This window comes from Chenopodium album, chromosome 9, assembly GCF_948465745.1.
Source record: "Chenopodium album chromosome 9, dcCheAlbu1.1, whole genome shotgun sequence".
NCBI lineage: Eukaryota > Viridiplantae > Streptophyta > Magnoliopsida > Caryophyllales > Amaranthaceae > Chenopodium > Chenopodium album.
The window spans coordinates 41,079,913-41,152,001 of NC_137842.1; the positions used below are offsets into that span (position 1 = coordinate 41,079,913).

The window sequence follows — 72,089 nt, forward strand, 5'->3', positions numbered from 1 at the left end:
ATTTAAAATATTTAAAAATACAGGGAATTACAATATATTTAATAATATTAAGGTAATTTGGCCCCTATAAGAAAAATTGTATTGTAACATAATAACAACAATGTATTTAATACGTTTTTATTTATTAGATGATGACAGGGTATAATCGTATCCCCAAATTAAAAGTAATTCCTAAATCCTCTAACTAATGTAGATAGGGAAGTAGGGTCAAATCCACTGAGAAACGGATCTTTCTATTCCTAATTAACTAATATAATCTAGATTATGAGGTAACCAAAATTTATATTTGAATAATAAACTAAACTACGGAGATCAAGAGTATGGAGAAAATAATATATAAAAGGATCTAGGGCATAGGTTCACCAATAAATAATATTCTAGGGTAGAATATAATAATCATTCATTAATGCATACATCAATCAGATTATAAAGGGCTTTCTCTACGTATTATAATCACACAATTAATTTACCGGTATTAAATCTCATCTTTCGAATCTTGACTTAATCATTTATAAATTAACCTGCCTATTGAAACTAGATCTAAACATCAATTCTCATCTGTCGAATCTCGAATCAATATTGTCAAACTCATGCATAAAAGATCAGGCCTAATCTAGTCACAGAGCATTAATTCAATCAATAGGAAATTAATCTAGCATTGATAATTAACGACAATAAATTACCCCTTCATATTATTTATGGATCTCCATAAACCCTAGAAATAAAACTACTCACACATAATAAAAACTAAACAAATTAAAGCAATAAAGCAAGACATGATTAAAGGAATGAAATAACAACTAAGATTAAGGGAAGAGAAATAATTACCAAGGAAATCTGTATTAATGAAAATAATTAAGAACAAGAGTTGAGAGAAAAGTTAAGAGAGAGAAAAATCCTAAGTAGAGAGAGAAAATCTAAGAAAAGAAGGTCACCCAAAATTACGTACAAATCTCGTACTTAAACATTCCCTAAAACAAAAATTAAAACTAAACTAATCAGGTCTGAGAAAACACGCGCCCAATCGGGCGAAGGGTCGCCCGATCGGGCCCGCCTTTTTCTTCACGGTCCACCTGGGCAGCCGCGCCCGATCGAGCTAACGCTCACCCGATCGGGCGCGCCTTCTTGCTGGTACTCTCTTATGCGCGCCCGCCCGATCGGGCGCAAGCTTGCCCGATCGGGCCCGGTCTTCTTCTTCGAGGCTCGGATTTCGATTAGGCTCAATTCCTCGGCCCAATCTAAGTTTCCTCATCGGGTCTTGATTAAACGATCCAATAGCCTCGGTATCTCATACCGAGCCCTTAATCACCGGTTCGATGGCTCTAAGCGGCCCTGGGCTATAGAATCTGGTCGTGCTTCTCCAATGTTCGTGATTGCTCCAAAATATCTCGGGAAAATACTCCAAAAGCATAAATCCCTGCAAATGTCAACCAAATCTACGAAAACACTAGAAAACACTAATTAGTAATAAAAGTGGCTCTAAAGAGCCAAAAACACTACTAATTATGACCAAGGGACGGGGGTAAAATACTATATAAAATAGACACATCAAACTCCCCCTAGCCAAACCTTTGCTTGTTCCTAAGCAAAGATCTCATCAATGAATCAATAAATATGCTTCACCCCAAAAAGTAAAAATCAAGCACAAACGATCCAGGGTAAATCAAATAAACATGCTTCAAAATCAACCAATCAAATCCATCTAATTACCAATCTTCCCTAACAATTGTCAAACAGAGCAAACCACAAGAGCATATAGAATTCAAGACTAGTGCTCGTGCACTCAACTCTCATTTTTGTGGCGAGTAAAAGATGTTATCGATTGCTCTCCATCCAACCCCTTTATATGAACAATGCCCTCCCAACTCACACTCTCGTGTGTATAAAACAATGAACGCTCAATCCTACTAGTCGACTCGAAATATGTCAAATCATAACTTGCATTGATAAGCAACACTTTCACATTCATACAATTCTATGCACAAAGGTCGGAAGGTCTTTAAAGCTTGTAATGTAAGGCTAGGGTAAAGGGTAGGATAAATTTGGGAATATATGAGAGGAAAGCTATGCATTAAGGGAGCCAAATCCTAATAAAACCCATGATCAAAATAAATAATGATCCACATCTCCTACATAACCAACTCTAACATCAACCAAATATACTCCAAACATAATAAACAATCTCAACTCTTACATATCACTCATAAAATATAATAATGAAGAAGTGGAATGAATAAAAACTTGAATTTTTCATTGACGCTCTATTTTTTTTTTTATTTTGATCAACCTCCAACTAGAACATTTGAACATTGAACACTTTTCTTTTCTTTTGAAGTTCACCTATTTTTTTCAACATATTTTTTTTCTTGAACTTCTCTTTTTTTTTCATAACATCATGCTTTATTTTTTTCAAGAAAATATAACTCTCAAAGTCATCAAAAATAAACATGATCAACAACAAAAACAACTTCTCAAAAGCCCACCCAAGCTGTGCAAATAATAAGCACACTACAAACTCCCTCACCTCACTCACTAATAGCTCCCCCAAGCCAAGTTTGGGACTAGTAACCAATGGGGCAAAATAGGCTTGTAATATGGCTAATAAAACAACAAAAAGTCAAGGCAACAACATGGGTAGCAAGAAGGGAACAAATGTATCTACAATATTTGGAGGCTACCTAAAAGAACAAATGCCTTCATCATCCACAATGTGCATAATAATGAATCATAAAAATATTACTAATAGTTGCAAACCAATAGTCCAATTCATTGACATACCAGGAACTATGGAACTATCACACATTCCTAACCAAATCAACTAGTCAAGCACTATATTCACAAGTAGTTGGACAAAATTGACGCATGTTAATGTTTCAAGGCAATCAAACATCAAATCATGATTAACTAATCCACAATGCTTATCATCAAATACCAAGAATCAAAACAATTTTCTCAAGTAAGGGGCACAGGGAAGCATAATTTACAATTCATTGGGACGTATTTTTGGATTTTGTATTTTTCAATTTTTTTGTATTTTTCATATATAAGAAAGCAATAAAAACTACACTAGGAGAGCAATAAATAGAGAAGAGAGAAAGAAAGTTACCATATATACAAGAAATCTCCCCCCAAGCTAAATCAAGCAATGCCCTCATTGACTTGGGAGGGTAGCTAGGAGGAGCTACTCCTCATCGTCATCCATCCTCTCATATCCTCCTCCATGGCTCGAGCCGACACCACCCTGGCTCGGTCCAGCACCACCATAACCCGAACCACCTGCAAAGTAGTTAGGGTCCACATTCCCCCCATACCCCCAAAAGGAGCGTCACCCCCATAACCATGGACTGAAGAGTAGTCCACATAAGTACCATACGCACCGGGGTGAGAATACCCTCCTTGGGGGTATTAGAACCAATCGGGAACAAGTGAATCGGGGGGAATAGCCCCCCGACGGGCATAATCATCATACATGGGGTACAAACCCCTCCCGACGTTCCTCTCCACATACCCCACCCGCCTATCTAGAGACCCAACTCTAGTGTCCAAGTCCCTAACCATACTCTCGACTCTCCCTTTGCCCCATCTCGATCCTATCCAATTGGCTCCTAAAAGCCGAAAAGTCATAAGGGGCGTTGGGGTCAATGTTGTAGTTGGTTGAGGAAGTGAGAATGTCATATGTGAAGGGTGGAGGTGGTGGGTAGTGTGGTGAATGGTGATGAGGGGAGTGGTCTAGGGGAGATTGGTGGGGTTGTGGTGAAGGGTGAGGTGGTTGGACCTCACCTTGACCGTTAATCTCGAAAGTATAAGAAGGCTTCCCCTTCTCAAATTTGCTCAAGGCGGGGTTGGGAAAGGTGAAGGCTTGATCCCTCCTACCCGATTGTCGGTGGACTATCCACCAAGTGTCACCCCCCACGGGTTGCACCCAGTTTAGACTCCCTAGATAGGCTAGGTCCATGAGGTTTGATCCTACAACTTTTCTATGCCCATCCGGGTTCCAACCTAGGTGTTTTTTGGCAATGTGGGTCACTAACCCCCCAAAATAAATAGGTGCCCTAGACTTACTAGCCTCGGCCGCATTGGCCGCCCTTTGGAAGTGATTGGCTATCCTATGAGGTATGTTCAATTTTTCAGCGTTAGGAATTACATAGGATGCCAAAAGTTCCAATTCATCTCTCCTCACATTTGCCGGTTCATGCCTCCCAAAAATAGTTAGGCCGGTAAATCTTTGCCAAAATTTTGGGACGGGATGTTGAATCCACGTCCCTTTGGCATGTTGGAGGTTAACCAAATCCTCCCCAGTTAGCCTCTTATAGACCACGGCGGTGTGGTCTTGAGAAGGTTTAATCGGTTTATCCAATTTCAAATCAAACAACTTTCCGAATTCTTTAAGAGTTAGTCTCACATCGTTGTTTAATAATCGGAATTGTACATGAGTGATTAGTGCATTCATTTTAATAACATTAAAACGTGAAATAAATTCTAATGTTAAATAGTCATACGTATCATGGCACATTTGAAAGAAACCACTCATGCCTATACCTTTGAATAATTTTTCCACATATTTATCTAAACCTAACCTAGCTAGTGTGGGATGATGAATAAAACGGGTAGAGATTACCTGGCAATCAATGAGGTTTAACATTCTAGCCCGTTGCTCCTCCGAGGTGATGACAACCTCCTCCCATCTGGGAATTTGAAGGTCCGGGTTGACCGTTGGTTGTGGTACCCTCGAACTCTCACCCCTTTGTAACCTTGAATGTTTTGAGGCCATTATATGTGGAAAAATTTGATGTTTGGAGCTTTCTCTCTCTAAGGGTTTGAAGGAAATATGAGAGAAAGTGGGAGAAAATAGGTGGGAAATGTAGAGGAAGATGTGAGGATTAAGAATATGTAAGAAATTAGAGGTTTTGATGGGTGAATTTGAGGAGATCTTGGATTGAAGGTGTAGTTGAAGGTGTGAAAATGGAGGTTTAGAGAGAGAAAGTGTGAAGGAGAAGGAAGAAGTAAGAAAGAAAAAGAAAAGAGAAAGGGAGAAAGGGGTTGAAACCCCGGATCAAAAAGGCGCGGCCGATCGGGCGAAGGTGGTTAATGCCAATTTGCAAAGTGCGCGCCCGATTGGGCGACCTCCGCCCGATCGGGCGCGAACTTGAACCTGGAAATCGCCCTTTGCTCGCCCGATCGGGCGAGCTTCGCCTGATATTTCTTTTTGTGGCACTCGATTTCTCCAAAATTCTGCCCGATCGCGTGGATTCGCCCGATCAGGCGAAATTTCCCTCGATTTCTTTCCTCACTTGCGCGCCCAATCGGGACTCTTCGCCCGATCGGGCGAAATGAACTCGATCTCTGACCCTTAGGTGCGCGCCCGACCGGGCGAGCCTTGCCCGATCGGGCCCGTACCCAGACTTGGAGCTTCTCTTTCTTCGCCTAACTTTTTTTTTTCTCTAGAAACCTCTGTACTATGGGATCTCAACCTGTACAAAAACACTCATGAAAGGTAAAATTCACTCTCCTCGCCTCTCTAAAATAAAAATAAAAATAGAGAAAAAGGAAAACTAGTCTAGAAAGCAAGAAATACGGGTTGCCTCCCGCAAAGCGCTGGTTTATCTAGGTCCCGCACGACCCTCTTACCACATTATAATAACTAGGATCCTTGGCCTAACGCTTGATCGGGTGGTTTCTCACCCGGTCTAGCGGTGTTTCGGCGCGACGCGGCTTCTTGACATGCCCTGTGGGACGCCAATTCACCTTATCTGGTGGATCCTCCTTGACTTGGACTGGGGGATCTTTAATGCTACGCACTAAAGATCCATCTTTGATCGAGGGTTGCTTCAAATTGTCATTGCATTCAACACTTGCAACTCGATTTGGCGGAACACTTACCGTAGGCTCCAATCGTGCAACTTGCTTGATTGATTCCACCTTGTCGTCCTCAAAACCAAGACCAACATTGTAGAGTGCTCTTTCTATTGCATCAACTTCCTTCTGCCATTTGTCTATCTCATCTGAAAAGGATGCAACACCAGATACCGCCTCCAAGAGATCTTTTTCCAGAGCTTGGGGTTTGTTAGAATAATTCTCAACCACATTAACACTGAAACATTTTTCCTCAGTCATTGAGCTTTTAGGGGTATTATTAAGATTGAAAATAACTTTATCATCCTCTACTGATAGCGTTAACTTACCACTTCTTACATCTATGATTGCTCCTGCAGTGTTAAGGAATGGTCTACCCAAAATAATTGGGGTTTGCATATCCTCATTCATATCAAGAACAACAAAATCAACAGGTATATAAAATTTACCTACTCTAACGGGGACATCCTCTAAAACACCTAAGGGGTATTTGAAAGAACGGTCGGCCATTTGTAGAGTAATATTGGTAGCTTTTAATTTACCCATATTCAACTTGGAACACACAGATAATGGCATGACGCTAACGCTAGCACCCAAATCACACAATGCATTATCAATCATTAGATTGCCTATATGATAAGGGATAGAAAAACTACCCAGATCTTTTAATTTAGGTGGAGACTTATTTTGAAGTACGACACTACACTCTGCAGTGAAAGCTACTGTCTCTACCTCACTAATAGACATTTTTCTCGTCAATATTTCTTTCATAAATTTTGCATACGAGGGGATTTGTGTGATTAATTCAATGAAGGGGACTGTTACCTTCAAATCCTTTACCATCTCCAGGAACTTACCAAACTGCTTATCCAAGTTTGTCTTCAATTGACGATTGGGGAATGGAAGTTTGATAATTGGCTTTTGAGCATTGCTTCTCTTGTCTAGAGTAACCACCTTCTCTGGAGTCGTACCCTGCAATGTAGAATTAGATATGTTAGTATTATCCTTTAGCCCTGCAGGGCCATTAACTACATTGTTTGGTTTAACGGAATCAAGATTAGCATTAATTAATAAAACAGGTTCATCAACTTTGGGCATAGGGGGCCCTTCATAGTTTGAACCACTCCTTAGAGTAATTGCAAATGCTTGATCCGTAGGCCTGGTCGGCTGTGCCGGTAGAGCTCCCTGTTGACGGGCTTGTAGAGTAGCGGAAAGTTGCGCAATTTGATTATCTACAATTTTATTATGTGCTAGAATTTGATCAATTGTCGCATCTCTACTCTCCATGTGTTTTTGCATATTAACCAACATTGCTCTAATTTCCACCAGAGAAGGGTCAGAAGATGAGGAGGATTGTTGTGGTTGGTTCTTCTGGCCAGCATTGGGATGGTAATATTTCTGCTGCTGTTGTGGCGCTTGTGGTTCTTGTGGTGGTGGATTTTGAACATTAGTACTCCGGTAGGAAAGGTACGGATGATTCCGATACTCAGGATTGCAGGTGTTGGAGTATGGGTTATTCTGCCTATAAGCTTGAAAGGCATTAACTTGCTCCACAGAACTCCTGCAATCTTGTTCCCAATGACCTAAAATACCACAATTTTCACAGAAAGCCTCATTAGAGTTATTATTAATCGCAGAAACATTAGCTACATTAGCAGTTTTCAGATTATCTAATTTTTGGCATATAGAGGTCAGTTGAGCTTGCAAAAAGGATACAAAGTCAACACTATGTTTCCCCTTGTTAGCAAATCCTCTAGGATTCCCATATTGGGAATTGTGTATCGCCATGTCTTCAATAACCTGACCTGCATCTTCAACATCAAGATTCATAAATCTCCCACTAGCTGCAGAATCTAAAATTATTCGAGAAGAATTTCCAAGGCCATTATAAAAGGCTTGGATTAACTGCCATTGTGCTAAATTATGGTGAGGGCAATCTCTTTGTAGATCCTTGAACCTCTCCCAAGCCTCATATAAAGATTCATCGACTTCTTGGGCAAAGTTTTGAATCGCACTCCGTAGTACGGCTGTTCTCTCTGCAGGGTAATACTTGTTATAAAAATTCAAAACAAGAGTTTCCCAGTCAGTTATACCAAATGCAGTTCTATTTAAGCCATTAAACCACAATTCATCTTTTCCAGTTAAAGAGAAGGGAAAGAGAATCTCCCTGATTTGGTCTTGAGTGACCCCGGCTTGCCTGATGGTGTTACAATATTGACAATAGTCGGCAATGTGAAGATTTGGGTCTTCACCCTTTGCTCCACTGAATTGCTTCCTCTCTATCATCGTTATAAACTAAGGTTTAATTTTGAATTGAACCCCATCAAGAGCCGGAGTAGGGGTGAGATGTGGAAAATCTGTAAGCTTTGGTTGTGAATAATCACTAAGCTTCTTTGGAACCGCCATCTCTGATTCTGCGTATGATGATGCCTCTGAATCGCTAGAACCAGTTGGAGGATCGCGGTGATTGTTATTATTATCACCAGAATCCGCCAAGATTTGCTTGTAGATATTTTTCTGTCTATGAAAGGAACGTTCTATCTCGGGATCGAATGGGATGTACCCCGATCTGGAACACCTGGGCATAAACAAAAACTAGAAGCAAATGTGACATTTGCCTTAGAGAACTAACGCTCTCTAAGACAAAAAGAAAATAATCTAGACTACAAAAATAATCAGAAATAAAAATAAAACTGTCTCCCCGGCAACGGCGCCAAATTTTGACAGGGTATAGTCGTATCGCCAAATCAAAAGTAATTCCTAAATCCTCTAACTAATGTAGATAGGGAAGTAGGGTCGAATCCACAAAGAAACGGATCTTTCTATTCCTAATTAACTAATATAATCTAGATTATGAGGTAACCAAAATTTATATTTAAATAATAAACTAAACTACGGAGATCAAGAATAAGGAGAAAATAATATATAAAAGGATCTAGGGCATAGGTTCACCAATAAATAATATTCCAGGGTAGAATATAATAATCATTCATCAATGCATACATCAATCAGATTATAAAGGGCTTTCGCTACGTATTATAATCACACAATTATTTTACCGGTATTAAATCTCATCTTTCGAATCTCGACTTAACCATTTATAAATTAACCTACCTATTGAATCTAGACCTAAACATCTATTCTCATCTGTCGAATCTCGAATCAATATTGTCAAACTCATGCATAAAAGATCAGGTCTAATCTAGTCACAGAGCATTAAATCAATCAATAGGAAATTAATCTAGCATTGATAATTAACGACAATAAATTACCCCTTCATATTATTTATGGATCCCCATAAACCCTAGAAATAAAACTACTCACACATAATAAAAACTAAACAAATCAAAGCAATAAAGCAAGACATGATTAAAGGAATGAAATAACAACTAAGATTAAGGGAAGAGAAATAGTTACCAAAGGAAATCTGTATTAATGAAAATAATTAAGAACAAGAGTTGAGAGAAAAGTTAAGAGAGAGAAAAATCCTAAGTAGAGAGAGAAAATCTAAGAAAAGAAGGTCACCCAAAATTACGTACAAATCTCGTACTTAAACATTCCCTAAAACAAAAATTAAAACTAAACTAATCAGGTCTGAGAAAACACGCGCCCGATCGGGCGGCCGCCGCCCGATCGGGCCCGCCTTTTTCTTCACGGTCCACCTGGGCAGCCGCGCCCGATCGAGCTAACGCTCACCCGATCGGGCGCGCCTTCTTGCTGGTGCTCTCTTATGCGCGCCCGCCCGATCGGGCGCAAGCTTGCCCGATCGGGCCCGGTCTTCTTCTTCGAGGCTCGGATTTCGATTAGGCTCAATTCCTCGGCCCAATCTAAGTTTCCTCATCGGTGATTAAACGATCCAATAGTCTCGGTATCTCATACCGAGCCCTTAATCACCGGTTCGATGGCTCTAACCGGCCCTGGGCTATAGAATCTGGTCGTGCTTCTCCAATGTTCGTGATTGCTCCAAAATATCTCGGGAAAATACTCCAAAAGCATAAATCCCTGCAAATGTCAACCAAATCTACGAAAACCCTAGAACACACCAATTAGTAATAAAAGTGGCTCTAAAGAGCCAAAAACAATACTAATTATGACTAAGGGACGGGGTAAAATACTATATAAAATAGGCACATCAGATAACTCACTTTTTAAAACTACAAATTTCAATTTAAATACCTCATTTTCTTCTTTATTTAATAAATTCTCACTAGTTCTCTCTTATTACATGTAGGGGTGAGCAAACTGGGTACCTGGTCAAAATTTTAGGACCCGGACTTGGAATTGGTTGGAACCGGGTCCTAAAATGTGGATCCGGAATTGGAATTGGTTCAACCGGATCCTAAAATTTAGGAATTGGTATTCAAACCACTAGGTACCGGTTCCGGTTCCAGGTACCCACTTATGTATGTAATTGTTAAAATATAATACAAATTATAATTTTTATTTTAGTTAGGTTCATTTTTAGTGTTTAATACTTATATTTATATATGCATTAAGCTATTTGTATCTATGTTAGGTATTAATAATACTTTTTAAATTTACTAATTAGATACATTCAACATATTTTTATTATTTAAAATTTATTTAGTTTAGCATACATTAGGTAACCGGGTACCCAACCGGTTCCTGTTCCAAAAAGTTGAGAATTGGAATTGGAATTGGTTATAATCGGGTCCTTAATTTATTACCCGGAATTGGAACCATCGGGTCTAATTCCGGTTTCGGACCCGCCGGTTCCAATTCTGGGTACCCGGAATTTTTACTCACCCCTAATTACATGAGTCCTCTTTATTTTTTTCTCTCTGCACCAAAAATTGTCTAAAAATATAATCCCTCCGTTTTTAAATAATTGCTCCACTTTCCTTTTTCGGCCGTTTTTAAAAATACTTGCTCTATTTTCTTATTTGGAAACTTTTTACAATATTTAATTTATTTCTACCACCTAGTGGACCCAACATATATCATACTTTATCCATTTCATATTCTCTTACCTCCAATTTCTCCGTTACTTTTGCTTTTTACAATTTTTTTATTCTTCCACCAACCCTACTACCTCTATATTTTATTACTTTCTCCAATTTCTCCTAAAACTCCGCGCATGCAGAAATGGAGCAAGTATTTAAGAACGGATGGAGTACTACGCACAATCATATAAGTCATACAACTAAAAAGATCAAAAGTAGTAGTACGGACTATAGAATACGAAGTATATTTTATTCAAGTGGACACGATTGATTTTTAAAAATAATAACAAAAAATGACACGATTGACAGCAATAGTTGTTTGTTTGTACTAATAATTTGATAAGAAAACACGGCACATTACCTACTTCGTTTGAAATGGACATAGAAATGTAGAATATAGATAAATTCCTTAGATCCGTTTACACAAGAAAAATTTCAATAATCAAGAAAGACTGAAAGAGCTCAAGATGGAAAACAATGGAAGAATGTTGTGGAGATATAACAAGGAGGAGAAACACGAAGAAATAGATTCAGGAGATAAGAAGAAACCATTGACCGTGAGAACAGCTTTAGGATTGTTATTGGAAAACATTGACCCCAATGATGAGCGAACACTCGTCCCGATGGGTCACGGGGATCCCTCCCCATTTCAATGCTTTCGTACCGCCGCCACTGCCGAGGATGCTGTTGTTGCTACTCTCCGTTCCGCCACCTCTAATTGTTACGCCACCACCTACGGCCTCCCACCGGCTAGAAAGTATGACTTACACTACTCTTTTCATTTAGTTTTTTCTTTAATTTTTTTTTTTTATCCCTTTTTTTTTTTTTTTTTAAAAAAAAAAAAAAAAAGATAAGAATACTACAGTAAGAAAAATGCTTTTTCTATAATTGTCTGTTGTTTGGCACTCAACATAGCCAGCCGTTAACCATTTAAAATGGTTATTAGGAGAGAGAATGTGGCAAAATAGTTAAAAAATGAAGAGAGAAATTTTTGGAAATAAAAAGCAATAACTTGGTTGTAACCAAGTTATAAAACTTGGTTATTGAGTGAAATAGTAGGGCCAATTTACTTGGTCATTGAGTGAAAAAGGGAGATTGTGTGGTGTGGTAGGGTAAAAGTAAGAGAGATAAGATGTGTAACCAGAGTCAACTTTTAGGCTACATTGGTTATTTATAAGAGTGGTTAAGGTGGAAGATAGAGAAATTAATTAAATAAGTGATAACCACAATGGTTGTGGGCAACTATTGTGTTTACTCTTATTTGTATTTTTGCTCGTGATGAAAGTATATTCAGCCACGTACGTATTCTTTTTCTAGTAAAGTTGATTCGATGGAAGAGCTATCAAAAATTCAAAAGCTCACCTAACCCGAATATCGGAACCCAATTATGACTTGACTTGTTTGAACCTAAAAAATTGATGATCCGAACCTGATATGACCTGACTTGAAACCAACTTGAGACCCGAGTTAACCTTAGGATTCGTGACCCAAATTCTAACATGATCCGACTCAAACATAACTCATCAATTATTGATCTAAATTGAACCCGACCCAAACCCGAAATCGATCCAAACCCATTTTGACCCGTTAAAACCCAAAATCAACCCGACCCAAATTCAACTCGGCCTGGATTCAACCCTACTTTTTGGTAATATGACTCAAATTCAACCTGATCTATTTTTAACATGACCCAAACCTAATGTAACCCGACCTGAATAGTAAAGCAATTAATTCAAATTTACCCGAACCAAGCTAACTCAACCCAAACGCTCAAATTGACAAATCTACCTTTAACATTGCTTACACATTGATTCCCTTAATCAACTTTCCCACACAACACATATTTTAACCCTTATACTCTTATCCAATATAGCTAGTAATCTAGTTTAGCACATTAATGCTTTAAAATGTTTCCCTTAATGAAGCTAGTTAATTGAGAAGGATTGTAATCTGAATCATAAAAGTATAAAACTAATAATAAAGAATGGAGTATTAAATTGGCAAACCAAATTAATGTCAACACCTTTTATTTATATATACTACCTCCGTTACAGGTTATGTGCAACGATTAGACATTTTCCCTCTCTGCTTTATGTCAAATCGTTGCACATAACCTGTAACGGAGGTAGTATATATATATATATATATATATATATATATATATATATATATATATATATAAAAGATTCAGTATTACAACCAAAGCAAGAGTACAACCTAAGAGAACTAAAATAAGCAATAAAACAACACAACAAAAAGACAACTTTGTGTAAGGAAACAAACTAACACAGCTAAACCAACCCTCAAACATGGCCTTCCACTTACCATTGGAGGGCAACCGAAGGAAACGAAAATACCAAAGAAGTCTTGCATCAAACCAAACCAACTATTGCAGAGATGCCAAACTAACTATCACCGAGAGAATTGTGCCACAATCAAGAAGTGAACCAAGAGATGCCAAACTAACTGAAATATTCGAGATGGGCCAAGAACACCAAGTAAACCCCATAAAGAGACCTGAAATTGGCCTTGGCATTGGCGCAGAAGGAAATTCAATGTGGACGTAGACGAGAGACAAAATAACCAAAAATTGATTGCACCCTGTTGCTGAAGAAAGGACCTTTGACATCGTTCCAGTCCTAAAGTTTGAAAAGCAAGCTAGCATCCTAGGAGTCTAGGAACAAACCCAAAAGAGTTGTATGCTTGAACAACTTTACCATGAAAAACCGTGCATCCAAATCCAGGTTCTCTTCTTGCTACTCTACCAATATAGAGTGTAAGAAAATGGAGGACTTTGTTTACCCCAAACACAAAAAATGGGGAGCCTCCTTCAAGATTTTGATTAACAGCGATGATCGACTTTGTCATCACCAAAACTAACAACAAAGGGATGATAGAAAATGTATGAATGATCATATCATCCCACAACAAAGCAACAAGAACAACAAACAAACATCTCCCCTCATCACCACTCTTCTGCTGCAAACTATAAATAATAAATATATAACTCGATCCCCCATACTACAAAGCAAGGAAACCACCTATACTCCAGAGAAGGGAACCACAAAACCAAACTACTAAAAACTCCCCTTCACCCAAAAACTTCTTATTCCTAGGGGAACATAGTCACATCCCGAAAAGGCAATTAAAAGAACCACCAACCTAACTATGAAAGAATTGCTTAACCTCACAACCCGTAAAACTAACCAACCACGCAGGAAAGACAAAGACAACACTTCGAAAGCCTCCATAACTAAGACAATCTTATGGAACTCTAACTCATGACTAAGTAAAGAAAGAGTATTATTAAAACATAACAACCCAAACAACTGAAAAATCAACTTGCACAAGAACAACATAATTAAATCAAGAAAGACCAAGACCAACATCTAACCACTACTAACCAGAGCAAAAAGCAAAGCAAAAAACATAAAAGAAATTGTGAATCAACAAGAAGAAGCAGAATTGAAACAAACCTCACCAGCAAAACTGTCCTAATACCAAGAACTATCGTCACGGCCAACGCAAGAACCACCGCGCAGAACCAAACCTTGGAGTAAGCGAGAAAACCTATCCTTAACTTCACCTTTACCGTCGGGAAACAATTAACGGAATTCCTTTCGACAGCGGCGTTAAGAATAGCCTCGTTCCTTGTTTCGTTGAACTGAAACCACCAGACAATACACAAAAGTGACAACCACCGGAAAGGAAGTAGAACCAATAAATTAGCAAATCCCCTATTTCTTCACCAAAGACCACTATAAAGGAAAAAAAACTAACAAATTTAAGGGCTTGGCTCGTCGGCGATAGCTAGGAGCGACGTGCCGATTGCCGGGGAGCAGGGGCTTCAGAAAGGGAAGCGGTGGGGAGTCGGTGAGGGTTCGCTAGAGAGAGAAATAGTCGAGTATATTACAAAAGATCCATATAACGAAAAACATTCTTACAACCAAAAACCAACTAAAACAGAAAGCTACATCAAAAAACATCTTCTTTTGCAGGACACTATAAGAACACCTTATATTTGATTTATCAATGTTGTCATATATCAACTATGTATCACAAATCACAATAACAGAATAATATCCAACCTCGTATTTGAATTTATATGAAATTACTTATTCTAAAATAAGTGGAAAAAAATGTAGTTAAAATTTATAAGCTTGAATATGAAAATTATTTCACTTACAATAATTAAAAAAATAGATAATAATTAAACGTGAACGTCAATACATGAACTATTAGTAAACTGACTCGAAAAATGTACCAGTTTCTGATATGACCCAACCAGAAATCAACCCGAGACCCAGATTAACCTAGTATTTGAGACCCTAACTCGAATATGAACCGACCCGATTATAACACGCAAATTATTAACATGAACCGAACCTGACTCAAACTCGAGAATGATCTTAACTCATTTTAACCCGTTAAAACCCGAATTTAACCCGATATATAATTTAACTGACCCAAATGTAATCCGACCTGATATTGACCCGGCCTAAGCCTGTCCCAAATACGATAAAATGTATGACCCAACGTGACAAGACTCAATCCAAGCATAACCCAACCCGACCCGCATAAGATTACGACATTAACCCAAATTGACCTGACTCACACTAACCCGACTTGTTTACCCGAATTGACATCGATCTCTATTCGGTGGTAGATAGAGGGGTGAAGAAAATGACACTTTTGTGATGCTCCGAATTATTGAGTATTATTCTATTAAAAAAAATTATGGAGTATTATTAGGCTGACTAGTGAGTAGTATTATTATATTAGTGCCTACTCCCTCGTACCATGGCATAATATTGTGCCTCATTTATTTTGCTTGTAGAGGTGTGTCAAAAAAAAATCCCCAATTTTTTTTTTTTTGACTAAAAAAAGAAAAAGATTTGATTTAGATTTTTACTAAATTTGTTTATACACAATAATTTAAGATCATTTAAATTTGTAATAGACTTGACCCGAGTTTACAAAACCCCACCCATTTAGGGTGTGTTCTATTAACCTCATTTTAACTTGTTTGTTTTGGAGTTTAGGTAGAGAACTCCAAATAAATTGTGCTTCAAAAGAATTAATTTCCCATTGGTCAAAGATTGTATTGGTTCCTAAAATTAAGTTGGTTAGTTCCTTGAAATATGCTCAATTAGTCAATCGTTTTGGATTTAATTGGGGGATTTAGATGTTAACCATTTTTCGGTCTAAATTGATGACCAAATTCGTTGTACCTTATTCACTCTCATTCGTGACCAGATTCGTTGTAATTCACACTCATACACTATATAAACATCTCCTTTTGTTCCTTTCTGAACACACAAAAAAGTGAGAATTTATTCTCTCTTACGATTATTCTTCATGACCTCCTTTTCTATTGAGCATTGTTCGAAGGTGTTTTCAATCTAACTCTCTGTAGTACACCGAAGAGTTGGAGTCGTGTAACCCTGGAGGTCGATTGCTACGAGTCCGCGTGTACTTGTGCGGTACAAATTCAACTTTAGGGCAGTGATTTATTGTCACGCCACGTCATTTTTCAGATAAGTCGTTAATTATCTTTATTTCTATTAGTCATATTTCCTAAGTCGAATTTTTTTAATTAATATGGCTAATAGTGTAAAGGATTTGATTTAACCTTTTTTCGTATCTTTAATTGTTTGCTCCACCTTTTACGTTCCTAATTTGGGGGGCCATATTGCTAGTTGTGATCCTTTTACACCCGTATTGAGAAAAGGAATTGTTTGGTGGAAATTAAGAATTTCTAATGCTTTTTTGAGTAATACGAAGTATAGTTTTGTATTGAATTAAAAGGTTTACTGCTACTTTAATTGGCATGAATGGGGGTATTTCTTGCTAATATCTGAGAGTCTCGGATTAAGAACATGAGCAGACAATCCATTTAATAGATTAATTATTGTTATGATCATTCTATCTATGTATCATGTCGTTTACTTTTAGTACTCTTAACTTTTTGTGACCCATGTAATTGGAGTATATATATGATGATGATGATATATGACAATAAGGCACGGTGAGGGATAGATGATAAATTTGAGTTTGAGCTTGATTTTAATAAGTTACTTATTATGATCTGATCTTGTAAAGCTAAAAAGGTTCAAACACTTCTCTGAGAGTCACGATATCAATATACAATTGTGTAAATTGATTCTTAGATTGGGAGCATATCTTTAATTTGGCTTTATCTGTATCTTGTAGTGACAAAATGATACTCTATATTTGTAATTGTATGCATTATTATTGTGTTTTGAAAACACAATGAAATATTGAGAGAAATACTTGTATAGATATATTTTCAAATTCCGTATTTAATTATATAACCCAAGGGAGTTATGTACAATATGGTAAGACCGTAAGATGAATTATTTCATGGTTTAGAACAAATCGGCTTTTTGTTAATGGACATGGCGTGCATGTTGATTTCATGAACTTGAGTTCTAAAATATGAGTGATCAAGTGTGTGGGTACAAGCTATATAGGACATCATTTGTCTACCATGCTAAGTGACAAGACAGTTTTCTCTCAAACTTATATTCTAATTAGAACCAATTTACATGGATGTTTAATGTGCCTTTTTGCAGGATTAATATTATGTGACTGTTGATGAGCCTTGGGTGTAATCTAATATCCCTAATCCAGTGGTTAATGGATACAATGTTTGTAACTAAGTTATTTTTAAAACCCTTTGGTTATATGAGTAAATTGATAATAATGATTGAGTTCAATTCATTTGTTAAAGTTGGAGAGTAGAATTATAAATGTGTTTTATTTTACTTGTAATTGAAATGTTTGCTTAAGTCATAATGTTATTCATGGTCTAGGCGAAACTATTTTCTTTCCATGTTTATATACCATAAGCAAAAGTGTTATTTTGACAAAAATCTATAAAATTTAGATTGGTCATCAAAAGCTGGTATTATGAGAACTTTTACATATTGGAATAATAAGAGGGAATAACCCTAAGTGGAATAATAAGAGGGTACCTATTTAAGGTGAAATGTTACTTGGTGTGCGTTGGAGTTGATTTTTTTAGACATTGTGATGTTGTGATTGTTAAGTAAGATGAATTTAATATTGCTTATTTATCCATTTATTTAGGTAATCTTTTATTCAATGCATTCATGAGCAATGTAAATTTTTTCAAGCTAGCATAAACCTTTATACTACTTAAAGGTCCTGATATGCGATTTAGGATGAGTTATGCTAATTTGATTTGAAGTTGTGCTAATGTTAACACAATGGGTTGACATAATACTGTTACTTTGAGAATGACTTGAATTGTGTTAAATTCCAATATGCGAATCATATGCGCTAGTTTGAGAATATTTTCTCAATTTTGTAATTGTATGATAATTTAAAATTTATACCTAAGAGTCATATATATACATAGTTTGCTTCAGGTTTTTATTTAACCTTTTCTTTAGTGGAGTTGGTCATCACTTAGGAAGGAGCAAATTCAATTCAGAGTCCAAACTAGTTAAGTGTAATTGTCTTTCTTAATTAGAAAAGATTGATAATTAGAAGAAGTCATGGGGTGTCTTCAAAAGTGATGGATAAATATCCATAACCATATGGAGAAGCCATGTCCTTGTGTTTGTGCTAGTTTTAGAGAGAAACAAATTAAATATAAGCCCTTATTTGTGATCTATCGAAGTTTGTTAAAGTCAGTTTTGTCTAACCATAATAAAGCCATTTGATGTAAAGTTGACTTTCATGAGTTAGTTGAAAGTAAAGAAATTGATATAACTTCACTGAAGGTTTGGTGCTTGACTATCATTGTTATTTCTCATCATGACTAAGTTTGTGCGTTCATCTATCTTGTCTGCATTATTATCCTCTAGTGTTTTGATAGTGGTTCAAATGAAGGCTTACATTGCAAACTAATATGACAACTTAGTTATGAATTTGAAAGTGGAGGAATTTCTTTCTAAGTATGTGTCCTTGTAATAAATAATACAAGGTAAATAAGTTTATAATATATTTAATTGAGCACCAAAGTTATGGTGTGAGAAGTCATCACATGATTATTCTCGTAATCTGTTAGTTTGACCATATTGTGAATCATATGCTTCTAACTTAATGTTGTTATGATATTAATCATATTGGTTCAAACGAGAATATTATTATGATATTAATCATAGTGTAGGCGAAAACTATAAAAGTGCTCTCTAATGATCATAATATGGTACTGTGAAATAAGAATTAAATTTTGTAGGTTAAAAATGCTTACGTAGTAACTAACAATGATGAGTTCACTATGAAGGTTTGACACAAAACGTTATGCAATCGTATTGCAAAATCTATTAATAGATATCAATGGGGGGGGGGGGGAGCCAACTCCATTAAATACATGTGTTGTGAAATACAACTTACCATGAAAAAATAATAAAAATGTATACATACTAGAGGCATGAATAGTATTCATAAAAATGTGATCACATGATGTGAGAGGAATATTAGAGATTCCTCAACAAAGGCCTTTGCAGAAAAATGGTGCTAGAGTCAGCCGAAGGAATGGGTTTAAGCCTATGAGGAGTGAATTGTGATTGATACCCATCTTAGGAATGTCTAAATTCAATGGGTCAAAAGAAGTCACAAAAGAGCTCAAGTATAGTACCACGACCATTCCTATTTTTCAAAGGTTGCATTGGTTCCTAAAATTCAGTTGGTTCCTTGAAATATGCTCAATTAGTCAATCGTTTTGGACTTAATTGGGGGATTTTAATATTAACCATTTTTCTGTCTACATTGTTGACCAAATTCGTTGTACCTTATTCACTCTCATTCGTGACCAGATTCGTTGTAATTCACACTCATACACTATATAAACATCTCCTTTTGTTCCTTTCTGAACACAAAAAAAAGTGGGAATTTATTCTCTCTTACGATTATTATTCATGACCTCCTTTTCTATTTAGCATTGTTCAAAGGTGTTTTCAATCTAACTCTCCATAGTACACCTAAGAGTTGGAGTCGTGTAACCCTGGAGATCGATTGCTATGAGTCCGCGTGTACATGTTATTTATTGTCACGACACGACATTTTTTAGATAAGTCGTTTAATTATCTTTATAGCTATTACTCATATTTTCTACGGTTTGAACTTAACTTAGGCCCCGTTAATTTGCTCTGCTCTGTTTTAATCTGTCCTGCTCTGCTCTTTAAAAGTTTCATAATATCAACTTCTAGGGTTTTTCTACATTATAACCCTGTAACTTTCCGTTTTCTACGATATGCCCCCCTTTTGAGAAATCCACATTGTAACCCCAAAATACATTCAATGTCTATACGGTAACCTTGCCGTTAACAAATTCCGTTAGTGGGGTTCACTCACCACTTAATAATAATTTTTTATCGATTTGCATATTTAAAATGGTTCTGTTAAAGGTTTTGGGGGCTATTTTGGTCCTTATGGGTCCAAATTGAACTCAGATTTAGCAAAAAAAAAAAAACATAAATACTTCGTTTTACGTATTTAATGCGCAAAACGAGGTATTTATGTTTATTTTTTTGCTAAATCTGAGCTCAATTTGGACCCTTAAGGACCAAAATAGCTCCCAAAACCTTTCACAGAACAATTTTTAACACGCAAATAGATAAAAAATAATTTTTAAGTGGAGAGTGGGTCCCACTAACGAAATTTGTTAACGACGGGATAACGACAAGGTTACCGTATAGAAAGTAAATGTATTTTTGGGTTACAATGTAGATTTCTAAAACATGAGGGGCACATCGTAGAAAACGGAAAGTTAGAGGGTTGAAATGTAGAAAAACCCCAACTTTTAATAATATTTTATTGATATTTAATTATATGTATTGACATTGTACTAAGTTTGACTTTGTCAATTATTCTGATATGGATAAAGTATTTGTTAACTAAAATTATATATATATATATATATATATATATATATATATATATATATATATATATATATATATATATATATATATATATATATATATATATATATATATATATATATATATAAGTTTACATGCATATTGAAACTAATCTAAAAATGTAATACATGACTTATTTAAATATAATCTTTTAAATGGAATTAATTATTTTAAAATTTTATTAGAAATGAGTATTAGATTATCACTAACTTTCACATGTGGTTGACACGTAAGTGTTATAGGGATTACGTAATTAGAAATATAGGGGTTACTCTGTTATGAAGGGGTTACTTTGTTGTTTAAGGGTTACTTGATAGTATAATAAGGAGAAATAGTATAATAACCTAATAGGCGTTACCATGTTGGTGTTATAGGCAGGGCCGACAAACAGACCCTTAGCACAGGGCCTCCAAATTTCAAGGGCCCATTTGTGCTGAGCCCAGCCCTTAAGTAAAAAACAAAAAAAAAAAAAAAAACTTTGACTCTTAATCTCACGAGAAGCAGCCATCTTCTCCTTTAATTCATTCACTCATCAGTCATCACTCCCAATTTCTAGATTCTTCAACCACGGTACTTCGAAAATTGCTCCCAATTTCCTTTACTTTCCTACAATTTTCAATATTTCTTTCCTTTTTCCCCATTTAATTTATTGGTTTACTCCCAAACTTTCAATTTTCCAAAATAAACCTTTTACCTTTTTCAATGGAGAAATTAATTTCTTATTTTGCACAATTAAATCCCTTAATGTTTGCTTATCAAACGATTAAATTTTTTACACCCTATATAAATTTATTTTCCCCTACCTTCTTCAATAACCAGTGTTATCATACTCAAATTATTTTTGAGAATTTTATGAAATAAATATTCATAGTATTAAGTGGGTATAAGGCTCTTATAAGAAGAGCCAAGAGAATTGCTCATAGTCATAGCCATGGAATTGCTAAAGTGAGTAACGGCAATCAGATCGAGTTGCAAGTTGTTTCAATTCTCTTTGCACTTTCAATTATTAGATTATTTTTTTATGTCTCCCAAAAGTAAGTACTCTATGAGAAAGAAAAAAAAAAATGAAAGAGTTAATCTCAAAGAGGAGTAATTTTGATTGTAGTTGGAAATTAATCATACGAAGTATTATTTACCCGTACAATTTAAATAAAGTAGTTTGAGTTTTGGGTTTCAATGTTTCATTATAAAATGTAAATTATTTCATCTATGATTTAAAATTAAAAAAAAAACTTTAATATTTACTAGGGCCTAATTTCTAAGTTTAGAACAGGGCCCCTAAAAATGATTGGGACGGCCCTGGTTAAAGGGGTAACTCCGTTTTTTTATTTTATTTTATTTATTTTTTATTTATGTTATTTACGAGGGGCTATACACAGTGTACATTATGGCGGGTAAAGGAAGTATTTTATTTTATTTTATTTTATTTTTCTTAAAAAAAGCTATTTAAAAAGAAAATACAAATTTATCAAGGTAAATGATAAAGCTGTAAACAAATTAACAACTTTGTACTACGTATTAAATATGGACCCCATATTCATTGAAATAATTACAAAAAATATCATGGTAACTTGACACTGTGGTTACTTTAAAATTTTGCCACTTATAAGTAAATTTGATAAATTGGGATTTTCTCGTTTTTAAATTAGAAGAATATCACATTTTTTTTTTTTAATTACTACACTTCTCCAATGTTAAAACTTTTGCTTTTTATAATTATATTTCTCATCTCCCTTGGATGTTTCATTATATTTTTCTCCTATCATAGTTTTATTATTTCTCTCATGATCTCATCTTATACGCTTTATTTAATAAATCATTAATACATTATCAAGCTCTTACTAAACTTAATTCGCCAGCAAACCGTATTTGCATTATTTTAGGCCATACAAAATCATTAACTTTTTTTTTTCTTTTTTTTTTTTTTTTTTTTAAATTTTCTCCTCTTCCCTACTTTGTTATTTACTAAATCATTGATACATTATCAAATCTTATTTGTATTATTTAGGCCTTACAAGATCATTGGGTCCAACACCAATTTTGTGGAAATATGAATGCAAAGTACAAATGAAAACCGTTGGAAATAAAAAATACTGCATATCAAACTAGAAAGAATCCATGCCTTTTATAGGCTAAAAAGTAACTGACAAAGCAAAGTGAAAACAAGTTAGCTTGCAGTCTTGCACTACCTAATTACTTGGAGTAGTTGTTCGAGTGCCCATAATTGTAGCTCACTACTACTATACTACTACTAAACTTATTAACCTGCTTACTAAGACTTAATAACTAATTACTTTGAAGCACGAACTTTAACAAGGAGAAGTGGAGATATGAGCAACTGATATTTTTTTTTTATATTACAAAATTTTCTAATTTAATACTGTGGACTATAATTATAGAATTTGTGGTCTTGATCAATAGATTATGGTGGCCACGGCTACAAAATTGAGCTTTTGTAAAATTGCTTAGAATCATTGGTCATTTTATTGCAGGGCAGTAGCAGACTACATTTCGAAGGATCTTCCTTACAAACTATCAGCAGATGACATTCACCTAACTGCTGGTTGCAAACAGGCAATTCAGCTGGCAATAACTTCTCTTGCTACTCCTGGTTCAAACATCCTACTACCCAAGCCAACTTTCGCTATGTATGATGCAGCAGCTGCATATACAGGCCTTAAAGTCCAGCAATATGATCTTCTTCCAGAAAGAGGATGGGAAGTTGACATTGACTCAGTTGAAGCTCTAGCGGATAGCAATACTGTTGCCATTGTGGTGATTAATCCTGGAAATCCTAGTGGAAGTGTCTACACTCGCCAACATTTACAGAAGGTGTGCACTTTTGATCAAAACTGATTGCATTCTTGTGCTACTTACTATGACTTAAGTGACATTTTTCGATATCTCCATTCAAAAATCTATGTGGTGGATCTGACGCATAGCACAATACCACAGTACTTTCCCAACAGAAGCCATATGCCCATAATGCGTCACTTCATATCTTGTTTTATTTTGTTTAGGTAGCAGAAACTGCAAGAAAGCTTGGGTTACTTGTGATTGCTGACGAAGTGTATGAACACATCACTTTTGGTACCAATCCCTTTGTTCGAATGGGAGAATTTGCGTCCATTGTGCCTATGCTTACAGTGGGATCTCTCTCTAAGAGGTGGCTTGTTCCTGGCTGGAGACTTGGCTGGCTTGTCACAACTGATCCAACTGGCTTCCTACAAAAATCTCAGGTTGTCTCCTCTTCTATCTTGTTCGTTCCAGACCTTTTCTCTTCAATATATATTGGTAAATTTGATTTGAAACTTCTATTCTCATGTAGTATTATATATATCAGAATTCTGATATTCCAGTATATACTTGTATTAATATACTCTCTTCATGATCACTTTGACAGAGGTTTAAAGTTTATGACTTTTACACTGTGTTTGGATAGAACTTTTGGAAGGAAAGGAGGGCGGGGGGGGGGGGGGGAGGGGTGAAGAAAACAAAATCCCTCTTTTGGATAACAGGGAAAAGGAAGGAAAAGAGAGTGAGGGAATTTGCTTGTTCTTGTTAATTTTATCCATGGCTACATTAATGTGTTTGTTCTTGTGATAATATGAATTGAAGTTCTCAATTTTTCAAAATCTTTCAAAATCAATAATTCACACATCAAAATTTCAAAATATAAAATTCTGAAATATAAAATTCTTACATACTTCCTCCGTTTTTCTTTTATTGCACCATAAAGACTTTTACACTATTCACATAATCTTCTTTGACCATCTTTTGTAATTTATATATTAGGAAAAACATAGTCATGTGGAATCTAGTTAGATTCGTCTTGAAATCTACTTTTCAAATATCAATTTTTTATAATGTTACAAAAGTATAATTAAAGATATTAATAGCCAAAGTAATGCATTGGCAAGCGTGAAACTCCTCATGGTGCAATAAAAAAAAGAACGGAGGAATTATTAATTTTCCAAAATCAAACATTTTGGAAATCAAATTTTCTTCCCTGTAATTTTCCAAAACGAAATTTTCTGAAAATTGATTTTGAAATTTAAACCAAAATTTCTGAAAATCGATTTTCGAAAATCAAAACAAATTTCTGAATGTTGGTTTTAGAAATAGAAGACCGCATTTTCTGATAATTAAAACCAAAACCTTTTTTTTTTTTTCCAGAAAATCAAATTTTGAAGATCATAATCAATTTGTAAATCAGATTTCATTATCAATCGATTTTGTGAATCAAAACCAGATATGGCGGTGATTGTTGCGGTGGAAATGGCGGCGGAAGATGGCGACAGGTGGTGGAGACGACAAACGGTAGCAAGGTGGAGAAAATAAAAACCATCCTCCTTCCAAATCTTCTCTAATTTGGAAAGATTTGTTTCTTAATTGTGAAAGAAAATAATTTCCTTCCATTTCTCTTCCTCCAATTCCCTCACTTCCCATTTTGCTATTCAGATGGAGGAAAACTCATCCCTTCCTTTCCCTTCCCTTCCCTTCCCTTCCTTTCATTTCTCTCCATCCAAACAAGCTGTAATCTTGGCAAATTGTTGGAGCTTCTTAATATTGATTATCTGAATTGTACTTCATGTCTTATTTTCTTTTGTTTTATTTTTTCTTGTCAGTTTATAAAGCGCGTTAGAGACTTTATCAGCATAAGTCCTGAACCTGCCACATTCATTCAGGTTTGCCCCTCCTATCATTTTTTCCCCTATTGCATAGTAATATGATCGAGTATTTTTCATTTCATGATTCATTAGCATTTTCTATAGCTAAGAAAGTTCAGAACTTAATAGATGTCATTCCATTCAGTTAATTAGATCTTCGAAACAGCAGTTAGGTATTACCATAGCACCTAGGGTAGAGTTTGACACCTTTCTACATCACTATCCTTGCAGGCTAATCACAAATAGATTAAAAGAAATGTGAATATGTTATTTGATTAGTTTCCTATATACTTGTATGTCTATATGGGATTTGAGTGTAAGGTAATATACTTGTTTCTTAAGGTATGGTATGACTTGAGTAGTTGAGTACGAGTTAATCAAGTTCTTGCATATGTAAAATCCGAATATTTGTAATCTTCCCTATCTATGAAACCAAACATATCATCAACTTTGTAATTTAAAAAACAGATGTTACACACTTGCACTACATTCCTAATAATATCTGTGATCCAGCTGAAGCTAATTTCTAACTCATAACAGTTGTATCCTTCATCAATTGACTAGCTTTTTGTTTATTGACAAAATTCTTGCTTATTGTACAAAATTCTGGATTCTACTCGTAACAAACGAGATAATCATCACATAAATGAATAGCCTTTGAATTGTCTGTTTCAATGTTCAATTGTTTAAATATTATACTACTAGACAGAAATTTGATAAATGATGACTATTGTCACTTGAGCATAACAAGGATTGTGATTTGATCAGGCGGCAGTTCCTCAAATCCTTCAAAATACAAAACAAGAGTTCTTTTCAAAATGTATTGATGTGCTTCGACTAGATGCAGATATTATCTATGAAAAGCTCAAGGAGATCCCTTGCATTACATGTCCGAGTAAGCCGGAAGGATCCATGTTCATAATGGTTAGTAAATCATATTGTTCGTGTATGATTTCTCGAAACCTTGAGTTGATGATTCTTAACAAACAACCACATTTTCAATTGCAGGTCAAGTTAAATGTGTTTATGCTTGATGGCATACTAGATGATGCTGATTTTTGCTTAAAGCTTGCTAAACAGGAGAAAGTGATCCTTTTACCTGGTATGATATGGTCAAACTTTAGATATAGATTCTCTACCTGCTAATTGTCACTTGTTTTACTGTTCCTTCCTCTTTCATAGTACTTCTCTAATTTTTATAAGTTGTGACGTATTATTTACTACCTCCGTTAACTTTTAGTTGTAACTTTGGAATATTTTATATCTTACAAATAATACCCCAAAGTTGTAACTAAAAGTTGCCAGAGGTAGTATTCATTACCTTAAATTCTTAATCATTTATGTCTAAAACTAAAAGGCATTACTTTGTGCAATCTATGTTGCAATGGGGTGAACACCGGTCCAGACTCGGACCGGATCGGACTTGAACCGGATTGGACTTGGACCGGTTTACGTGGACCGGTAATGAACCTGAATCATCCGGTCCAGTTTCAGATCCTAGGTATTTTATGTACACTCGGGGTGAACACTGGTCTAGACTCGGATTGGACCTAGAACGGTTTACGCGGACCGATAATGGACCTGAATATGTCGGTCGGTTTAGGTCCTATTTCCGGTCCGGGGTATTTTATGTACACCCCTATTACATGGGCTAATCATTTTACCTTAATTACCCATGTTAGACTCTTAAACACTTCATTTTTAGTTCAAAATCACGGAATTTTTCACAAAACTAAATAAATTGTAAAAAAATCCTTTTCTATATTGGTTCTTCTTTTAGGCTACCAATTTTTTTAATAACCATGAGCTAAGATTCTAAGAAATTTCTGATGATCTATTGGAATGTTTATGAATAGGTTCTACTGTTGGAATGGAAAATTGGCTTCGTATAACTTTTGCACTTGATCCATCGGTTCTTGAAGAAGGTCTTGATAGAATAAAAGCATTTTGTCAAAGGAATGCAAAGGCACACTAAGATAGGGGCATCTAACCAACAAGGGTTGGCTCAAGTGGCTTGGTGAGAAGCTTGATGTCGCTTAATGAAGATCTCGGGTTCAAGTATCACTTGTTCAGATACATCATTTACAAATTTATTTTTACGACTAGAATAATGTATGGGAAAAAATTGATAAAAATAATCCCAACTTTTACTCGTTCGCTTAAAATAATCCCAAATTTGGATTATTTTTAAATAATATGAACTTCATGGGTTGTTCGCTTAAAACGGTCCCAACTGGTCATTCAATCGGTTGTATCATGTTTCATGACACGTTGTGCCACATGATTGGTTGAAAATAAATAAATTTTTTTAAAAAATAAAATTTAAAAAAACCCAGCCACCTGCTTCTGGATCCCCCAACCCACGGCAATCCTCTTTACCACCATCCACGGTGCCCCCAACCACCGTTGCCAACCTTTCCTCACACCGGCGACGACTCCCAAACACTCCGTCCCTCGCGCCGGCGCTTCCCTCCTCACCTAAAAAAACTCGACACCCTATAAAAACCTATCCCACCGCACATAACTCCCATATCGGCAATCCCCCAGCCTTCGAACATTAGCACCTTAGCAGTAGGGTTCCGAGGGTGGAGGAGCACTGATTTGTGGTGTTTGTGCGGTGGGCTGGGTCTTTACAGAGGTTTCGGGTTTAGGTAAGGTGGTTTTCACGGTGATGGTTTATGCGGTAGGGGAGTAAACTTTTTTTTTGGGGTTTCGATTAGGGTAAGGTTTTGAGGTGGTGGTCTGGTTTGGTGGTTCAAGGGGAAGGTTTGTGTCGGAGAGGGGGAGGGGGAGGAATGGGCGCCGCCGAGGGTAGGGGTGGAGATTAGGGTGGGGCTTTTGGGAGGGAGGGCTGCGATGGCTGGGAATTTTTTTATTTTAGTGTTTTTTTAATTTTTTTTTAAATTCAACTTATCATGTAGTGACACGTGTCACTCAAATAAATAAATAAATAAAACCCTTTAATAGATTACCGGTCAAATGAGACTATTTTGAGCGAATGACTCCTAAAGTTCAGATTATTTTCAAATAGGATAAATCGTCACTATTTGTAGACACCCATTTGTGTCTCCCCAAAACCAATCCCGGTGATGAATACCTTTCACGTCGAATCATAATCGAATGAAGTGAAAGTGTGAAAAGTCTAGTATTGCGGTTAGTTTGTAATTTTTTTTCTTTCTCTCTGTTTTCGTAAACCTATTTTATGAAAATAGCCAATCCAGTTTAGTTTGGTCCATAGCAAGGGTCCAATAATGTGTAGTTGGATTGGGCTCGAAAAGAGCTTTCCAACAATATATTATAAGCCCAATTCCTATGAATAATGAGGAAGTTATGACCAAATTACTAAATCGGACCCGGTTTGATCTTTATATGCGGCCCAATGATCTAGAGGAGGGCCTATTATGATTTATCATTCCTAATGCAATTAGGGTTGATTATAGTCTTCTAGAATCTTTTAAAAGGTTATTTTGAATGCTAATGTGATTTGCATTGATGATTGAGTTTTAAGAGTTTTATTTAGAATAAAAGAAGTGTTTTAAAGGAAATTACAATTTTACCCTTCGCACGTTTAAATTTTCAAAATATGAAAACACGTGGAAAAACTGTCTGCAGCGCCGCACTACAGGCTGTCGCCTGGCGACAGCCTGGCGTTGCGGCGACACGTCTGTCGCCTGGCGACAGGCTCTGTCGTTTTGCGACAGCGTCGTGTTTTATTCTTTTCGAAACTCTGATTCTTTTTTATCATATTTCGGCTCATTTTCGTTATAAATAGCCTCCTTAGACCTTCGTTTTTAATCAACTCTAATGAACTCTCATCAAGAATTTCTTGATACTCTCTCTCTCGCACTTTTGTAAACTAGCTTTTTCTCAAACACAAAATTCCGCATTCACAAGATCTAGACACACCTAGCCAAATTCGAAGTTGCCTTCGCCCTAGATGTGAAAGGTTTGATTTCTGAGGGTTTGGTCCCAAATTTCTATTTCAATTATTTAATTTAATTGTTTAATTTTATTATAATTTTGAAGTTACTAACGTGTGTATTTTGTTATTAGAAAGAGATACGAGGCATCCAAGTAAGTACTTTAATTGTTTAATTGATATTATGATATAGAAATCATGTTTAGGTTGTTATTTTGATTTCTAGTATCATGTTAGGATGTTTTATTGCTTCCTAATATGATATTTAAGGTGATTTGCTTATATCAATTATGATTTATGTGATGCTTCATATTTTCTTTCCTAATATTCATGTTAATATCATATTAGGGTTAAAGCTTTGATTTTTATTGTTTAGTAACATGCTAGGGTTTGTTATTAATCTTGTTAGTATCATGCCTACGATCTTGCTATTATTATGCTTTAGCGTTGATATGATTATTATGATTATAATTATTGTAATTATGATTATTATGTTGCTTGATATATATTTATTGTTATTGCTTGATCATGCCTTTTATGTATGTTTAAAGGGAATTTATACTTGTAATCACGCTTAATAAGATAGTTAATAATCTTGTTTTAGGTTAATATGATTATAATTCAAGTGATCGCCAATAATAATTTTATTTGTACATTAATATTCAACTAACATAGGTAAACAGGTTTAGGGTTAACCAATTGATTGCATGTTAGTTAGAAAGCGCACATGAATACGAGAAGAATAAATTAGAGGCCTATTATTAGGGCAGGTTCTTTCTATTTTAGATTGAATTTGTACCTTCATCCTCGAACTTTCAGTCTTGGTTCCAGAACTATTGGAGTTAACGATCTCCTGGATCGTTAAGTGGTGTAATCTTCACCCTGTGAACGGTAAACTTGTTGGCAACTCTTTTGCTCTAGCTTCCTTTCCCTTGGACGCCACCATGCTTAAGTGTATAATCACAGTGGGGTTCAAGTTTGGGGTAATGCTTGAAATATTCCCTACACTATTAATTCCAACTTTGTCTAATCCGCCTATATTAATCCCAAATTCAGTTTATTCCTTATCACTCCCAATTTTGTACCCTATTTATTTTTTTCACTCCTAACCAGTCATCAAACCTAATATTACAAGTAACAAGACACGTGTTAGCGTATGATTGGCTTAAAAAAAATAAAAATAAATAAATAAATAACTAAAGTTAAAAAATAATATTAAATTAAATAAATAAAATTAAAAAAGCACCTTCTCTCTCCTCCCTTTTCCCCCTTCCTTCTCTGCCCTTTCTGGTTCCTACCACGGCCACCAACATTCAGCCAATAGTCCACCACGCTAACAACACTACCTCCCCTTCCCCCACCTCCGTATCACCACCTCCCTGCCCACCTCCTCCCTTCCCCCTCCCTGTGCACTTTACGCACTCAACAGAGCCGGCTGGCAACTCCACCAACAATAGCCTGCTGCCACCACGGCCAGCCTAACCCCTTTCCCCCCTGGAGCGCCGATGACGGTGCTTCCTCGACCGCCTCCCCTTTCCTCTTCGATCACCACGCAAAACAGCCAAAATCCCCCAAATCCTAATCCCCAAATCCGAAACCATAACTCTAACATCCGAAACCATTGGCCATGAAACCGGGGATGTAATCAGCCATGAAATTGGCCACTAACTATAAGGTTTACCTCTTCAACAAGTAATCCTAACCCAACGAAGGTTGAAGATGAGATCGGAGTTTAGAATTCGGTGGTGATCTGTGATGAACGCCTGTGAATTGGCGGCGGAGAAAGCGTGAGTGCTTGGTTTTCACGGGTTGGGTTAGTGGTTTTGGGAGTCGGAGAGGGCTGGCTAGGTGGTTTCAAGGGTAGGGGATGGGTGGAGGACAATCGGTGGTTTTTGTTGGGTGAAGGAGGTTGGACGACCGTTTCCCAGTGAAATTGAGGGTTGGGCTGGGAATCTGATTATTTTTTTTTTAATTATTTTGGGAAATTCTATATGGTGGCCTGATACTTTTTTTTTTCTATGTGGAAGACGATGTTTTTTTCGATTCTCTTAAGCGATACCTAAATTTAATTAATTTGGTTTAAGTGGCCTAGTTGTCATCAAATGGGCTAAGCTACTTCAACATGGTTCGTTTTCTAACTTAATTACACAAAAAGACTAATCTACACCTGAATTAATTTATTTCCCACCCCTTTTTAATCAGTTTCCCGCCCTATCATCCTCTTCCCCTTTATATATTCCTTTCCTCTTCCAATTCATAAATTAGGGTTTCATCTCCAATTTGAATCGAAAAAAAAAATTCTGACCATGAATTTTCAGGGAGTTTCTTCAAGGAAGAGGGGCGTTTTTTATGGAAGTTTCAACTGGGTAAGGATGATCCGCAATTGCAATCCTCCTAAAAACGCCGAGGTTAGGTTTTCTAATTCCATGACCAATCCTAAGAAGCCGTACTACAAATGCAGGGAAAAAAATCAGAGGCTGCGGGTTTTTTGACTGGGTTACTGAAGATGATGTGAGTTTTTATGATGCTTCACCAAATTAAGAGATTGCTGAAATACATAACATGGTGGAAGACCTTTCTGCTTGCTACAAGAGGGCTATGATTTTTTTTTTTTTTTCATATTAGGGCCTGTTCTCTTACGTTGAAATTCAGTTCAGTTCAGTTCAGTTCAGTTCAGCTCAGCTCAGTTCAGTTCAGTTCAGTTCAGCTCAATTCAGTTCAGTTCAGTTCAGCTTAATTCAGTTCAGCTCCTAATTTCCTTCTCTTATAAAATATTCATTTCAGTTTAGCTCAGTTCAGTTCATTTCAGTTCAGCTCAGCTCAGTTCAGTTCAGTTCAGTTTAGTTCAGTTCAGTTCAGTTCAGTTTAGTTCAGTTCAGTTCAGCTGAGTTTAGTCAATGAGAACAGGCTCTTAGTAATTTGTGTTTTTTTTACATGAAATGATGTACTCAGGGTAATGAAGGAAAGGGGTACGGTAGTAGCAAGTAGGTGAATCTGACTTTGTATGGGTTTTATGAATGAAGTTATGTAATTCAATTAAGTAAAAATAAAACTTGGTTATGGAATTTTCTTTGTCTATTACATTTAATGGTTGTTAATGTATGGTATTTGCTTTGGTTATGGAATATGTTACAAAAACAGATTGAAAAGAAAACTTACACTTCAAATAATCTCTGAAATTCCAGAAAGATTAATATGTAAATGATATTGCATATAAATATGAAATTAAAAGCCGGTGGCAATGTAAAAAAACAGGACCAAAAGGGATCTAATCAAAGTACAAATCACATATCTGTCTTAAGGCAAAAACCTAATCAAAGCCAAGCAATTGCACTATCACTTACAAAAAAAAAAAAAAAAAAAAAAAAAAAAAAAAAAAAAAAAACCTAATTAAAGACTTAGTTCATTAAGCTACAAGTCACAGGAGAGCTCGGACTTTGTTCTTTCCTTTTGCATTTGTCTTTGACCTAGTAACAGGTTGGCTGCTTGGACCTTCAAATGCTGTATGGGAATGCTGAGTTGTGTTAGTGGAGGGCTCAACTTGAGAAGCAAACTTCAATGAGCTTCTTGTGAATCTTGTCTTTACATTTAGTTGTGATGTGGAAGTACTCTGTGCTGCACTTTGTTTAGAAGCTTTCTCTGCTGCTTTCTTAGCTCTTGCCTTTGCAATCTTCTTTCCATCCTTAGCACTTTGCTTAGCTGTTGTGAGTCCACCCTTACAGGTCTGTTTGTTATGTCCATAGGACATGCACTTAGAACATTGGACTGTTATTGACCTTTTCCCTATGTCTGGTTCATTAGCTGCTCTCTTTCTCTGTTCGGGTGGCCTACCAATGCTTCTTATCACTTGTGGTGGTAATATTGTAGGCATATCAATCTCTGGCCAGTGCTCAAAATCTGGGAAGAGTGTATAGAGTTGGCATAAGCTTGCTAACAAGTTTGGACTGAGAACCATGTGTTGCAGAAATTGTATGGGTTTAATCCAGCAGCCAATATTGCTATAACAGCATGTTTACAAGGCAAACCAAAAATTTGCCATAAACCACATATACAAGTTTAGACACCCATTTATGTCTCCCCAAAACCAAACCCGGTGATGAGTACCTTTCATGTCGAATCATAATCGAATGAAGCGAAAGTGTGGAAAGTTTAAGTGTTGCGGAAAATTTTAATTTCTTTCTCTTCTCTCTGTTTTTGAAAACTTATTTTAAGAAAACAGCCAATCTAGTTTGGTTGGTCCATGATATGGGTCCAATAGTAGTGTAGTTGGATAGGGCTTGACAAGAGCTTTCCAACGATATATTATAAGCCCAATTCCGATGAATATTGAGGAAGTTATGGCCAATTTACTAAACTGGGCCCGGTTTGAGCCTTATATATGGCTCAATGATCTAGGGGAGGGCCTAATATGATTTATCATTCCTAATGCAATTAGGAATGGTTTTAGTCTTCTAGATTCTTCTAGAAGGTTCTTTTCATTCCTAATTCAATTAGCATTGATAAATTGACATTTGTTGACTTTTTAGAGTTTTAATTAAAATCAAAGAACATTTTTGAGGAAAAGATACGATTTTATCCTCCTGTACGGCAAAATATATCTGATTTGAGAAAACGCGTCAAAAACAGGATTGGCGTCCAACGCCAGGCATTGGCGCTAAGCCTGGTGCCTGGCGCCAATAGCCTAATGTTGGCGCCAGCTCCGTTTTGCGTGCGCCACATGCTCTGTTTTGATATTTTATCTTTTTGGCTGATTTCTCTATAAATAACGTATTAAAAACTCCGTTTTCGATAACCAGATTTCATCAATTCTTGTTTTAAAACCAATTCTCATCAACATTCATCTATATTCACCTACAACCAGTTTTCATTCACAATCATTAATTCTCTAATTTTCTCTAATCGTTCATCATCTCTCTCTTTCTCTTTTCTAAACTAGTCTTTTACATATAAAATTCCGCATTCACAAGATCTAGAAACACCTAGCCATATTCGAAGTTGCCTTCGCCCTAGGCGTAAGGTTTAATTTCTGAGGGTTTGGTCCCAAATCTCTATTTCAATTATTTAATTTAATTGTTTTGTTTATTATTTTCCTTGAAGTTACTAACGTGTGTATTTTGTTATTAGAAAGAGGTACGAGGCATCAAAGTGTAAGTGCTTTTAATGGTTTTATTGATGTTATGATGTAGAAATCATGTTTAGATTGTTATTGTGATTCTTAGTATCATGTCTAGGGTAATTTTAATACTAAATATGATTGTTGCGATGCTTCCTATGTTCTTCCTAATATTTATGTTTGTTAGTATCATGTTAGGGTTAAAGATTTGATTTTTATTGCTTAGTGACATGCTAGGGTTTGTTATTAATCTTGTAGTATCATGCCTAGGATCTTGCTATTTTTTATTATGCTTTAACATGACTTATGATTATTATTGTGATAATTCTTTATGATTTATGATTATAATTGTTATAATTATTATAATGATGATGATTATTGATTAAAATTACATATAATTTATTTTTATTATTATTATGTTGCTTGATATTTTATTGTTATTGCTTGATCACACCTTTTATGCATGTTTAAAGGGAATTGGTACTTGTAATCACGATTAATAAGATAATTAACAATCTTGTTTAGAGTTAATGTGATTATAATTTCAAGTGATCACCAATAATAGATTTATTTGTTCATTAATATTTAACCAACATAGATAAACAGGTTTAGGGTTAATCCTATTGATTGCATGTTAGTCGAAAAGCGCACATGAATACGATCAGAATAAAGTAGAGGCCTATTATTAGGGCAGGTTCAATCTCTTTTAGGTTGGATTTGTACCTTCATCCCCGAACCCTATTTGGTTCAAGACCTTATGGAGTTGACGATCTCTTGGATCGTTAAGGGGTGTAACCTTCACCCTGTGAACGGTTTACAAGTTCCTAAAAACTTGTTGGCGACTCTTTTGCTCTATCTTCTTTCCCTTTGGACGCCACCGTACTTTAGTGTATGATCACAGTGGGGTTCAAGCTAGGGGTTAACGCTTGAAATTTATTCCCTACAACAAGTTTTCTTGTTTAGTGATACAGGAAGCATAGACTTCCCATCCCACACTTCATATTCACCCTCCTTAGATTGATAAGCTTTGCAAGTTCTTGATTCAAAGGTCAACACCCTTAATCTCTTTACTATATTTGGGGAAGGTTCGTCCTCATTCTAGCTGTTGCACTTTTGTCTTCTTGTTGAAAGTCTCACCATACACATTCTTCTGATACCTAAGCAAGCATGTTAGCATCAGTAAGTATATGTCAAATAACATTAAATAAATTACAATAGACTAGATTTACCTTCCAGAAGTGTTAAGATAAGCTTGCATCTATCCAAACCCAATGTTGAATTGAAACTCTCTACAAAGTTGGTCTTGTTTTCATCATTGCAGATCTTGGGATCAAATTTGTGCCTTGTCCACCTTGAATGGTCCCCAAAATCACCCAACCATTCACAAGCCTTAGGATTCACAGCCTGAATCCTATCCATGGCTTTTTTTAAATGTGAAAGGAGATGTGGCATTGCAGGCTAACTAGAACAGTGAATGCATCAAAGGGCCAGAAAATGCCCCTTTCCAATTGGCAGCTAGGTGTTTACAACAATACCTCCTGTCCACCTCGGGCCATATCTCAATCAGTGCTGGTTCTATTCCATGCAAAATATACAAACTTATAATCAGCTATTTCTTGCAATATCATAAATCAAAGTATTCATACTAGAGCGAACTTACTTTTTATCTGTGTAAAATGATACACCAGCCATTACCCCTCTCAAAATCTGACAGAATGTTCTTCAAATTCCAAAAAAAGAACTTCCAAGTGTCAGCATTTTCCTTGGGAATTATAGGCCAAGCAAAGGGAAACAATTCATTGTTTCCATCTACCGCCATAGCAGACAAAAAGACCCCACCAAAATGTCCTTTTAAGTTTGCTCCATGAACCCCTACTAAACTCTTACATCATGCGATAGCACCATCTATGGCAGCCTTGAATGAAATGAACATAGTTGAAAAGGTGAGGGATGGATCAGGTGGATTAAGTTGCTTCCATACACAGTGTGCTACAGATCCCGGGTTGGTTGCTTTCACTATCTCACAGTATTTTAACAAATGTCCATAGGAAGTATCATCCTGTGGGGAATATTTCAAGCATTACCCCAAACTTGAACCCCACTGTGATCATACACTTAAGCATGGTGGCGTCCAAAGGGAAGGAAGCTAGAGCAAAAGAGTCGCCAACAAGTTTTAGGACCTTGTAAACCGTTCACAGGGTGAATGTTACACCCCTTAACGATCTAGGAGATCGTTAACTCCAACAGGCCTGGAAGTTCGGGGATGAAGGTACAAATCCAATCTAAAAGAGATTGAACCTGCCCTAATAATAGGCCTCTACTTTATTCTGATCGTATTCATGTGCGCTTTATAACTAATATGCAAACAATAGGTTTAACCCTAAACCTGTTTATCTATGTTGGTTGAATATTAATGCACAAATAAAACTATTATTGGGGATCACTTGAGTTATAATAAAATTAACCCTAAACAAGATTATAAATTATCTTATTAAGCGTGATTACAAGTACCAAATCCAAACACGCGCCTGTCGCCAGACGACAGATCTGTTGCCAGACACTGCGCGCGTCGCTTGACGTCAGGTCTGGCACTAGAAATAATTTTCCACGCGTTTTCTTATTTTGATAAAATTTAAGCGTATGAGAGGGCAAAATTGTATTGGTCGGGGTTAAAAGTAGGTCGTTGGGCTACCACCCTAACCAAATTAGAAATTTATAATACCTAAACTTACACTAAACTAGTTAGTGGCAAGTAAAGGGTCGTACCCAAAAGGACTAAGTGTATCAATTTATGCTAATTAGACTACTAGGAAAGCTTGTGAGATAGAGAGAGGTTCAACTAAACACAACTAAAAACAAATAACTAAAACTAGGGAAAGTGGAATCCAATTACATCAATACATTCAATAACATCATACAATTAGATGAAAATGACCTTGATTAGGAACAATCAACACATTTAACTCACTCTCGCACAATTAAGCATGTTAATTATCCTACTAAACTAATTCACTCTCGTGCAACTAGCCTAGCAAAGGTATGGAAGAAATTAGGGCTCTCAACCAACTCACTCTCGCACAATCGATTGAAAGCACAATTAAGAACATAGAATCAATTAGATAGAAAGATTCTAATCCATAAAAGCATCATCCATACACAATAATCAAGAAATAATTCCATACTAATCACAATCAATCATTCAATTTATTAACATAACCTTCATCCATTTCCGTAGAACAAAATCTAAGCTAACATAATGAAGAAAGACATGGAAAACAAGGTAAAATAAGAATAAAAACAAGATTAAACAAATAAAATAATTAATCTACTCAAATCAATAACCAAAAAGAAAAAACTAAGAATTAAGCAAGAAATAAAGATGAGAGAAAGTTAGAAAATGCTCATTGAATAGATGAGAAGAAGTTCCACAAAGTTGCTTCTTCAACCTCTCAAAAACTACATGGAAATCCAAGCTTTCTCTCTCTACACTACTCCTAACCCTAAGAGAGAGAAAATAAAGGCTAAACCAATCTAATCTATCTAAAATAAAATGTTGATTGAAAGTTCATGAGAAAATAACCCCAAAGGGGGTATTTATAATACAAGCTAAAAATAATATAAAAGAAAAAGAAAAAAAATTAAACATAAACAATTAAAATACTAAACTAAAAACCAAAAATAAACAAAACAACCATAAAATAAAATAAAAGGAAAATGAAAATGAAAAAGAAAAATCCCAAAATCCCCAAAATTCCCACCCAAAACCCACGAAAAACCATCAGACCACCCATTTCCTTTCACTTTCGAATTCCCCTGCTCCAATTCAAGCACCCATTCAAACAACCATCATCACCGTTCATCAGCATCATCGTCATCTAGCATCTAAAATCGTGGCCGTCCAATTCTCATTAAAAATCACGTGAAAAGCTCGTGATTGACCCACAATTGCGCGCCCGCACAGAAGACGCACATCAAGTCGCGCAAAGCTATTGCCTCAACTTGATTTTGGACTCAATTTCGTGCGCTTTCTGACAGGGCTGTGCGCCCGCGTTTGAGGCTTGAGATGGTGAGTTTGGGTGTTGTGAGTTGTGCGGCTATGAGGTAATTAATTTGGTGGTGATTTGGGTGGTTGTTGTTGATTGGAGGTGGCTGACGGTGGTCTTAGTTGGTGGTTTAATTAGTTGTTGTGGGAGCGGGTTAAAGGTGGTAATTGCTGGCGGTTTGGTGGTGTTGGTTGGGTTGTGCTGCTGCTGGGTTGGTAATTGGTGGTGAATTGGTTGCGGCGGGCAGCAGGGCTGCTGTAGGAGGCTGATTTGTGTGAGGTTGATGTAGTGGTGTTGGTTTGGTTGTGGCTGAAGGTGTTGGCTGTTGGTGTTGTTTGGTGATGTTGTTGTTGCGTGAGGTGTGGGTGTGAGAAGGTGGAGCAGGGGCTGCCGGCGCGAATTGCCTCGAATCTCGGACCCCGAACATGATTTGAACTTGAAACCCGGAACTCCTACAACCAAAAACACGAGGGTATTACCACGAAATAAAATAAAATAAAGATAAAATAAAATAAAATAAAAATAAAATAAGATAAATAAAATAAAATAAGATAAGACAAATAAAGGTAAAATAAAAAGCTAAAACTAAATAAATAATAAAATAAAATGAAATAAAATAAAATAAAATAAAATAAAACAAACTAGAAACTAAAAGAAAATAAAATAAATAAAAAGAGAGAAGCGGGAAATTATTAACTAAAACTACAAAAATAAACTAAAAACTAATAAAAATGCAAAAATACTCAAAATAAAGGTAAAAGGCAAGAATAAGCGAATAATAGAAATAAAGGATAAGGGTTAAATTATTGGAAAATAAGCCGGAAAACGACTCAATAAACACCCTAAAAGTGACATAAAAGTCACTTATCAAACTCCCCCAAGCTAACCTTTTGCTCGTCCTCGAACAAATTAACATGAAACACGAGAGAAGGAGAATGATTTATTCAAGCAAATCTAAGACAGTAAAGGAGACAAGAATGTACACTAACTAACTTTCGTAGGAATCACGGTCAATTTTAGCAACTAAAGACAAGCCCTTTAAACCCCTAGATCGCCCTAGAGGACGAGTGTGCTCTCGTGAGGGTGTCCTAAGAGTTTAACCCACAACTCTAAACAAAAACCAAGGCAAGGCAATAAAAAGAAAAGAAAAAGAAACATAAAAAGAGAAAGAAAACACAAAGTTCATATTTGGACGAGAGATAGGAACAAGCACCAATGAATGCAAACCTTTTCTAAATAGACAAATGTATGCACGTTCCAAGATGTCAATAGTTGATTGAAACATAACATATACTAAGCATAGAGAACTAATGGGGACACAATCCACCCTAGCCCCAACCAATCCAGCCGCGTTCCCTCCACTAGCTTCAAATCAAACCTTAAGCTAGCTTCTCATGATTCCACGAAGGAACCGAAAAAAGATAAAGAAATGAAAAACTTTGAGAAGGTAATCCCGACATCTCAACTATGCATACTCTCTCCATAGGTTTGAAGTCTATCTCTCTCCACCGTTCTTTGACCTAACCCCACTAAAGTCTAAGGGTCTTTTATTGGGTTGTAACGTAAGGCTAAGGGTTAAGGCGGGGTAAAAATTTGAAAATTTTGGTGATATTTCCTAAGTGAAGCAAAAGAGTGGCTTACTCTCAAAAACAAACTCAAGAAGTCACAAAATATCAAACAAAAATACCAATAATGCCATCTCCCCCAAGCTTATTCAACACTAACACAATATATACTAAAAACGAAGTAACGCTTCCCCCCCCAAGCTTGAACAAAGCATTGTCCTCAATGCTTAAACTAGGGAAGAAAACGAAACCAAACTAAAATATTTTTGTGTTTTTTTTTTGTTTTGTTTTGTTTTGTTTTGTTTTTTTTTTTTTTTTTTTTTTTTTTTTTTTTTTTTTAATTTTAGAAAATGCTCTTATTTGATGTCCTTGCCTTTTTTTTTTTTTTACTATGGACGGCTTTTTCTTAAAACTTCATTTGATTTTCTTGAATTGCATCTTTCTTCTCAAACTTTTTTGCATTTTCTTTTCAAGCTCAATTTTCAATACCTTACTTAAACCAATTCACAACATGTCTTTTTCAGTTTCAACACTCTCAAAACTCAAACCTCACATGCCAATGCTTCACTAACTAAAAGGGTTGGTGAACATAGGCCATTGGGTTTGTAACGCGGTTTAAACAAGAGCGGGAAACATTAGGCTCAAATTGGTTAATAAGTAGGTCGATGCAAAATAGAAAACCAAATTTGTAACAAAATAAAAAGAAGATAAAGAAAAATGAGAAAAGGTGCCCTTTTCCTCCCCTAGAGTGGCTCGGTCACGATCTTGGGAGCTAGAGGTCAAAACAAGGATTAAGACATGCATAGTTAAGAATCCTAAATAGCCTCTCAACAAGGTGATGAAGGCTAGAATATATGAAGCTCACAAGGGATTATAACCAAACAAATACCAACCAAGGGTTTCAAATCCACTATAGAGAGCAACTCCATCTTACTACAATCCCGTGAACTAAGGCTTCATGGACCCCTAAAAGTTCTTAACCGACTACCTTAGCATATAGTATCCTAGAGTCAACCAATGACACTCTCAAACCGTGCACACATTTACCACTTAGGAAGAAAAACATTCAAGAATGCAATTCCCAAAATAGAATGTCCAAAATAAGAACAAACAAAACACATTTAGCCAAAATTACCTTGAAAGTAAACAAAAATCTTTTTAGACTTTTCAAAATATAAGAAAAGACATGGAAATGCATATACTCAAGTGCATGGCATAAATGAATCAACATCCCACCAAAGCATGATAGAATACCCTCCCCCAATCTTGAGTGAGACAATATACTCAAACATAAACCAAATAATCCATGGGAGGGGAGAAGAAAGAAATCAATCCAACAAACCAACACAAGTCCAACGAGTCACCAACCATTAGAGAAAGAGCTAGGAAAGATATTACCGGATATTGGTGGGTGTAATTACCCGCAAATGAACCAATTTAACCTTTCAAAGCCGATTTCCTCTTGAATTGAATCTCGATTTCCATATGCTAGCAAAAATAGGAGTCAAACTTCCTTGTTTCTTGATCCAAACCAATGCATAAGAGTATATCAAGTTATGTACCTAGCAAAAGGCACACAAACATTTCCATGAGAGAAAATCTAATCTAAAAAGAAAAGAAAATGAAAGCAATAAAAACCTCGGGTTACTTCCCGAGAAAGGCTTGTCTAACGTCCAAGCGAGACCGCTCTAGTAAATAATATTGCAACGAACGCAAGAGCTTATCAAATGCACTACTACATATTTCATAGGATAACAAGTAGGCAAATGAAGGAAGGAGGACGTGCAACAAGATTATTGCACGTAAGTGAGGAGGAAGATGCCAAAAGAAAGAAGAAAAATCAAAAGAAAAATCAAGAAAATAAGAAGAGAAAGAAGAAGAAAAATAAGGAAAATAAGGAAAAGAATAAAATGGCAAAACCTCCTCAAAATCTTTTTGGGTGGCACAATCACCCATTTTCTCAATAATAGGAGGATGAAAAGGAAAAGTCTCATCAAACAAGAGAGGGTCCTCAATAGGCTATTTGACAAAAGAAGGGAGGAACATGGGATAGTAGGAGATGTGGTCAAATTTCCTTGAGAAAGGGACATGAGGAAGGGGGAGGAGAAACAATGGTCTCACAAAGCCTTACATCACCAATGAGGGCATGAAAATCAATCATAGAATCCTCAAAAGAACACTCATGACTCACATCTCCCTCAAACAAAAACTCTCAAATAGAAACAACCTCATCCTCCTCTCTATCGCAACGATGAACAACAACTCCCTCAAGATCCTCAAAGCCTAGAGTCTCTAAACCATGCATGAAAGGATAAAGGTTTCTCTCAAACTCATCCCTTTCCCATGAAGCATTGCCAATGAACTCTCTCAAAAGGCTATAGTGATTTGTTACACCTTCAATGAACATACTAGCCATAACCTCAAATGAGTCCAAAGACTCATGGATAGAAGGGTCACAAACATGCAAGGTAGACTCATCAAGATGGGGAAGGGGGTAGGAAACCTAAAAATTGACATTTTCTTCATTCACAACTCTTCCACCATCACTCAAGGGACTCTCAATCTCTCTTGATTTCTCAAACTCACCATTATCATCCTCATGAACTCCCTCATTCAAACATGAAGATGGCTCACTCACATCCTCACCAAGGGAAGCTCTCAAAGGGGGTGAATAAGGGGAAGGATGGCATTCAAGCTCAAATGGGGAATGAAAAGGATCAAAATCCTCAAAAATCCTCTCATCACAAGAAAATCTCCCCTCACCTTGACACCCTTGGCCCACATCATTCTCAAAAACACTCTCACACTCCAAATGAGGTGCCTCACATCCATTTACATCAACCAAAGCACTCATCACTTGGGCAAGCCTCACTTCTCTCAATTTTTGTTCCTCTTGAAGCTCTTGGAGTTGTTGGGTGAGATATTGCATTTGAGAAAGAATTTGGGCATCAATGTTATTGGGTTGAGGTTCATGATCAAATTCAAATTGCATATCATCAAAATTAGCACAAACCTCATCAAAATGAGCATAAGGGGGAAAGGTGTCAATTTTCATACTTGGATTATCACAAGGCACATAAGAAGTATCAAGAGAATTCATGTAAAAATTAAAAGAATCTTGGCATTGAGAATCAAAGCAAGAAACATGCGATTCTCTATCTAAAGAGTCCCTAGCAAACCATGTGTGAAGAAATCCCAAGCATCATGCATAGACAAATGACAAAATCTACCATTATTCATGTCCTCAACCATTCCCCTAGTATACTCATTAATGCCCCAATAAGCTATACCACAAGCATCATTAAGAGAACACCCATGGTAACTGTAGGCGTCGCTCGAAGTGCGCCTACGTTAAAGCATGTGGTGAATATGCTTGGCACTCATAGGAAGTGGGAATTGACATCACGATTAGGGACAACGATTAGGGGCAAATAAAGTAGGGAGCCGCCAACAAGTTTTTAAGGAACTTGTAAACCGTTCACGGATCATAAAAGGCAACCACGAATAAGGGACAACGATAGGCAACAACGATTGACCCGTGAAGGTTACACCCCATTCATAATCCATGAGATTACTAACTCCATATGGTTCGGAACCACGAAAGGAGGATCAGGGATGATGGTACGAAGTGAGTCATGGAGTCACATTGCCCGTATTGGCCTCTACTCGATTCTTATAGTGAAAAGTGATTCCTGCGATCTCAAAGGCATACAAATAAAATATTCAATTCGCTCCAAACTATTATTAAGCTAAATTGGTTGAATATTAATGCAACACATTATTCTAAAATATTGTGATCACTTCAATTAAACAACAAGATTAAAAAGGAACCTAAACCGGTTGTCCAAATTATCTTATTAGGCGTGATTTTCAATTACATATTCCCTTTAAACATGCAATAGGGTGATCAATAAAAATAATAGAATAACATTAATATTGGAAGCAATTTAATCACAATTCCAACAACATAAAATCGTTAGAAGAATAATAAAAATAAAAGGAGCATGATCCTTACTTTGATTCTGTTTGTTTGCAACTACAAAATAATAAATGAGTTAGTAACTTCAAGGAAATAATAAAACAATAATTAAATTAAATTAAATAAAGTAGAGTTGATTTGGGGCCAAACCCTCAAACAGTTCTACCTTTCACGCCTTGGCTTAAGGACAGAACCACGAGTAAAATATGGACTCTTTTGAGTGCTTGAGGAAGGAATTTTGAAGTGAAAAGGGTAGGCTAGTGTTTAGGCTAAAGCATAGAAGAGAGAAAATAAAATCAGAGAATTACTCGGTGCCCCGTACATCAGAAATGAGGGGGTATTTATAGGGAAAATGTGCTGAGGGAGCACACGGAACCCTAAATGATAAAAACCGTAAAAAGTATCCCGTGACACGGTCAAACTGTACCGTGACACGGGAAGCTCCACCGTCAGACGACACACTTTCCCGTGACACGGTACACTTTTGGTGTGACGCGGGAAATTTTCAGAAAACGGGATAGAAAACGCGTCAAAGGATTTACGCGGAAAAGACACGGAATGTCCCGTGTCACGGCAGACTTCCCGTATCACGGGAAATCCCACCGTCAGACGGGAAGGATTCCCGTGACACGGTAGGTACCTGCCATGGCGCGGGAAATTCTAGCCTGTTTTTCCGTCTAAATACGTTTTTAACCCTAATTTCCTTCGGCATTTTAAGTGCCGATTGATAATTTCGGGCCTTTTCTGACTTATTATTATTTGGGCTAAAATAAGAAAATAATTAAATAAAAATAAATAAAAGGTTTGGGCCAAAAATAAATAATAAAACAATAAAATAAAAAAGGTTTGGGCTAAAATTAATTAATAAGTTTGGGCTGAAATTAAAACTATGCTTTTACCAAACATCAAGACTAATCCATGGACTGTTCAAAAATATGAATTTAATAAAATACGATTTTTTAAGCACTCTCGGGATTAAATACTAAACCCGACCAATAGTGGCGGTGAAAGGTTATTCATCATCGGGTTTGGTTTTGGGGAGACATTTTTAGGTGTCTACAGAAGCCCCCACTTTGACGGAGTTTGTAGAAACGTCAGTTTCGAAAACGATAGTCAAAGTAGCCGATAGGGACGGAGAATGATTTAAGACGTTCTGCGATCCTAAATCATTCTGTATACGCCGATACCTGCAGAAAAATGTTAGTTCTACAGATAAAAGAGTAAAGGGATAGAATTGTTATCTAACACCAGTGTATTGGTGGCAAATGAGCTTGGTAGCTTCCTATGCTTGAAGGAATCCACCGGATGACGTCTGTTGAAACCTTTTCCATGCCTGAGGAAAGCCGACTGAGGAGTTTGGTAGTTTTCTAAGCCTGAAGAAACCTACCGGATAATACTTTCCATGCTTGAGGAAAGTCGACGTATGAATTTGGTGTCATTCTATGCTTGAAGAAATCCACCGATGATGCTTTCCATGCTTGAGGAAAGCCGACTTGGCGGTTTTCTATACTTGAAGAAAAATCCACCGATAACGCTTTCCAAGCTTGAGGAAAGCCGACTTGGCGGTTTTCTATACTTGAAGAAAAATCCACCGATAACGCTTTCCAAGCCTGAGGAAAGTCGACTGATGAATATGGTTTCATTCTATGCTTGAAGAATTCCACCGATAATGCCTTCCATGCTTGAGGAAAGTCGATTTGGCGATTTTCTATACTTGAAGAAAAATCCACCGGATAATTCTTTCCATGCTTGAGGAAAGTCGAAAGATGATGAGATTGCAAGTCTCTATGTATCGAGAACCTTGCGTCATGAAATGATGGTGGTCCGCTTGTCCCCGGACATGGGCTGTAGATGGTCCACTTGTCCCCGGACGTGGGCTGTAGATGGTCCGTTTGTCCCTGGACGTGGGCTGTAGATAAGACCTGCAAAAATAAATTTGCCAATGGACTCGTATATACTGTGATTGACTTGACCACTGACTTGACCAAGTTTGACTTGATGTGACATGACATGTGTATGACTTGTGAGTGTGTGTGTGTGTGTATATGTGTGTGTGCAGACACAAGCAAACGAAGATGCAAAAGCAAAAATTTTCCGTCAATTTTTGTCATGAGTGGAGGGTACCGACTTTCTCCCGAAAAAGAAAGATGTGAAAACTGAACTTTTATTTTCGAACTTCCTTCGATGAAAACTTGGAAAAAGTTTTTGAACTTCCCCAAAATAAAATAATGAAAAAGGAAAGAAGTTTTGAACTTCCTCCTTGAGCAAGACGAAATGAATCGTATGGATTGAATTGCTTGTCTTGAAAATAATGTATGCATGATGCATGTTCTTAGGCCAGGAGGCTAAGGACAATTACATCATGTGACACGATATATGAATGAACTTAAGTCATGGAGCTAAGCATCATATATGGTGTAAAGAAGCGATTTTGAACGTCACTTAGGTCTGGAAGCTAAGCACGTATAGTGATTATTGCATAATGAACGTTGCTTAGGTCAAGGAGCTAAGCACGATATGCTTTGTATGATTAAAAATCATTTATATATAAATGTTTCTTAGCACATTATGCGAAACAATGAACATTGCTCAGGTCAGGAAGCTAAGCAAGTATACAATGTTTCTTCTACTGAATGTTGTCTTTAAATATGATGAAACATGCACAGTGTTGAAACAAGATCTCATGATAAAGGGCTCTTAAAGGGAAGGATGATTGATATGGATATGGATGTGTGAGTGAAGTGTGTGAATGTGATACTAAGGCTGGCTGCAAGGGTTATAGCGATGGAAAGAGATGTGAGAAGAGTTAAAGATGATGACTCTTCAGGCTGGGTAAGCTAATGTGATTTGGGTTCAAGCCCCCAAGTCTAGCTCTAAATGGGTAGGGATAAGCATTGGATATTCTTTGACTCGATCATGCATGGATATGAATATGAATGTGGTCGCACCTCGATGTGAGGTTGCCTACGTATCCGTTAGGAATCAGGCCGAACGTAGCTCTAACCGAACTCTGCACAAGCGTATGTACACCTCAAAGAGGTCTTTCAAGAGTTGTAATGTGGTTAAGTTGATGGTTTAAGGAAGAAAGGGGTAAAAGGCTCAATACCCGAGAGAATCCCCAAGATGCGTAATTTTGAATTTGAAAATTTTGAATTTTGCAAGTTTATTTTCAACTTTTTTTTTTTGTTTTGAATTTCTTTTTTCTTTTTTATTTATTTTTTATTTTTTATTCTTTAGAATCAATGTAGACAATCTCAGATCATGCGGTCCATCACTCATTTAGCATTCATGTTTCTCAGGCACGGTACCAAGCACTCGATGAGAGACGCAATTTGAGACGTGTTCATATCAAGGACATTGGAACACTTGCCTTTAGACATTGTTTTATTGTTGCTTTGCTGCTTTCTTTTTTTTTTTTACTTGCTTTTTGAATGTTATACAATTACACATCTTCCAATCCCAGGGTTAAGTGAATGTGGGTTGAAGAAATGAAGGCCAAACGTTAGACGAGGCTCAAAATGGTTGATGAAGAAATGGAATGTGATTGAACGGTTAACAGGGAATGACATGGTTGCAAAGGTGCCTCAAGTCATTGGTGTACCTTGGGTTTAGTTCGGTAATTGGTTCTTTTCTTCTTGGGCAATAGAGTATCAAGAGCTAACACTTCATTGAGATCAACTTGGCTTATATTGTTGGTAGTATTTTCGTGCTTAGAAGACGAAGAAGAAGGATGGTCGTTCTTCTTGTTTTTCCAAGTGTTATTATTGTTACTACCATCAGTCTTTATTAGCTCATCCTCGATATTGATGCCGATGTCGTATACCGCTTCGAAAGTGTTTAGTGGAAGAAATTTGAGATGTTCCCTATATTTATGAGTCAGATTTTGAATAAAGAGGCGAACCATCTCTCTTTCTTTGGGGGGATCTACCAAGAGTGAAGCTGTTTCCCTCCACCTGTTCAGGTAAGCGGTGAAGCCTTCATTCTCTCTGTTTGAGAATGGAGAGTTCACGTTCAGAAGTTTTGGTTTGAATGTTACACTTGTAACGATTCATGAAACTGTCGGTGACATCTTGCCAAGTCGCAGTACGCTTGGGATCTAGGGAATAGAACCATTGTTGGCAAGCATGTTCTAAGGAGAGAGGGAACACCGTAGGGAAGAGTGTTACGTCCAATCCCTTAAGAGCCATGGTTGCAGAGAATGCCTTCAAATGGAATATTGGATTGTCAGTAGGCTTGAACTTTGGAATATCAGCAGTGGAGAACTGTTCAGGGAGTCTGTCCTTCACATTCAAAGGAGTGGGAGGCCGTTCCACATAAGTGAAATCCTCAGAAATCTTACTCATTTGTTCCTTCAGTTTGTCAAGGCTGGAAACGGTGACCTTGTTTTGTTCCATGGTAGTGACCCTAGTGGTAAGGGTTTGCATCATGGCAGACAGTGCCTCGATGGATTTGTTGATGTTCTCAATATCTTCTTTAGTGGCCATTGAAAGGTGATGAGTAATGGAGATGGTAAAGTTCTCTTTGAACGCCTATTAGATCTGAGAGATTGTTGCGGTAATGACTCGAACCGTATTAATCTATCCCCGTTCCTTGACCAAGTACTGTGAAATAAAATAATTCACTTAATTGTTTGACTCATTTCTCAAGATAGGAAAGGAAGGGAAAAAATAGACATTTGAAAACAGGTGAGAAAACTCCACTCATTTTTTTTATTATGACGAAAAAAGGGTGCATGAACCTAATATACGATCATAAACGACCTGGTGCACGACTCGAGTCGGAACATAAAGAAGGTGTGTGGATTATACTTGACTCGTGAGTGACTAAGTGATGTTATAAGACTCGTGGTATGATCGTATGACTAGACATGTGAACAATAACCAAATTAACACGGAAGACTTAAGAAAAGCTGACTGGACTTATTTCAAGGGCACCGTGACACGGAAAACTGTACCGTGTCACGTGACAAGCTGCCGTGACGCGGTAGTTTTTTTTTTTTTTTGGACATTCACCGTGTCGCGGTAGAAATTTGCCGTGACACGGTAGAGTTTCCCGTGGCGCGGCAGACTTTTTTTTTTTTTTTTTTTTTTTTTTTTTTTTTTTTTGCAGGTCCACCGTGCCACGGTGGACTGTGCCGTGACACGGTGGAAAGTCCCGTGTCGCGGAAACCATTCCTGTGCCACGGTGGATGCTGACGTGGCACAAAATTTTTTTTTTCTTTTTTTGCAGGTCCACCGTGCCACGGTGGACTGTGCCGTGACACGGTGGAAAGTCCCGTGTCGCGGCAACCATTCCAGTGCCACGGTGGATGCCGACGTGGCACGAATATGTTTTTATTTTTTTATTTTTTTTTATTTTTTTGCAGGTCCACCGTGCCACGGTGGAAAGTCCCGTGTCGGGGCAACCATTCCCGTGCCACGGTGGATGCTGACGTGGCACATATTTTTTTTTTCAGGTCCACCGTGCAACGGTGGACTGTGCCGTGACACGGTAGACAGTCCCGTGTCGCGGCAACCATTCCCGTGCCACGGTGGATGCTGACGTGGCACAAATTTTTTTTTTTTTGCAGGTCCACCGTGCCACGATGGACTGTTCCGTGACACGGTGGACAGTCCCGTGTCGCGGCAACCATTCCTGTGCCACGGTGGATGCTGACGTGGCACAATTTTTTTTTTTTTTAATTTTTCAGGTCCACCGTGCCACGGTGGACTGTGCCGTGACACGGTGGACAGTCCCGTGTCGCGGCAACCATTCCCGTGACACGGTGGATGCTGACGTGGCACGAATTTTTTTTTTTTTTTTTACTAAAAAAAAATCTATAATTTTTTAAATTCTACTTGTTTATTTTTAAAGGGAGGATACCATCCGACTTACACAAAAAACAAGACTACCCTAAAATATGGTCAAAAAGTAGTGCACGACTAAAGAAAAAAATGTGTGAACACGATATGTGAGTGATTAAGTGAGGTTATAGACGCGTGTTTTGACCGTATAGCTAGACATGACACAAAACTAGACACAACATTCGCTAGAAGATAAAGAAAAATGAGAAAAGGTGCCCTTTTCCTCCCCTAGAGTGGCTCGGTCACGATCTTGGGAGCTAGAGGTCAAAACAAGGATTAAGACATGCATAGTCAAGGATCCTAAATAGCCACTCAACAAGGTGATGAAGGCTAGAACAAATGAAGCTCACAAGGGATTATAACCAAACAAATACCAACCAAGGGTTTCAAATCCACTATAGAGAGCAACTCCATCTTACTACAATCCCGTGAACTAAGGCTTCATGGACCCCTAAAAGTTCTTAACCGACTACCTTAGCATATAGTATCCTAGAATCAACCAATGACACTCTCAAACCGTGCACACATTTACCACTTAGGAAGAAAAACATTCAAGAATGCAATTCCCAAAATAGAATGTCCAAAATAAGAACAAACAAAACACATTTAGCCAAAATTACCTTGAAAGTAAACAAAAATCTTTTTAGACTTTTCAAAATATAAGAAAAGACATGGAAATGCATATACTCAAGTGCATGACATAAATGAATCAACATCCCACCAAAGCATGATAGAATACCCTCCCCCAAGCTTGAGTGAGACAATATACTCAAACATAAACCAAATAATCCATGGGAGGGGAAAAGAAAGAAATCAATCCAACAAATCAACACAAGTCCAACGAGTCACCAACCATTAGAGAAAGAGCTAGGAAAGATATTACCGGATATTGGTGGGTATAATTACCCGCAAATGAACCAATTTAACCTTTCAAAGCCGATTTCCTCTTGAATTGAATCTCGATTTCCATATGCTACCAAAAATAGGAGTCAAACTTCCTTGTTTCTTGATCCAAACCAATGCATAAGAGTATATCAAGTTATGTACCTAGCAAAAGGCACACAAACATTTCCATGAGAGAAAATCTAATCTAAAAAGAAAAGAAAATGAAAGCAATAAAAACCTCGGGTTACTTTCCGAGAAAGGCTTGTCTAACGTCCAAGCGAGACCGCTCTAGTAAATAATATTGCAACAAACGCAAGAGCTTATCAAATGCACTACTACATATTTCATAGGATAACAAGTAGGCAAATGAAGGAAGGAGGACGTGCAACAAGATTATTGCACGTAAGTGACGAGGAAGATGACAAAAGAAATAAGAAAAATCAAGAAAATAAGAAGAGAAAGAAGAAGAAAAATAAGGAAAATAAGGAAAAGAATAAAATGGCAAAACCTCCTCAAAATCTTTTTGGGTGGCACAATCACCCATTTTCTCAATAATAGGAGGATGAAAAGGAAAAGTCTCATCAAACAAGAGAGGGTCCTCAATAGGATATTTGACAAACGAAGGGAGGAACATGGGATAGTAGGAGATGTGGTCAAATTTCCTTGAGAAAGGGACATGAGGAAGGGGGAGGAGAAACAATGGTCTCACAAAGCCTCACAAAACCAATGAGGGCATGAAAATAAATCATAGAATCCTCAAAAGAACACTCATGACTCACATCTCCCTCAAACAAAAACTCTCTAATAGAAACAACCTCATCCTCCTCTCTATCGCAACGATGAACAACAACTCCCTCAAGATCCGCAAAGCCTAGAGTCTCTAAACCATGCATGAAAGGATAAAGGTTTCTCTCAAACTCATCCCTTTCCCATGAAGCATTGCCAATGAACTCTCTCAAAAGGCTATAGTGATTTGTTACACCTTCAATGAACATACTAGCCATAACCTCAAATGAGTCCAAAGACTCATGGATAGAAGGGTCACAAACATGCAAGGTAGACTCATCAAGATGGGGAAGGGGGTTGGAAACCTCAAAATCGACATTTTCTTCATTCACAACTCTTCCACCATCACTCAAGGGACTCTCAATCTCTCTTGATTTCTCAAACTCACCATTATCATCCTCATAAACTCCCTCATTCAAACATGAAGATGGCTCACTCACATCCTCACCAAGGGAAGCTCTCAAAGGGGGTGAATAAGGGGAAGGATGAAATTCAAGCTCAAATGGGGAATGAAAAGGATCAAAATCCTCAAAAATCCTCTCATCACAAGAAAATCTCCCCTCACCTTGACACCCTTGGCCCACATCATTCTCAAAAACACTCTCACACTCCAAATGAGGTGCCTCACATCCATTTACATCAACCAAAGCACTCACCACTTGGGCAAGCCTCACTTCTCTCAATTTTTGTTCCTCTTGAAGCTCTTGGAGTTGTTGGGTGAGATATTGCATTTGAGAAAGAATTTGGGCATCAATGTTATTGGGTTGAGGTTCATTATCAAAGTCAAATTGCACATCATCAAAATCAGCACAAACCTCATCAAAATGAGCATAAGGGGGAAAGGTGTCAATTTGCATACTTGGATTATCACAAGGCACATAAGAAGTATCAAGAGAATTCATGTAAAAATTAAAAGAATCTTGGCATTGAGAATCAAAGCAAGAAACATGCGATTCTCTATCTAAAGAGTCCCTAGCAAACCATGTGAAGAAATCCCAAGCATCATGCATAGACAAATGACAAAATCTACCATTATTCATGTCCTCAACCATTCCCCTAGTATACTCATTAATTCCCCAATAAGCTATACCACAAGCATCATTAAGAGAACACCCATGGTAACTGTAGGCGTCGCTCGAAGTCCGCCTACGTTAAAGCATGTGGTGAATATGCTTGACACTCATAGGAAGTGGGAATTGACATTACTATTAGGGACAACGATTAGGGGCAAATAAAGTAGGGAGCCGCCAACAAGTTTTTAAGGAACTTGTAAACCGTTCACGGATCATAAAAGGCAACCACGAATAAGGGACAACGATAGGCAACAACGATTGACCCGTGAAGGTTACACCCCATTCATAATCCATGAGATTACTAACTCCATATGGTTCGGAACCACGAAAGGAGGATCGGGGATGATGGTACGAAGTGAGTCATGGAGTCACATTCGCCCGTATTGGCCTCTACTCGATTCTTATAGTGAAAAGTGATTCCTGCGATCTCAAAGGCATACAAACAAAATATTCAATTCGCTCCAAATTATTATTAAGCTAAATTGGTTGAATATTAATGCAACACATTATCCTAAAATATTGTGATCACTTCAATTAAACAACAAGATTAAAAAGGAACCTAAACCGGTTGTCCAAATTATCTTATTAGGCGTGATTTTCAATTACATATTCCCTTTAAACATGCAATAGGGTGATCAATAAAAATAATAGAATAACATTAATATTGGAAGCAATTTAATCACAATTCCAACAACATAAAATCGTTAGAAGAATAATAAAAATAAAAGGAGCATGATCCTTACTTTGATTCTGTTTGTTTGCAACTACAAAATAATAAACGAGTTAGTAACTTCAAGGAAATAATAAAACAATAATTAAATTAAATTAAATAAAGTAGAGTTGATTTGGGGCCATACCCTCAAACAGTTCTACCTTTCACGCCTTGGATTAAGGACAGAACCAAGAGTAAAATATGGACTCCTTTGAGTGCTTGAGGAAGGAATTTTGAAGTGAAAAGGGTAGGCTAGTGTTTAGGCTAAAGCATACAAGAGAGAAAATAAAATCAGAGAATTACTCGGTGCCCCGTACATCAGAAATGAGGGGATATTTATAGGGAAAATGTGCTAAGGGAGCACACGGAACCCTAAAATGATAAAAACCCTAAAAAAGTATCCCGGGACACGGTCAAACTGTACCGTGACACGGGAAGCTCCACCGTCAGACGACACACTTTCCCGTGACACGGTACACTTTTGGTGTGACGCGGGAAATTTTCAGAAAACGGGATAGAAAACGCGTCAAGGATTTACGCGGAAAAGACACGGAATGTCCCGTGTCACGGCAGACTTCCCGTGTCACGGGAAATCCCACCGTCAGACGGGAAGGATTCCCGTGACACGGTAGGTACCTGCCATGGCGCGGGAAATTCTAGCCCGTTTTTCTGTCTAAATACGTTTTTTACCCTAATTTCCTTCGGCATTTTAAGTGCCGATTGATAATTTCGGGCCTTTTCTGACTTATTATTATTTGGGCTAAAATAAGAAAATAATTAAATAAAAATAAATAAAAGGTTTGGGCAAAAAATAAATAATAAAACAATAAAATAAAAAAGGTTTGGGCTAAAATTAATTAATAAGTTTGGGCTGAAATTAAAACTATGCTTTTACCAAACATCAAGACTAATCCATGGACTGTTCAAAAATATGAATTTAATAAAATACGATTTTTTAAGCACTCTCGGGATTAAATACTAAACCCGACCAATAGTGGCGGTGAAAGGTTATTCATCATCGGGTTTGGTTTTGGGGAGACATTTTTAGGTGTCTACAGTAACTAAGAAAACCATCTAGTCTTTCAAAGTAAGCATAGAAGGGTTCACCATCAAATTGAGGAAAAGATAAGCATGCCATTTTTATACAAAGAACAAAGAAAAGCAAACAAAAATCGAATTATATACAAGAACCTAGCTAATCTAATCAACACAAACTAATGAACGCCTTAGTCCCCGGCAACGACGCCAAAATTTGGTCGGGGTTAAAAGTAGGTCATTGGGCTACCACCCTAACCAAATTAGAAATTTATAATACCTAAACTTACACTAAACTAGTTAGTGGCAAGTAAAGGGTCGAACCCAAAAGGACTAAGTGTATCAATTTGTGCTAGTTAGACTACTAGGAAAGCTTGTGAGATAGAGAGAGGTTCAACTAAACACAACTAAAAACAAATAACTAAAACTAGGGAAAGTGGAATCCAATTACATCAATACATTCAATAACATCATACAATTAGATGAAAATGACCTTGATTAGGAACAATCAACACATTTAACTCACTCTCGCACAATTAAGCATGTTAATTATCCTACTAAACTAATTCACTCTCGTGCAACTAGCCTAGCAAAGGTATGGAAGAAATTAGGGCTCTCAACCAACTCACTCTCGCACAATCGATTGAAAGCACAATTAAGAACATAGAATCAATTAGCTAGAAAGATTCTAATCCATAAAAGCATCATCCGTACACAATAATCAAGAAACAATTCCATACTAACCACAATCAATCATTCAATTTATTAACATAACCTTCATCCATTTCCGTAGAACAAAATCTAAGCTAACATAATGAAGAAAGACATGGAAAACAAGGTAAAATAAGAATAAAAACAAGATTAAACAAATAAACTAATTAATCTACTCAATCAATAACCAAAAAGAAAAAACTAAGAATTAAGCAAGAAATAAAGATGAGAGAAAGTTAGAAAATGCTCATTGAATAGATGAGAAGAAGTTCCACAAAGTTGCTTCTTCAACCTCTCAAAAACTACATGGAAATCCAAGCCTTCTCTCTCTACACTACTCCTAACCCTAAGAGAGAGAAAATAAAGGCTAAACTAATCTAATCTATCTAAAATAAAATGTTGATTGAAAGTTCATGAGAAAATAACCCCAACGGAAAAATAATATAAAAGAAAAAGAAATAAAACTAAACATAAACAATTAAAATACTAAACTAAAAACTAAAAATAAACAAAACAACCATAAAATAAAATAAAAAGAAAATGAAAATGAAAAAGAAAAATCCCAAAATCCCCAAAATTCCCACCCAAAACCCACGAAAAACCATCAGACCACCCATTTCCTTTCACTTTCGAATTCCCCTGCTCCAATTCAAGCACCCATTCTAACAACCATCATCACCGTTCATCAGCATCATCGTCATCTAGCATCCAAAATCGTGGCCATCCAATTCTCATTAAAAATCACTTGAAAAGCTCGTGATTGACCCACAATTGCGCGCCCGCACAGAAGACGCACAGCAAGTCGCGCAAAGCTATTGCCTCAACTCGATTTTGGACTCAATTTCGTGCGCTTTCTGACAGGGCTGTGCACCCGCGTTTGAGGCTTGAGATGGTGAGTTTGGGTGTTGTGAGTTGCGCGGCTATGAGGTAAGTAATTTGGTGGTGATTTGGGTGGTTGTTGTTGATTGGAGGTGGCTGACGGTGGTCTTAGTTGGTGGTTTAATTGGTTGTTGTGGGAGCGGGTTAAAGGTGGTAATTGCTGGCGGTTTGGTGGTGTTGGTTGGGTTGTGCTGCTGCTGGGTTGGTAATTGGTGGTGAATTGGTTGCGGCGGGCAACAGGGCTGCTGTAGGAGGCTGATTTGTGTGAGGTTGATGTGGTGGTGTTGGTTTGGTTGTGGCTGAAGGTGTTGGCTGTTGGTGTTGTTTGGTGATGTTGTTGTTGCGTGAGGTGTGGGTGTGAGAAGGTGGAGCAGGGGCTGCCTGCGCGAATTGCCTCGAACCTCGGACCCCGAACATGATTTGAACTTGAAACCCGGAACACCTACAACCAAAAACACGAGGGTATTACCACGAAATAAAATAAAATAAAGATAAAATAAAATAAAATAAAAATAAAATAAGATAAATAAAATAAAATAAGATAAGACAAATAAAGTAAAATAAAAAGCTAAAACTAAATAAATAATAAAATAAAATGAAATAAAATAAAATAAAATGAAATAAAATAAAATAAAATAAAATAAAACAAACTAGAAACTAAAAAAAAATAAAATAAATAAAAAGAGAGAAGCGGGAAATTATTAACTAAAACTACAAAAATAAACTAAAAACTAATAAAAATGCAAAAATACTTAAAATAAAGGTAAAAGGCGAGAATGAGCGAATAATAGAAATAAAGGATAAATAGGGTTAAATTATTGAAAAATAAGCCGGAAAACGACTCAATAAACACCCTAAAAGTGACATAAAAGTCACTTATCATGTATTTTCCTTAATACTCTTTTATTCTGATTAAAACTCTTAAAAAGTCAACTAAAGTCAATTTACCAATGCTAATTAAATTAGGATTCAAAAGAACCTTCTAGAAGATTCTAGAAAACTATAATCAATCCCAATTGTATTAGGAATTATAAATCAATATTAGGCCCACATCTAGATCATTGGGCCGCATATAAAGATCAAATCGGGCCCAGTTTAGTAATTTAGCCATAACTTCCTCCTTATTCATCGGAATTGGGCTTATAATATATCGTTGGAAAGCTCTTTTTGAACCTAACCCAACTACACTATTATTGGACCCTTGCTATGGACCAAAACAAACTGGATTGGCTGTATTCTTAAAATAGGTTTTCAAAAATAGAGAGAAAGAAAAGAAATAAAACTAACCGCAACACTAGACTTTCCACACTTTCACTTCATTCAATTATGATTCGACATGAAAGGTACTCAACACTGGGTTTAGGTTTAGGGAGACACAAATGGGTGTCTACAGAAGCCCCCACTTTTACAGAGTTTGGAGAAACGTGAGTTTTGAAAGCAAAAGTCAAAGTATCGATAGGGACGGAGAATGATTCAGAACGTTCTGCGATCCTAAATCATTCTTATAACGCCGATACCTGCAAACTAGCGTTAGTTAAAACAGATAAAAGAGTTAAGAAACGCGTATCTTGCACCGTCGAGCACACGTCTCTGAGGGTAACCGATTTGTTGCTGCATTGCAGTTGTTGACAACCTTCCACAAGCTAGGGAACGCCATCCTGCTGTTTTGATGTTCACTCGTCTCTGAACAATGATGCTTTTTTGATATGTCCTCGCGTCTTTGAACAAAAGAGCTTTTTCCTTGAATCATAGTGACAACCTTCCCAATCATAGCAAAGGTCGTCGAAGACCGCTTCATCACGAACCGCTCTTCTCAAATCTTGGTGACAACCTCCACAATCATAGCGAATGTCGTCAAAGACCGCCCATCTTGTGCTATCTTCTCAAATCTTGGTGACAACCTCCACAATCTTTGCGAATGCCGTCAAAGACCGCCCATCTCGTGCCATCTTCTCAAATCTAAGTGACAACTTCCACAATCTTTGCGAATGCTGTCGAAGACCGCCCATCTCGTGCCATCTTCTTAAATCTAAGTGACAACTTCCACAATCTTTGCGAAAGCTATCAAAGACTGCTTCATCTTGAAGCGTTCTTTTCTCAAATCAAATAATAACCTCCTCAATCATAGCGAAAGCTATCGAAGGTTGCTTCATCTCAAACCGTCCTCAAATTCAAGCGAGAGACTTTTTTTTTTCTTAAAGCCCCCTATTGAAAGCTTTGTCATCTTAAATCTTCAAATCAACCCTTCCATTTTTGGAAAATTTTCAAGAACCATATATGCGATTCTTAAAGGTTAAAAATTGATCTGCGAAAATCTTCCATCCTAGGAATTCTTGTGAACCATTATGTCGGTGCTTGCGATGAGCCAGCGCTTAGACGCTTTAAGCTAAGTGACACGATCTTTTGTCAAGTCGATCACTTATTGCGATTTTAATCAAGCCGACTACTCAATCATGTCAAAAGCAACACCCCCAAGCTTATTTGAAGCTATACTCACAAGAAATATATACAAAAAGCGTAAACGCTTCTCCCCCAAGCTTAAATGAAGCATTGTCCTCAATGCTTAGAAGGAGAAAAGAATACATCAATATATTTTTGAACTTTCACTTTTTTCAATTTTTTTTTTCTTTTTTTTTTTTTTTTACTTAAACTTGCAATGTCCTCGCCTTTTGCTAAATTCGGACGACTTTTTCTATAATGAAATTTATTAGTCCATGCCTTTTATGATTAAGGACGGCTTTTACTCAAACACTTGCCATTATTCACAAAGAAGACTTAATCACAAACTAGCACTCATAAAAACCAAATTTCCAACTTATCCACCACAAACTCCATCATACGTGATCAATTTGCTTCACAAAAAACCAAGAATAGAAAGAAAATGAAACAAAAGGCCAAAGAACTAAAGATGTGGCTTGAAAAGAAGGTATAAGGCTCAAATGGTTGCAAGAAGGCAAATGAAAAGATTGCACTTAGCATCCATGCCTCTATCCTAGAAAAGGAAGCTGCAAGGAGCGTGAATGTGAAGAAGCCGGTTGTTACTTTCTCTCAATCCCTGGCTAAGAAGCCAAAGATTGACTCTGGTAACCGAGGCAACTATCAGCACGGATCTGGTTCTAGTTCGAGTTTCAGGTCGGGTTCTTACTCTAAGTGTCGTACGTGTGGAAAAGACTATCATCCAGGAAAGAACTGTGATAGATCTACAATTGTATGTTACTATTGTAAGGAGGTGGGTCATAAGTCCTTCAAGTTTCCTAAGAACCCGAATGCTGCTTATCCTCCTACTGTTAAATCTATTGATCCTACTGCTCCTGTCAAAAACCGCATTTATGTGATGACACAGGCTGAAGCAGACGTGCAACCGGATGTGATCTCTGGTACATTCTTTGTTAATTCTGTACCTGCTTATGTGTTGTTTGATACTAGAGCTAATGTGTCTTTCATTGCTATTGAATTTGTTGTTAAAGTTAATTTGACTAGTAGATGACCTGTAAAGTCTTTGATATCTCTCCATTCTAGAGTGAATTTTCTGTTCCATGATGAGTTTAAAGATGTGCCTATCAATATCTTGGGGACTACTCTTTTTGTTGATCTGAAAGAGTTTCAAATGATCGAGTTTGATGTGATTCTCGGGGTGGATTGGTTGTCGAAATATCATGCAACCATCCATTGTCGCAATCAGAAGGTGATGCTTCGTGGCCCTAAAGGAAACTGAATCTCCTATTCAGGTGTCATGGTGAAGAAAGGCGTGAAGGTTGTTTCTGCTCTAAAAATGAGAAAGATGCGACAAAAAGGTGATGAGGTCTTCCTGTGTGTAGTGAAGGACCTATCTTTGGAAGAAAATCTTGAGAGCATTCCAATTGTTCGGGAGTATTCAGATGTGTTCCCTGAGGAATTGCCTGGTATTCCTCCAGAAAGAGACGTCGAGTTCAGTATCGATTTAGTTCCTGGTACTGCCCCAATATCGAAGGCTCCATATAGAATGGCGCCTCCTGAATCGCAAGAATTAAAAACTCAGTTGCAAGAGTTGATTGATAGGGGCTTTATTAGGCCGAGTGTCTCTCCTTGGGGTGCTACTGTCTTGTTTGTCAAGAAGAAAGATGGTAGTATGAGACTATGTATAGAATATCATGAATTGAACAAGGTGACAATCAAGAACAAGTATCCTTTGCCCAGAATTGAAGACTTGTTCGATCAGTTGAAAGGCGCAGGGGTTTTCTCAAAGATCGATTTGAGGTTTGGATATCATCAGATTCCCGTGAAAAAGGAGGACATCCCAAAGACTGCTTTTCGTACAGGGTTTGGTCACTGTGAGTTTGAAGTGATGCCTTTTGGTCTCACAAATTCTCTTGCAATCTTCATGGATAAAATGAATAGAACATTTCATGAGTACCTTGACAAGTGGGTCGTGGTCTTCATAGATGACATACCTGTCTACTCTAAGAATGAGAAAGATCATGAAGGGCATTTGAGGCTGATTCTAGATGTTCTTCGCAAACAAAAGTGGTTTGCCAAGCTCTCTAAGTGTGAATTTTGGCTAAAAGAGGTTGCTTTCCTTTGCCACGTCATTAGTAAGGATGGGGTTAAGGTGGATTCTTCTAAGATCAAAGCGGTTGTTGAGTGGGAAAGTCCGAAGAATGTGTCAGAGGTTCGAAGTTTCTAGGCCTTGCTGGCTACTATCGGAGGTTCGTATAGGATTTCTCTAGAATTGCTCAACCACTGACAAAGGTAATGAGAAAGGACTCCAAGTTCTTGTGGTCTGAAGTTTGCGAGAATGAATTCCACGAGCTGAAAAAGAGGTTGACATCTGCGCCTGTACTAACATTGCCTACCGAAGGGGTTGAGTTTGAGGTATATAGTGATGCTTCAAAGAATGGGTTAGGTTGTGTTCTGACGCAAATGGGTAAGGTCTTCGCTTATGCGTCGAGACAATTGAAGGTTCATGAGAAGAACTATCCAACTCATGATCTCGAGCTTGCGACTGTTGTGTTCGCGCTAAAGATGTGGCGGCACTACTCGTATGGGTCTCCATGTAAGGTGTATACTGATCATAAGAGTTTGAAGTATATCTTTACTCAGCGGGATCTTAATATGAGGCAAAGAAGGTGGTAAGAGGCAATTGTAGACAACAAGGTGACTCTAGACTATTATGAAGGAAAGGCCAATAAAGTAGCGGATGATTTGAGTCGTAAGAATAAACATTCTTTAAACGCTGTTATGGTCGTGTCTAAGGAGTTGTGTGAAGAATTTCGAAAGCTAAATATCGAAGTTGTGCCGCAAGGGTTTGTCTCTTCATTCTTGGATTCTATTAGTGCTGAGCCAGAATTGTTCCAAGAATTAAGGGCTAAGCAGGTAGATGATCCGGTGTTAGAAAGGATTCGTGAGGCTAAAGCACAGGGTCGAGCTGAGAATTTTGAGATTTGTTCCAATGGTAGTTTGAAATTCATGGGTTGATGGTGTGTCCCGAATGATGTTAGTCTTAAGAAGAAGATCCTTGAAGAGGCTCATAATACCCTGTATTCTGTTCTTCCGGGAGGTGGAAAGTTATACAAGGATCTCAAGGTGAGCTTTTGGTGGCTTGGTATGAAGAAGGACATAGCTGAGTTTGTGGCTCATTGTTTAATTTTCCAAAAGGTAAAGATTGAACATCAAAGGCTCGGGGGTTTGTTGCACCCTTTACCGATTCCCTCTTGGAAATTCGACTCTATATCTTTGGAATTTGTAATGGGTCTTCCTGAAGCGGCTGGTGGGAAAAATGTCGTGTAGGTTATTGTGGATAGGTTGACTAAGGTGGCTCATTTCATTCCTATGAGACACACTTGGTTAATGGAGAATTTAGCAAAAGCCTATGCTAATGAGATTATTCGTCTTCACGGTGTCCCGAAAGACATTGTGTCGGATCGTGATCCATGATTCTTGTCGCACATTTGGGATGCTTTGCAAGAGGCCTTTGGTACAAAGCTGAAGTTGAGCACGACTTTCAATGCTTCTACTGATGGTCAGACGGAGAGAACTATTCAGACGTTGGAAGATATGCTCCGTGCTTGTGCTCTTGAGTTTCAGCAATCTTGGGTCAAATCGTTGAGTCTGGTAGAATTTTCCTACAATAATAGTTATCATGCGAGTATTCAGATGGCTCCATATGAGGCTTTGTATGGTAGGAAGTGTCGTAGTCCTACTTGCTGGAGCGACATAAGTTATTCTCTAGTTTTGGGCCCAGACCTGATTCAAGAAACCGTGGAGCAAGTTAGAGTGATTCGTTCCAAAATGAAGGCTTCTCAAGATAGGCAAAAGTCTTATGCGGATCTGCGTTGCAAGCCAATTTCTGATGTGGTTGGGGACAAAGTTCTGTTGAAGGAATCTCCGATGAAGGGGGTGATGCATTTTTGGCAATAGGGCAAGCTGAGTTCGAAGTATGTTGGTCCTTACGAGGTTTTGGAAAGAATTGGTGAAGTGTCTTATCGATTGGCAATGCCCCCGAATCTCTCAAAGGTTCACAATGTTTTTCATGTGTCGCAATCACAAATGTATCGTAGTGATCCTTCTCATGTGATTCCAGTTGAGTCGGTTACAATTGAGCCGAATTTGACTTTTGAGGAGCGACCTGTTAAAATTCTCGATCGTCAAGACCGCACTCTTCGAAGGAAAGTGGCCCCTTTAGTAAAAGTACTTTGGAGAATCCAAAAGTATGAAGAGGCTACTTGGGAGACCGAGGAGTCGATGAAGCTCAAGTATCCAAAGTTATTTAACCATGGTAAAGAGCTTTATCTTAAAACACCACTTTCTATTATTACTTGTTTGTATTTGTAGTTGTTGTGTTGTGCCTTAAAGTTTCCAGGACGAAACTTTTATAAGGAGGGGTGGTTGTAACGCCCCATATTTTTGAACTAATAAATTTTAAATTATTATGGGTATAATGTTGTTTTCTATTCAAATCATAACACTTTTAATTTATGATTGATAAGAGTGTAAAACTTATTTGAAATATTAATTGTTAATTATATATTTACGGGTTTTGGTTGAGCTAGTTGAGGCGAATTATACCGATGTTACTTTTATGGACAAAACCAAATTTCTGTGTTAGGGCTATAACCTAGGAGGTGTTGGGCTAATTTGGCGTGGGATTTGAGTAGTATACAAGTATTTGGATTGATTTTGAAAGATAATTATAGGATTCTTTCACTGACTCTTTAGTTGCCAATTAGTTAATGCTCCCCTTTGATTCTTGCCTCTAATTCATATTCTCTTGCCTCTGATAACTCCCAAACCCATCATATTTGCTGCCCTCATTAAGCAAATACTCATCAATTTCTTTTCCCATTTACCGTGGGAACCATTCACAAAAGTATTTGCACTCTTCCTTCTTTCACCTCCATAATACATCTCCTTCTTCCTCAATTTTTGTGAGATTGTTGCTGGGTTTTATTGTTGCAAGGATCATCTTATTTTCCCTCTTAATTTGGATGTGAAAATAAGTAAGTTTAATTGGTTAAACCCTTCCCTTTTTCGTCCCCTCTTGTATGGTTTGATAAACATGCATCTCGTATTTCAATCTTGTTTTATATAGGTATTCAAGGTCATCAACAGGACTAGTTCTTTTTGAGTTCTTCTAGTTTCGTGGTTTTATCGGAAGTTTATCGAGGTAACTACCATTATTCCATTACTCTAGAAATCATGGTTGGGTTAAGATAAGATTAGATGCGTTTAGGATTAGTTATTCGGGTTTTCGGTTGCGGTTTCTAATAAACTTGTAATAATATGTTTTGGTGGTGTATTTTGCGTGTGATATGGCTGCTTGTGGTCATGTTTTTCTTTACATTATCATGTCTATTATTGGGGTTTTGATCATGTTTAATTATGCAAAGGAAATTGGCTTGAATGGAGTTGGCTTGGTCTTGATTTTTTTCGATTGTGGGCACGGTTATTGTGTGCTTTTGGTTCAAGTTTGTAACTGCTGCCATTTTTTTTTTATTTAGGATCATTCATGCGTGAAATATAATTGTCTGTTGTGGCCTTGTTGACTCGTTTTAGTTCCCGGAGCTTATGTTGTTTCTTTTAAGCAGTTCAATGTTAGTCTTACTTTACTTTCATTTATAGTTATATATAATTGATTTGTTCCCGCACCATGTTATTGTTGCTACTACGAATACATGTGTATTGTCATGATCATGTGCCTAATTTTCATGTTTAGAATGACTTTATTTTTTAACTAATAGTATTTGATTATATAAATTTTAATTGAGCAGAGATAGTAATGGTTGTACATGTTTGGTGGTGAGCAAATGCTTGTGGTTCCGTATTAAGTTGTTTAAGGATTTTTTTTTTCATGTTTAGTTAATTGATTAGAGTGTTATAATTGTGTTCTAAGCAATTAATTTAATTATAATTATATTTATATATTATTCTATCTTCTATTATGTGGTATGGAGTTGGGTAATTTACCATGTATTTAAATGAATTGGTTTTATGATGGAAATTATGAACGAGGAGCAATGTTGATTTAAATTGTGAGTGTATATGGAGTTTTAAAAATGGTTTTAAAGTGTCAAATAAGTTGTCGACGTCGTTGTGCTTTAAAGTAGAATAACACTGTTTTTAGCACCGCTTCGCTAAGGGTTATGTACGGAGTGTATTGCGATATTTCGTTATAATTAGCTTCGTACCCAAATTCAGACAGTAAGAGTGACACCTTAGTATGATATATAGGTTATTTATATATTTTGAAGAATTTTGAAGTTAAACTCTTTTGAAGGATTTTTTTATTGAATTTTTGTTTTAAAAGTAAAGACGTGCAGTAATTTAAATTGGGGCTGACGATCCCTAAGTGTGTTTAATGATTTTTAAGAAGTATGTTTATAAATTTTATATATTTTTGTGAGTGTAAGACAACCATTGGGCTGCGGAATTCAATGGTTGGAACATGCCAACATCTTGGGTTGCGGAATTCGAGGTGTAATTTTCTAGGTTAATTGTTGTCGTCCGTAACTACTCGAGCTGCGGAATTCGAGTAGTAAAACTGGGAGTTTGGCCATTCTCAGACGCAGACGGCTGCGTAATCGTCTGTAGGTTCGCCCTTACAAACCTTTGATAGCAGGCTGCGGATTTCACCGGCGTTCATATTTTATATGCTTGCCTCACTATAAATCTTATTTTCAAAAAAGTTAAAATTTATTTATTTTAAAGATACTATTGATTTTGGGAAGGAAACTTTATAAGTGTTAATTATCGTTTATATGAGTTACCATTTGTTTGGAGTTGCTATATTTATTCCGAATTCTTGTGGTAATATTTTTTTTATGTTGTTCTATTCACATACTTGATCTGTATTATAATCATGACTCCATGTTTTACCTTTTCCTCGAGTTTAACAGGTAATTATTATTTGAGTTGTTGTTCCCACATGTTAAGTTTTGTGCTGTTGTCTAAGCTTTTCTGCACTTAGCTTTGTATTTCTACAAGTACTGGGAGAACTGCTAGTTACTCCCCACTGATTGTGGAACCTTAATGTTATTTGCAGGTGAAGAGTGCGGATTCTGGGATGAGAGCAGATCGTTTACATTATTTCTTAGCAGTGTTATAGACTTGCTTTAGTTGTCTTCGGACCTTCTCTTTTGGGATTTTTAGATTTGAGGATTTTTTTCCCTCGTTTGAAGTGTTTATCGTTTATTTGGGATTTATTAATCTTTACTTTATTTGTCTCAAATATTTTAATGAATGTCTTTATTCCTTTTGGGTAACCTTTAGAGTGACATTTCCGTCTCGACGTTATTTCTGCTAACATTATGCCTTATGTTTTAGACGGGGTGTTACAATGATAGAATACCCTCCCCCAAGCTTGAATGAGACAATACACTCAAACATAAATCATAGAAACCATGGGAGGGGAAAACAAGGAGATCAATCCAACAAACCAACATATGTCCAACAAGTCATCATCCACTTAAGAAAGAGCAAGGAAGGATATTACCGGATATTAGGTGGGTTTAAATACCCGCAAATAACCCAACTAAACCTTTCAAAGCTAATTTCCTCAAGAGTTCAACCTTGCCTTCCATATGCTAGCAAAAATACGAGTCAAATTTCCTTGATTCTTGATCCAAATCGAAGCACCAAAGTATATCAAGTCATGTACTTAGCAAAAGGCACACAAACATTTCCATGAGAGAAAATCTATTCTAAAAAGAAAATAAAATTAAAGCAATAAAACACGGGTTACTTCCCGAGAAAGGCTTGCTTAAGGTCCAAGCTTGACCGCTCTAGAAAATAATAATTCAACGCACGCAAGAGCTTGTACAATGCACTACTACACATTTCGTAAGAGAGAAGGTAGGCAAATGACGGGAAAAGGACGTGCAATAAGATTGTTGCATGCAAGTTAGGAGGGAGGTGCCAAAAGAAAGAAGAAAAAGGATCAAAAGGAAAAACAAGAAAATAAGAAGAAGAATGGGGAATAAAAGAATGGAAAGAAAAAGAAAAAGGCAAATCCTCCTCACTAAAATATTTTTGGGTGGCAACATCACCCTTTTTCTCAACAATAGACGAATGAGGGAAATTATGATCATCATAGACAAGGGGGTCTCCAATAGGCTCTTTGAGATAGGAAGGGAGAAAAATAGGGCAAGAAAGGATGTGGTCAAACCTTTGAGAAAAAGGGGTATGAGAAATAGGAAAAGGAATAGCTACTCCCTCAAAACAAGGTCTCACATCGCCAATGAGGGCATGAAAATCAATCATAGAGTCCTCAAATGGAGAACTCTCACAATCTATAACTCCCTCAAACTCAAAAACTCCCAAGGGAATCAACCTCATACTCCTTTCCACCATAAATAACAACCTTTCCTTCAACTAGAGTCATCGTAAACTCATCTAAATGCCGAAAATCGTTCTCGATGAACTTATCCAAGAATCTATAAATCTTCATATGACTCTCACAAAACAAATGGGACATTAGCTCAAAAGAGTCTATGTATTAATAGATTGAAGGCTCACAAACATACACTTGAGGCTCATCAAGATGGGAAAGAGGATTAGGTTTTTCAAATTCAACTCTCTCTTCATTCTCAACTATTTCACCATCACTCATATGCTCATCAAAGGAATCCTCATACTCTTTTGGTTGCTCTAAGTTATCATTATCATCCTCAACACACACATTGGATTTGAAATTTTCACACACAAGCATCAAAGATGACAATTGACATTCCAACTCTTCTCTTCTTTTCAATTCTTCATTCAAAACACCCTCACGCTCTCTAATCATCTCCATTTGACTCCTTAAAGTTTCCATCATTCGTCTCTCCAAGGGTCTTAGGTTAGGATTCATCTCTAACTCCCTCAAAGATTCATCAATTTGGCTATAGGGGGCTAGAGACTTATCACAAGAGTTTTGAGAATGAAGAGGTGAAGAGGTTTGAGGATCAAGAATAGAAGAAGAGCCCCAACCAAAGGTAGGATCATCATCATTACAAACATGAGTATTTTCATTAAATAGGGGAGTGGGGGCAAAATCAATCATGTGAGATTTGTCAACTTGAGCATGCACGTCATCATTATGAACAAAAGAGGAAATAGAATTGAAAGCAATTTTTCTAGGCTCAACTATGGGATCATGTGAAAAATCATAGGAAATCATGCTAACATTAGAAGAATCAACACATTGCACATCAAAATTAGAAACATGATTACCCCTATTATGAACATCCCAAGCAAACCAAACATAGAAATCCCAATTGACAATGCTCTAAATCTACCATTATGCATGCATTGAACTTCATTCCTAGTTTGTTCATTCAAACTAAAATAACAAATCTCACAACCTCCCAAAGACTACAATAATGATAGTCAAGAAATCCCTCAAGTCTATGGAAATATTCACAAAAAAGGCTCATTGTTATATTGAGGAAATGAGAAACATGCCATTTTTTTACAAGCAAGCAAAAATCAAATAAAAGAAAAGTATATACAAAGACCAAGACTCAAGCAATCAAAAACACTAAAAAATAGACAGATTCCCCGGCAACGGCGCCATTTTAACGAGGGGTGGAACTAGGTAGTTGAAACTAATCCTCCCTCTGTCAAACTAAATTTATAAACACTTAACAAACGTATATACAAGTATAGAGGCAAGTCAAGGGTCGAACCTAAAGGAACGTTAATGTTCAGACGCTCTCAATTATGCACCTAAGCTAGGTCAAAGACAAAGATAAAGAGAGAACACTAACCAACTACAAAACAAAGAAACCAAACAAAAAAAGCACTAGGAACGGAATCAACAAGTAATCATGACAATTGTAGCAACTCGGAAATACATGCATGTCAATGGTTGTGAAGACTAATGGCAAGCTCAATCAAAAGAGTCAACAATCCATCTCCTAGAGGTCAAACTAGAACCAAATACGAGAGACTCTAACTAGGAGCATCACTAATCAAGTTCAATCGACAATTACAATTCCTAAATCAATGGCCCGTCTCGTTAGAAACTACAATGCAATCTAGCATAATTCTCCAGGCCTAATCGAATTACGCACATGCAAACTTCCATCAATCACTTTAATCTCAACAATTAATCACCACAATCCCCAAATTAAGCACAATAAATTAATCATACAAGTTTCACCATATCCCTAGCAAACAACTACTCTAACATCATCATCTAATTAACAAACAACTAAAGAAATCAAGAATCAACAAATATATGTAGAACAATTACACTAATAAGCAATCAAACATCAAAATCAAACCAAACAAATATGAAATCAAACAAAGCAATAAAATAAGATAGAGTTAAGAACGCTCATTGATAATAGAGAAGATCTCCAACACAGTTGTCACCATGGAATATTCAATCTCTCAATCACCATTTAAATTCGTCACTTTCTCTCTCTAAAATCTAATTCTAAACTAACCCTAAACTAGAGAGAGAAGCTCTCAACTAAGCTAAAATTATGATCAAAATCTAAAATGAAACTTTCTTACGAAAATTGAGTTCAAAAGGGTATTTATAAGAGGAGAAAAACGAAGAAGAGTGAAGCTGGAACCCGCAGAGGAGCGCTCGCGCAAGGGGGCTGCGTGCCTACGCAACAGGTCAGCGCGCCCGCGCTATTCTAGGTTTCTTCAGATTTTCTCGCGTCTTCGTGCGTTCGCTAAGGTCTTCAAATGGACGCACGATATGATTATGATGAACACTAAGAGTGGCAGTCCCAAAAAGCACTTGACAATGGGTTCAACACCCCATCTTCATAATAGCACGACATGAGAGCGCAAGAGCTAGAACTTGGAGAATCCACTTCCTTGCATCTTGAGCTTTCTAATTGCCATGAGCTTGCTCTAAAAGCATCTTCCACCTTAGTAAATCACCAATATCAAGACCCGAACTTCTATAAAACCTACAATCACAAAAAGAAAGAAAATAAAGGAGAAAAGACTAGAAAAACCATCAAAATGCACAAAACCACAAAATAAGAGAGTAAAAGGTAAAACAAAGAGCAAAAGCATAAAACTAAGCATTTATTAAGAAAGAAAGCTATGAAAAGAAGGTAAATAACCTAAATGCTCATCAAATGGGTGCCATTTATGATACCCATCAGCATCCGTCCCATATATACTCTAGGACGGGGTGCAAGCCAGGCGGGTACAAGCAGGCCACTAGTCAGCCGGAAGGGGAAACCCAAACTGCAAACGGATCCGCCCCAGTCACCTGGGACAAACTCATGAAATTTATGACTAGTTTCAAGGGTGAAATCAAGGATCTGATCACCAAAAGTAAGGCAGCCGACTCTGCACCAAAAGGACAAGGCAGCCGGGACCCTTGATTGGTCAAAGATCCTTCTGTCCCAAAAGAATCTAAGAAATCCCTGCCATGAAGAACAACCGGTGGGCACCAAAAAATGTACTTCTAACGCTCGGGAAATCATCACCCGCAAGAGAAGTCAGCAGCTGTCTGACTCAGCCTCTACCTCGAGCTTTCCAGAAAGCTTCAAGAACATATCAGCAGGGAATATTCAATCCTTGCTTGAGAGCCATACAGGCAGTAATACCGTCCATTCTAGCCCTCAAATGATTGGAAATGCATCGTATGTACCCCCTATTATCTACGGCCGTATTCTCCTTACTTCATGCAGTCGACCCTCTTTGGGGGTCAGGCGGCATATAACGTCCAACCTTTGGACTGGAAGCTCCATATGCTCAAACTTAGTGAACAAATTTTTGCATTCACTAAGGAGATAACTGAGGCGGAACAGTCGGCCAGGTTAAGAATGTGTTGGTGGTGCCTATGAGGGTAACACTAACCTGGAGGACTATCTCATGGCCTACTCTAACCTCATGCACATGCAGGGGTTAGAGGATGCTATGTGGTGCCGGTGCTTCCCGGCTACATTGAAGGGCATTGCCCAACAATGGTTTGGCAACTTGCCAGCCGGATGCATTGACATCTTCAGGAAGCTTGCCTTCCTGTTTGCCTCCAACTTCTCAATGAAAATCCCTACCAAGAAAACAAGTCTTGACTTGAGCACCATCCGGCAGGGAGAGAGAGAAGGACTCCGCTCCTATGTCAGGCGGTTCAACCTAGTGAGAATTCAAATTTAGGGGCTGTTTGACAAGGTAGCCTATACAGACTTCTTCATGGGTCTGAAGGACGGGTTGACCTTTAACTTTGACCTTGTCCGAAAGAGGGTTTTCACCCTTTTAAGAGGCGTTGATAGAGGCGAAGAGCTTTATTCAAGCCACCGACCTTTGCTCGTCCAGCAATCAGTCAGACTCTAAGAAGTCCGACAAACAAAAAGAGAGTCGGTATGCTTAGCCGACTCATAAATATGAAGAGAGCAAAAAGACAAAAGAAGTTTGGGCGGTTGAGGAACCTGATCAGCCCTCCAAGAAGAAGAAGAAAGAATTCAAACCGTTTGTCTCACGGTATGAATTCAATAAAGACTATTACATCATCTTCACAGAGGTGAAGGACCAGTTGACCATTGAGAAGCCGAATCCTATGAAGAGTTTCATTTAGTCGTGGAAAAGGAATAAATTCTGCCACTTCCATGAGGAAGTGGGCCACGACACCAATGACTACTATAGCCTCAAGCTGACGTTGGACGTCTGGCTTACAAGGGCTTGCTGAAGTCCTGTGTCTTGAAGTCCAAAGCGGCTTTGAAGACGAATCCGAGGCAGTCGTCAAAAAATTTTCGGCCTACTAGTAGCTTAGATACCGACAAGGATCCGGTCTACACTATAGAAGACAGATTCGCAAGCGGTGGCCCGACCATTCGGGGCACCAAGGATTATTTGAAGAGGATGATCCATTCGGTTGATGATGGACAGGCGTCCTCCAATGGAATATTTTCAGACGTCCTCATCACTGTGAAGGACTGGGACAAAGTACGCCGACCGCATGACGACCCAGTCGTCATTGAATGCAAGGTCGCCAACCAGCTGGTTGGCTGGATCCTAATAGACACGAGTAGCTCCTCTGATCTTATCTACCACAAGTGTCTGTCCCGGTTTAATTACAAGCGAGACAACCTGCGCAACGTCTCCCATCCACAAGTTGGATTTGGCGGAGTGGTCGTGCATCCAGTCGGACAAATTGATATACCCATCCGGCTGGGGGGGGGGGGGAGAAAAAGGGCAACACATGGTCGTCCGGTTTTTGGTGGTTAAAGAGCTGACCGCCTACAACATCATTCTTGGCGACCCACTTTGAACGAGTGCAAGGTCGTCATCATCCAAACTCTCATGCTTCTCAAGTATGAAAATGATGATGGCTCTTTTAGCTCCCTCAATGGGGATCAAAAGACGGGAAGGGAGTGTTATCTCTTAGACGTCAAGCCGACTGCTGCTGCAGCCGGACAGCCAATGGAGCCAATAGACCTTAACGATGTCAAGGATCCTGATTCACCCCCTCCAGCAGCCTAAAAAAAAAAAAGAAAAACTGAACAACTGGTGGAGGTGAAGAAGGAGAAGAAATAGGAATTACTGACTGGGGAGCGGTCATATGATCTCCGTCCCCAGCCGGTTGGTGAGTACATTGATATCCCTTTAGACGACATCCGGCCAGAGCAAACTATTAAGGTGGGGACGGATGCCTTTGAAAGGCTAGGTGCAGACTTGCACCTCTTGATGAAAGAATTCAAAGACATCTTTGCCTT

General features: G+C 37.3%; 1 protein-coding gene and 1 non-coding gene across 2 annotated transcripts; both read left to right on the top strand.

Moving 5' to 3' along the window:
* Positions 1–7,771: 7,771 nt before the first annotated feature.
* On the top strand, positions 7,772–7,878 carry LOC145561006 (small nucleolar RNA R71). The gene has a single exon (XR_014093589.1). It is a non-coding gene; the product is annotated as a small nucleolar RNA R71 (small nucleolar RNA).
* Positions 7,879–11,123: 3,245 nt separating this feature from the next.
* On the top strand, positions 11,124–27,572 carry LOC145558522 (tyrosine aminotransferase-like). The gene is made up of 7 exons (XM_081619792.1): positions 11,124–11,574; positions 23,227–23,566; positions 23,755–23,973; positions 25,363–25,422; positions 26,173–26,328; positions 26,413–26,506; positions 27,261–27,572. The coding sequence occupies exons 1-7, from the start codon at positions 11,285–11,287 to the stop codon at positions 27,377–27,379; spliced, it is 1,278 nt and encodes a 425-aa protein (XP_081475918.1). The 5' UTR covers positions 11,124–11,284; the 3' UTR covers positions 27,380–27,572.
* Positions 27,573–72,089: the final 44,517 nt, after the last annotated feature.

Excerpts from the sequence above, each read along its gene's own strand:
- LOC145558522 (XM_081619792.1), top strand. The coding sequence starts at position 11,285 with ATGGAAAACAATGGAAGAATGTTGTGGAGATATAACAAGGAGGAGAAA. Across the intron at positions 11,575-23,226 it reads GGCCTCCCACCGGCTAGAAA|GGCAGTAGCAGACTACATTT; the intron begins GTATGACTTACA and ends ATTTTATTGCAG. Across the intron at positions 26,507-27,260 it reads GAAAGTGATCCTTTTACCTG|GTTCTACTGTTGGAATGGAA; the intron begins GTATGATATGGT and ends GTTTATGAATAG.